The sequence below is a fragment of the Enhydra lutris genome, unplaced genomic scaffold, assembly GCF_002288905.1.
Source record: "Enhydra lutris kenyoni isolate GAN:26980312 unplaced genomic scaffold, ASM228890v2 scaffoldscaffold27, whole genome shotgun sequence".
In the NCBI taxonomy this organism is placed as follows: domain Eukaryota; kingdom Metazoa; phylum Chordata; class Mammalia; order Carnivora; family Mustelidae; genus Enhydra; species Enhydra lutris.
Window position 1 is genome coordinate 5,612,126 of NW_019154111.1, and position 72,089 is coordinate 5,684,214.

At 37.3% G+C, this 72,089-nt stretch overlaps 1 protein-coding gene across 2 annotated transcripts; it reads right to left on the minus strand.

Moving 5' to 3' along the window:
- Positions 1 to 3,990: 3,990 nt before the first annotated feature.
- Positions 3,991 to 48,456, minus strand: LOC111152033 (aldo-keto reductase family 1 member D1). Of its 2 annotated transcripts, XM_022510308.1 has the most exons (9): positions 48,300 to 48,456; positions 34,916 to 35,083; positions 31,555 to 31,671; positions 25,102 to 25,179; positions 21,502 to 21,624; positions 16,492 to 16,601; positions 15,599 to 15,764; positions 6,996 to 7,078; positions 3,991 to 4,873 (listed from the first exon to the last, which is right to left on the minus strand). In XM_022510308.1, the coding sequence occupies exons 1-9, from the start codon at positions 48,390 to 48,392 to the stop codon at positions 4,831 to 4,833; spliced, it is 981 nt and encodes a 326-aa protein (XP_022366016.1). In that variant the 5' UTR covers positions 48,393 to 48,456; the 3' UTR covers positions 3,991 to 4,830. The 2 variants fall into 2 exon arrangements, with proteins under 2 accessions (XP_022366016.1, XP_022366017.1); XM_022510309.1 differs by lacking the exon at positions 21,502 to 21,624.
- Between the last annotated feature and the right edge of the window lie 23,633 nt (positions 48,457 to 72,089).

Below are 72,089 nucleotides of genomic sequence, written 5' to 3' on the forward strand. Positions count from 1 at the left end.
CAAATGCCTTCCTTAATACTGATCACCCATTTAACCCATCCCCCCAGCACCTTACCTCCATTAACTCTGTTCTCTATAGTTAAGAGTGTTTCCTGGTTTGCCTCTCTTCCCACCACCCTGCCATGTTCATTTGTTTTGTTTATTAAATTCCACATGTGAATGTAATCATATAGTATTTGCTTTCTCCGACTGACTTATTTCACTTTGAATACTTTCTAGCTCAATCTATGTTGTTGCAAATGGCAAGATTTCATTTTTTTTATGGTTGAGAAATATTCCATTGTATACAAATGTATATTGTATATATATGTATATTATATATTGTGTATATATATATATATACTATATGTATATGTATATTGTATATATATGTATGTTGTATATATGTGTATATTGTGTGTGTGCATATATATATATCTATATCTATATATATATAGTGTATATATATGCCACATCTTATTTTGCTATTCATCAGTGGATGGATATTTGGGCTCTCCATAATTTGGTTATTGGTTTTTTTGGGGGGAGGAGGCTGGCTATTGTTGATAATGCTGCAATAAATATGGCCTTTATGATATTGAGGTACGTTCCCTCTCTCCCTACTTGTTGAGGGTTTTTATTCAGAATGGATGTTGTACCTTTCATCAAATGCTTTTTCTGCAATTAAGAGGATTATATGGTTCATATGCTTCCTTTTATTAATGTGGTATATCGTGTTGATTGATTTGTGAATATTCAACTGTATTTGCAACACAGGAATAAATTCCACTCAATAGTGGATGATTGTTTTAATGTACTGCTGGATTTAATTTGCTAGTATTTTCTTGAGAATTTTTGCAGCCTTGTTCATCAGTGATAATGCCTGTAGTTCTCTCTCTCTCTCTCCTTTTTTTTTCTTTAAGATATTACTTATTTATTTGACAGAGAGAGAGAGAGAGAGAGAGCGAGCACACAAGTAGGCAGAGCAGTAGGCAGAGGGAGAGGGAGAAGCAAGCTCCCCATTGAACAGGGACTTGATCCCAGGACCCTGCTTGACCTGGGCCGAAGGCGGTCGCTTAACCAACTGAGCCACACAGATGCCCCTATAGTTCTCTTTTTTAGTGGAGTCTTTGTCTGGTTTTGGAATGGGAATAAGGCTGGCCTCATAGAATGAATTTGGAAGTTTTCCTTCCATTTCTATTTTTTGAAATGGTTTGAGAAGGATAGGTATCAACTCTTCTTTAAATGTTTGGTCTAATTCCCCTGTGAAGCCATCTGGTTCTGAACTTTGGTTTTTTGGGAGATTTTTGATTACTGATTCAATTTCTTTGCTGGCTATCAGTCTGTTCAAGTTTTCTATTTCTTCCTGTTTCAGTTTTGGAAGTTTGTATGTTTCTAGGAATTTATCCATTTCTTCCAGGTTATCTAATTTGTTGGCAGGAAATTTCCATAACATTTTTTTTCTTTCTTTCTTTCTTTCTTTCTTTCTTTCTTTCTTTCTTTCTTTTTTAAAAAGATTTTATTTATTAGAGAGACAGAGCATGCAAGCAGGCAGAGAGGCAGACAGAGAGCGAGGGAGAGGGAGAAGCATGTTCCCCAGTGAGCCGAGAGCTTGATGTGGGTGGACCTTGATCCCAGGGCCCTGGGATCATGACCTGACCTAAGGCAGACACTTAGCTGACTGAGTCACCCAGATACCCAGTTTTCTTGATACTTTCTTATAATTATTTGTACCTCTGTGGTGTTGGTTGTTATTTCTCCTCTCTCATTTGTGATTTTGTTTATTTGGGTACTTTCTCTTTTCTTATTGATTAGTCTAGCTAGGAGTTTACAAATTTTACTAATTTTTTTTCAAATAATCAGCTCTTGGTTTCATTGATCTCTTCTATGATTTTTGTTTGTTTTTATATTTTTTTTTTCTGCTTGAATCTTTATTATTTCCCTTCTGCTGGCTTTAGGCTTAGTTTGCTGATCTTTTTCTAGCTCCTTGAGGTGTAAAGTTTGGTTGTTTATATGAGGTTTCTCTTCCTTCTTGAAGTAGGCCTGTACTGCCATATACTTCCCTCTTAGGACTGCTTTTGCTGCTTCCCAAAGGTTTTGGACTATCATGTTCCTGTTTTCATTTGTTTCCATGTATTTTTTAAAAAAACTCCTTCTTTAATTTCCTAATTGACTCATTCATTCTTTAGCAGGATGTTCTTTAACCTCCATGTATTTGTGGTCTTTCCAAAATTTTTCCTGTGGTTGATTTCAAGTTTCATAGTGCTGTGGTCAGAAAAGATGCAAGGTATGATCTTAATCTTTTTGTACTTGTTAAGACCTGATTTGTGACCTAGTACATGACCTATTCTGGAGAATATCCCATGTGCACTTGAAAAGAATGTGTATTTTGCTGCTTTAGGAGAGAGTGTTCCAAATATCTGCTAAGCCTCTTTGGTCCAGTGTGTCATTCAAAGCCATTATTTCCTTGTTGATTGTCTGCTTAGATGATCTATCCATTGATGTAAGTAGGGTATTACATTCTTCTACTATTATTGCATTATTATCGATGAGTTACTTTATATTTGTTGTTTTATATAAGGAACAAATAATTTAAAGCATCATTTTATCTTTGTCTTGATCTGTACATGGTGTTTTCCCTGTAGGTTGTTTGTGTCCAAATTTTCTCTTTTTATAAGGCACCCGTCTTACTGGATTGGGAGCCACCCTACTCCATTATGAGCTCGTCTTAATGAATTACATATGCCATGACCTGCAGTGACCCTATTTCCAAATAAGGTTACATTCTGAGGTGCTAAGAGCTAGGACTTTAAGGTTTGAATTTGGTGGGGAGGACATAATTCATCCCAAAATAGATGGGAACCTTGTGAAGGGTGAGAGCAGAGGGAGAGGTGACATGCAGAAGCTCGTATCAGACCGTTACTTTCCTGGACTTCCTGTTTTCTGTCTTCAACTATTCCCCCTTCATCTCTGTATAACTAAGATAGGGTTCCCCTCCTCTAATCTTTACAACTATTTTTTCCCTTGAGAAGTGGTAGGAATCTTTCCAAGTGCCTGTCTTTTAAAAATGGTTTGAAAGGTATGGTTGCTCCTCCACACTGGCCTCCTGAAATATTTTGAAGAAGTTTGATAACAGGGAATAGGGCTTAAGTTTCTGTTCTTATACTATGATACCCCTTTTTCTTCCCTTTTCCTAATGCTAAGTGTACAGTAAGAACTTAATCAAAACTCTTTTAGCTGAATTGAATTCAGATGATTCTTCTCTTTCCCTGCCTTTAGCAACTAAATGGAGATTCACGTGGTTCAACAAATCATCACACTTTATTATTTCTGGTAAACAAAATATTTTCCAGAGAACAGCATTACATTAGAAGCAGTGGATACAGTGAGTAGAGATTGAATTAAAGTGCTGATTTCTCAGAAGCGTATGCTTTCAGGTCACTGAAGGTTATCTGGAAACAACTGGTCTTGGAAAGACAAAATTTTTGAAGAACTCTCTTGCCCTATGAGAGCGACTTAATATGAATGAAAAAAAAAACCACATTGCTCTAGTTGAATTGACAATTGGTATATCTCTATTGCAGAATTCTAATAACCTTCTTTTTAAAAAATTAAAAATTTATGTACAGTAAAATTACCAGTGTTCTTTAAACTTACTACTTTCTTGAAATTCACATAGTTATCCTAATGACACTTTCAAAGTCCTAAGTATAATAATTTTATGAAGTCTCTTTTTAATTTTAACTTTATTTTTTAAAAGATTTTATTTTTAAGTAATCTCTGTACCCAATACAGGGCTTGAACTCACAACCCCAAGATTAAGAGTCATATGTTCCACCGAGTGAGCCAGCCAGGGACTGGCTTCCTTTTTAAATGCCTTCTTTTAAAATAGTCATCTTTGGGGGCACCTGGGTGGCTCAGTCAAACATCTGACTCTTGATTTCCGTTCAGGTCTTGATCTCAGGGTCGTGAGTTCTGGTTTCCCAGCGTGGAGGCTATTTTAAAAAATAGTCATCTTTGAATTTTTATTTTTTTTTTTTTTTATGATTCAGGGCTTTATTTATGTCTGTTGATTGTCTCAAGCTACTTCACATAATGGTGGATATATGATGAGCAGGGCAAGAGTGATAGTGGAAAAATGGCTCGCCAGTTATGTTCATTCTCAGGCCCTTGAAAGCATTCAAGAGAGAACCAGCAATTAGCCATCTCTCAAAAGCTAAATGAACACACACTGGATGGAACCAAATAACAACGAAATGATTATGTCTTTGCTGACCACTGTGGTGTTTAATTAGCTCTATTTTAAGACTTTTCTATGCTTAGCTCTTTCTCCTTACACAAGGTGTAGCAAATCACTTCCTTGTTAATAATGCTTGTGAGGATCTTATCTTGGCTGTGTCTGTGTTACAGTCAATGGTCCAAATCATCAAAGTCACTGACAGCACTTGCATGCACCAGCTTACTACTCTCTTTGTTGCACTGTTAACTGCTAAAGTAAGGACCTCAGACTGCCAATGGCAGGACTCACATTCATGAGTTATGTGTCTTCGTATATTGCCTCTGCTATCTTTTCTAAAGCCCAATTTTTTTTGGTCTGGAAACCAGAAGACCTTGATCCAATAAAATATTGGCTTATAATTTCCAAATAATTATTTCAACAGATTTAAACATATTTTTTTCTTCATATACCTAAGCCAAAGTCATTTACTCTGCACAAAACTTAAGCATGTTAACATCACCACTTTATCTAAAGATAGGAAAACTTTTAAAATTTCTTCATCTGGGGGAACTACCCGGCCCAAGGTTCTGACATTCATGGGAGGGAAAAATCAGTTCAGGAGCATTCTGAAGTCAGTATTCATCATGAAATGGGTATTCAGGATGATCACACCACCTGTCAAAACAATTCCCCAAAGGGAAAAAGTTCACTGCAAGCATTGCACAGTTGTATGTGTTACTAGCCTCCTTTGACAATTTCACTGACCCTTCCCTCTCTCCCTTATTCATTTCTTCTCTGTTCCTCTGTTTTCCCAAGCCAGCATCTTTTACTGAAGCCCTGGATAAGTGTGTGTGTGTGTGTGTGTGTGTGTGTGGGAAGGCTGGCTGCCTCCCCCTCAATACTTTGCTCAGAAAAAGAGCACAGGAGATGAGTAATGCCTGCCTGTAGTTTTTCATGCATCTTCTCAATTCCTTCTTCTCCTCTGCTGTTTGGACATAGGCTGCCTTCCATGTTAAATATCCACATAAACATTTCTCTTTAAATTTCTATGACCCATCAGTACCACTCTCTTCTCAGAGTTATTACCTGCCCTTCTCACTGGACCTCCTGAGAACTGAGAATTTGAGACCTGGAAAGGTGATCAGTGAAGTAAGTTTCCATAGTAGTGATGATGATAATGAACCTATCCCTTAAACAACAGTGATGGAACAGTCAATAAAAAAGGACTGGCGTGTATTGTGCCATGGACCATGTCTAAGATTCAGTTCTCTGCAAGTACTATGAATTTAAGTTAAAATATAAAATAAATAAAAGCTCTTCAATGTCAATGATCAACTGGATGAAACACAGAGAAGAATCAGGGCCTAGCATCCCTAAATGGTTCAGTTTTTTGATCAGTGTGGCCACTGTTTGTTTCTCCTTGCTGATCTTTCTAGTTATTTCATGAGATATTTTCCCAGTGTTGTGGGAATTAGATATTAAATATTTCAAATGTCAAACTAAATAATGTCACCAACTAACTGTAAAAAAACAACACACAAAGGGCGCCTGGGTGGCTCAGTGGGTTAAGCCTCTGCCTTTGGCTCAGGTCATGATCCCAGGGTCCCGGGATCGAGCCCTGCATGGGGCTCTCTGCTGAGGGAGCCTGCTTCCCCCTACCCCCCAACCCCGCCGCCTGCCTCTCTGCCTACTTGTGATCTCTCTCTCTGTCAAATAAAAATATAAAATCTTAAAAACAACAACAACAACAACAGTATATTGGTGGATTGGCTGTCTCTTACTATCTCTTAATTTAATGATATTTATTCAATAGAAATAGTTCATCTTCAAGAGCTATTAATTAACTAATAAGTATTAACTAATAAGTATTTGGTTTGGTCTGTGTTTGTGTTTACCTTTTTGTTCCCAAGGCTAGGTGGTACCTTTTGATGCCAAATAATGTTTTTCCTTGGAAAATTCACATTAGGAGACTGTTGTATTAATTCAGAAATTGGTTCAGAAATTTGATATTAGCATAGTCAGTGTACTTTCTGACTCATGAGAAATAGGGGACCAGTAAGATTCGTGTTCAAACTGTATGAACCACCCTAATGAGCATTTTCCAAATGCTCACTTAGAGAGATTACAAACAGATTACTATCCAGGTGATTTCAAGAACTGGAAATAGTAATGAAAAAAAGAAAAAAATGTGTATACATACATATGTATATGATAACCATATCTGTATGAACTGTAGTCTTTTGTTATTTTAAAGGCCCTGTACTATTTAGAGAATAAAGGGCTACTTCAGTTGATTAGCTGAATTTAGCAACATTTTGAGGGAGTGTAAGGAGTTTTGCTTGTGGGAAGTCAGCTAATAGGTGGGGTTAGAAGCTACACATCTTAGAGGCAAGCATTTGCCTAAAACCTTAGTTCTTAGCTTCTAATGTGGTACTCTTTCTACTATGCTCCCATGTCTCTTTCTTTTTTGTTGATAATTTTGCTCTAAATTGTGCATCACTTTGATTTTTAGGAAAAATTAGATAGGTTCTATATTTGTATTAATATATATATATACTATGACTTAATTCTCATCAAGTGATTTAGCCTATCATTCCCTAACATAAGTCATGGGATGTCATAAATGTCAGAAATCTTTTAAATAAAACTTGTACCTTGTAGGAACTTCCTAGAATAAATGTAATTTACCTGGACCTGTTTGATATTCAGAACTGGCCTTTATCCTTGTGATTTCTATGGACCTAGGATAATCCAATACCACTGGGCAGTACTTGATGAATGGTCCCTCCATACTCACATGAGCATCTCCACGAAGCGGACATTTTTATTCAAGGCCTCAATGTCCTTCATTTCTTTTTCAGTGAGAGAAAAGTCAAAGATCTGAAATAACAGAATTAAAAGACATTATTGAAGGTAGAGAGTGGGTCAAGCCTGGGATCAGGGAATGGGGCCAGCAGCAGAAGCCCTTCAAAAATTTATAAGCATCCTTTTTTTCCCTTTTTTTAATGACCATGTTTAAAAGAATTATTCACCATGACCAAGTGGGATTTATCCCTGGGCTGCAAGGGTAGTTCACATATTCACAAATCAATTAGCATGATATACCATATTAATAAAAGAAAGGATAAGAACCATATGATCCTTTTGGTAGAAGCAGAAAAAGCATTTGACAAAGTATAGCATCCATTCCTAAAAAAAAACCCCTCAACAAAGTAGGGGTAGAGGGAACATACAACTCAATATCATAAAGGCTATATACAAAAACCCCACAGTTAATATCATCCTCAATGGGGAAAAACTGAGAGCTTTTCCTCTACAGTTAGGAACAAAGAGAGGGATGTCCACTCTCATCACTGTTATTTAACATATTAGTGGAAGTCCTAGCCTCAGCAATCAGATAACAAAAAGGAATAAAAAGACTCCCAAACTGTCAAGGAAGATATCAAACTTTCACTATTCACAGACAACATGATACTCTGTGTAGAAAACCCAAAAGACTCCACCAAAATATTGCTAGAACTGGTACACGAATTCAGCAGTTGCAGGCTACAAAATCAATGTTCAGAAATCTGTTAGGTTTCTTTTTTATTTTTACTTTATTTTATTTTTAAGATTTTGTTTAAAAGAGAGAGTGTGTTAGTGGGGAAAGAGCAGAGGGAGAGGGATAAGCAGACTGCGCTAAGTGAGGAGCCCAATGCAGGGCTCGATCTCAGAACCCTGAGATCGCAACCTGAGCCAGAACCAAGAGTTGGCCGTTTAACGACTGAGCCATCCAAGCACCCCAGAAATCTATTGCAGTATTATACACCAATAATGAAGCAGCAGAAAGAGAAATCAAGGAATCAATCCCATTTACAATTGCATCAAAAACCATACCTAGGGGGCGCCTGGGTGGCTCAGTGGGTTAAAGCCTCTGCCTTCAGCTCAGGTCATGATCTCAGGGTCCTGGGATCGAGCCCCGCGTCGGGCTCTCTGCTCAGCGGGGAGCCTGCTTCTCCCTCTCTCTCTGCCTGACTCTCTGCCTACTTGTGATTTCTGTCTGTCAAATAAATAAATAAAATCTTAAAAACCATACCTAGGAATAAACCTAACCAAACAAGGAAAAGAACTGTATTCTGAAAACTAGAGAACACTTAGGAAAGAAGTTGAAGATGACACAAAGAAATGGAAGAACATTCCATGTTCATGAATCAGAAAAAGTAATATTATTATTATTTTTCTAAAGATTTTTTAATTTATTTATCAGAGAGAGAGAGGGAGAGAGAGCGAGCACAGGCAGACAGAATGGCAGGAAGAGGCAGAGGGAGAAGCAGGCTCCCCACCGAGCAAGGAGCCCGATGTGGGACTCGATCCCAGGACGCCGGGATCACGACCTGAGCCGAAGGCAGCTGCTTAACCAACTGAGCCACCCAGGCGTCCCTGAAAAAGTAATATTATTAAAATGTTAAATCCACCCAAAGCAATTGATACATTCAATGCAATCCCTATTAATATACAATTTTTCACAGAGCTGGAACAAAAAATACTTAAATTTGTACGGAACCACAAAAGACCCCATATTTAAAAAAAAAAAAAAAAAAGACCCCAAATAGCCAAAGCAGTCTTGAAAAAGAAAAACAAAGCTAGGAACATCATAATTCGGGACTTCAAATTATATAATAAGGCTGTAGTAATCAAGACAGTATGGTACTGGCATAAAAATAGATGCATAAATCAATGAAACAGAATAGAGAAAACAGAAATGAACCCACAACTATATGGTCAACTAATCTTCAACAAAGCAGGAAGGAATATCCAATGGAAAAAGAGCATCTCTTTAACCAATGGTGTCTTGTTGGACAACTTTCTTACACCATACACAAAACAAATTCAAAATGGATGAAAGACCTAAGTGTGAGACAGGAAACCATCAAAATCTTAGAACACAGGCAGTAACTTTTCTGACATTGGCCATAGCAACTTCTTATGAAACATGTTGCCAGAGGTAAGGGAAACAAAAGGAAAAATGAACTATTAGACTTTATCAGGATAAAAAGCTTCTGCACATTGAAGGAAACAATCAATAAAACTAAAAGGCAGACTATGAAATGGAGGAAGATATTTGCAAATGACATATATGATAGAGGGTTAGTATTCAAAATATATAAAGGCCTTGACACCTAAAAAACAAATAATCCAGTTAAAAAACGGGCAGAAGACATGAATGACATTTTTCCAAAGAAGACATACAGATGGCCAACAGACACATGAAAAGATGCCCAACATCATTCTATCATCAGGGAAATACAAATAAAAACCATGATGAGATTCCACTTCATATCTGTCAGAATGACTAAAATTAACAACACAGGAAACAACAGGTGTTGGCAAGAATATGGAGAAAGGGAAACCTTCTTAACACTTTGTGGGAGTGCAAGCTGGTAGTACAGCCACTCAACACAGCCATGGAAAACAGTATGGAGTTTCCTCAAAAAGTTAAAAATAGAATTACCCTATGATCCAGCAATTACACTCTTAGATATTTACCTAAAGGATACAAAAATAGTGATTTGAAGGGATACATGCACACAGATGTTTATAGCAGGATTATCAACAATAGCCAAATTATGGAAGGAGCACATATGTCCACCAACTGACGAATGGAAAAAGAAGATGTGATACATATATACAATGGAATATTACTCAGCCATAATTAACGGTGAAATCTCTCCATTTGCAATAACATGTATGGAGCTAGAGAATATTATGCAAAGCAAAATGTTAGAGAAAGACAAATACCAAATGATTTTACTCATATGTGGAATTTAAGAAACAAAATAGATGAGTATAGGGGATGGAAAAGAAAAAGAGAGAGGGAACTAAACCATAAGAGACTTTTTTTTTTTTTTTTTTTTTAAATTCAGAACAACTGAAATTTTTTTTAAAGATTTTATTTATTTATTTGACAGAGAGAGATCACAGTAGACAGAGAGGCAGGCAGAGAGAGAGAGAGGGAAGCAGGCTCCCTGCTGAGCAGAGAGCCCGATGCGGGACTCGATCCCAGGACCCTGGGATCATGACCTGAGCCAAAGGCAGTGGCTCAACCCACTGAGCCACCCAGGCGCCCAAGAGACTTTTAACCATAGAGAACAAAGTTGCTGGACGGGAGGAGGGTGGGGATCGGCTAAATGGGTGATGGGCATTAAGGAGGGCACTTTTTGTAGAAACACTGGGTGTTATATGAGTGATGAGTCCCTAAATTCTACTCCTGAAACCAATATTATACTGTATGTTAACCAATTAGAATGTAAATAAAAAATTGATACAAAAAATAATTGTTAGTTTTTTTCTTTCAGTTGTCAGGTATTTTGTTTTAATTCTTCATTTATGTTGAAGCTCTGTAATTAGTGACATACACATAAAAGATTTTCATGTCAAAAATTTATGAATGTAAATTATGTACTATATGTTGGTTAATTGAATATAAATAAATACATTTAAAAATAAATAAGTAAAAAAATAAAAATAAAATTATGAATATCTGCAAATGTGAGAGAAGTTAGGCTGGTGCTGGGGAGCCATATCCCCATGCAGAGTCAGGATTCTGTTCTGCTCTTTGTCTTTGAGATACTCCTGCTGGGGCCATCTTGCAGGACATTCCAAATAACCTATAACAACCTATGTTCAGGACATCTACAAATCCCAGAGTGAGGAATTGTTTATTGTTGCTGGATAAGATGCTAAACTTTTGACTTTGGACTATGGCCTTTGTGCACTTGTTTTTAAAAACATTCCCTAGTCTCTAAGTTTGCTTATGCATATTTTAACTTTTAATTTGCTTTGTTTTATCCTCTTAATCTTTTCTCTCCTTATTTTTAATATATCTTTTCTATCTTTTAAATCTATTGCATTTTCACTGTTTTATTTTTTCTTAGCTTGTACATTTTATACTCTGATTTTATAATTGTCCTTTATTAACATTTTAATATTTTATTTTAGCTTATTTACATTTTTAACATTTGGTTTATTTATAATGATCTTCTCTTACTTCATTGTTTTAATTTGCTATCCCTTAAATTTTATTTCAATAATTTATAATTATAAATTTTAATTATATAAGTGATACATAAATATATGCTTTTTTGTGAGAATTAAAACACTACAGAAGTATATAGACATGCATGGAATAAGAAATGAAAGGTCCTCATGTTACCCACCGCTCCAGTATTTTTCTTCTTCCCAAACATTCCTTCTAAACGTCCAACACACTAAGAGCAAAATACAATAATTGTATCATATCTTTATTATTCTGCAACTTACTTTCATTCACGTAATATGTCTTGGTGATCTTTTCTATCAAAATAGGTAGACTAACTTTAATTTAACCACTGCATTCATAGTATAGATGTAACATGATTTACCTAATCATACCCCCATGGATTGCTTCCAAGTGTTCTTTTCAGGGAATGCTTTTGTTTGATTATTATCTAAGTATTGAGTTTATGAGATTGTGTCATGAATCAAAAGTCTGCATTACATAAAAACAGTCATGAATGACCAATGACTTATAAAATAAATCCTTACTCAAACTTTCTTTTTGCTTAACATTAGGTCCACTTTTTGAGTGTTGTTGAGTCATTTTCTGTCTTCAGTGAATATATAACATAAAATGAAGTTGCAAATCTTGGCAAAGATGCAGGATTCCATGAAATCAATGAAAGTGATCTTAGTTTGCCTTAATTACAGGCAAAATGTTTTTCAAGTAGGAATCTGATGCAGTTAAAGTCTAGTTGATACATCAAAAGAGTGTTATTTGGAAAAAAAATCAAACTATGTATAATCTTCAGATGAAGCCCTGTGAAACTTTACCATAATTATTCTTTTTATGATCACTTACAAAAACCTTTGTGAAGTAGAGAATGCCACATTCTGTTATCACATAATTTTGTCAAGCATATTTTAAAATTTCTTCTAAGATTTAGTACACATATACAATTGTAACTTAATTTTGTTGAATATGAAATAATTAAAATTATTTCATAATTTTCTGTTTTAATTTCTTTTAAGTAGGCTCCACACCCAACATAGAGCCCAACACAGGGCTTGAACTCATGACCCTGAGATCAAGAACTCATGAGCTGAGATCAAGAATTGGATGCTCAACTGACAGAGCCACCCAGGCACCCCTTCAGTTTTCATTTTAAGGTAAACTTCCAAATTCTCCCTCCATTCTTTTTATGCAATGTTTTTCTTTATTTTATGTGGATTGATTTTCATTTTTTTATGACTGAAATTATCCAAAGTTATTCACTTATTCAGGATCTCACAAACTTATTTCCTGATATTCTGCTTCCCCCACCCCCCAATCTGCTTCTCTTATAGTAGAGACTCAAGAAAGAGAAAGTGTTAACTGTATTAAATGCTGTTGAAAGATCTACTAAGACAAGGACAGAGAAGTGATTATAGGATCTAGCAAGGTGGAAGTCATTGGTGAACTTGACAAGAAAGCTTGGTTTCAATGGGTTTAAGGGAGAATGGGGGAAAGAGACTGTAGGTAGTGAGAATAGAATTCTCTTTTAAGGGTTTGCTGTAAACAGAAAGAAAGAACTGGATAATAGCTGTAGAGGAACATGAGTCTAGATTGGAATATACCTTCCAAGACTGGAGATCACAGCATATTTGTATGTTGATAGGAGTTATGCAGTGGAGAGATAATGTAGGAGAGAGAGGGGTATTTTTGAGGGGTATGAAGGAGTTATTAGGTATTAGTAACTGCAGTTCCCAAGGAATAACAATGGGAACTAGTAGCTGGAACATATAGGATGAGATCATTGTGGGTGAGGAGGTTAAAAAACTATCAGGCCATGTTATTGGAAGGACTATCCATATGTATGTTGAATTCACTAAGAATATGATGGGAGTAGTTTCAGAGAGAGGGATAGTGAATCAAGAGATAAAACCTTCAAGGAATGGGGGTCAGTGGATGATGGCAACAAGGCAGAAGGTGGGTGGTAAAATTTGATTTCTTGTTGTTTTAATGTTAAAAATATCCTGATTTTTAATTTTCTTCATTCTTACCTTTAATTTGATATAGTTTTTGTTTTTAATTTATGATTTAACTTTTTATTACATAATTTTTATTTCTATAACTTTTTCTTCTTTTATTGTAAACATACTTAATTTTCCCTTTTCCCTTTATGTTCTGTGGTTATTTCCCATTCTTCTAAAATATTACTTTACCTCAGTTCTAAAAGAGAATAATTTTCTATTTTGTCAATTCTTGGTTGTACTACCCAACAAAATTTCTGATTACAGGGCAAGTATAAACCCTATAGAGTGGAAATTGGCTGTGATTTCCACTGCCATTTTCCTTGTAGATCTGTATCTCTTTCATATTTTCTTGTGGTATGTGAACCTCTGAACTCCATTTCCTTATCATTAGGGTTATGGAAATATATCAGCTATAACAGAAATAGTTGCAATAAAATTTTTAAAGAGAATGATAGTACTTTTACTACAAAATTGTGATTCACTAAATAACATAAAGTCCAAAGGCTTTAATCTTCCATTACACAGAACACTAGTAACCACTCTCATTTTCTGAATAATAAACTTTTGAATCCATGAAAACATTTGTTTCTGGTGCATCAAAACTTGTTTTAATTTTTGATGAACTGACACATTAGCCATCTAGATATCTTATTCTTTTAAGATGGCTGAAAACAGTGTCAACCCCTTTTGGTAAGAGGTATTTTCTTACATGTTAAAATGCTGTCAGTAGTGATATAACTATTTATCATTCTTTCCTCTTTTTGCTAATAACAGAATCCCCTTTTTCCTTTTATGAACTTCTTTTCCATCACCTAGTAGGGCTGTTTGTCACATGAATCCATTTCTAGTACAGGATTAGGGATGTAGCCCAGGGGGCCAATCAAAGTATCTTACTCACTGGATATGGTGATTAATATGGGAGTGGTGCATGCCCCACAAAAGGACAATCAAGGATTGATAGAGATCGTTATCGGAGCCTTTTCCTGTGATCATCTTCACTGATTATTAATTATAGATTAGCCTAGAGCTGTCATGTTGCCATGTTGTGTTACCATATGGAGAAAGAGAAGGTTGGGTGGAGGTAGAGTAGAGGCAGGAAGGGAACTCAGTCCTTTCATAAATCGTTTGAATACTCCTGCCCAGTCATGCCTGATTTATCCATGGACTTTCCAGTTATGTGGCCCAATAAATCATGTCTCCCTTTGGTAAGTTTGAGTTGCATTCTGTCATGTGGTAGCAAAAACTCTGAAGATAAATTGTCTAATATCATGAATATCTTCCCATGGCAGTACTTAAATTTTCACTCTATTATTTTAAAAAGGCTACAGTATAATATTTCATTGTACAAATATAATTTGTTTTACATTCTACTAATGATTGTTTCCAGTTTTTTTAAAAAAGTAATAAACCATGCTGTAGTAAATATCTATATATGTGTGCATGAATGTGTAAATATAGTATCACATTGTTGGGTCAAATGGATATGTGGGCTTGAATTTTGATAGATCTGGAAAAGTGACATCCTGCTACTTCAAATCGTATACCAATTAATATTTTTAACAGGAGTATATGAAAGTGTCTTTTTATTTACATTCAATATTCTGATTATTTTCCTATCTGAGGGGATAAATCTTGTCTCATTTTTATCAACTTACTTATTGCGATTATTAAATTTATTATTATTAAACTTATTAAACTACTTATTTATTTTATTTAGTAAACTTATTAAATACCGAGATTATGAAACTTATAAATTGAGACAAAAACAACTTATTTTTTGAGATTATTAACTGATGAGTAATTAATTAATTTTGCATGGTACTTTTCTATGGCTGTATTTACCTAGCAGTTTAACCTTGAGTACTAGCAGAGTAAACTAATCACTCCCTGGTCTAGTGGCTTCTTCTCACCTGTAAATTATGATGCTGATACAGATTATTTATAGAGGAAATAAAGGCAATGAGCATTCTTGAAGTCTAACGATCCTTTTCAATAATTTCCAAATTTGTCCCTAACTTTTACCAGGGACATTAAGAAGGTGGAAAGTTTACTATTGTGAATTTCAAATTTTATACCTTCCATTCCTGCTGTGCTGGTGGAGAAGTGAGTAGGTAGTGCCAAGAGTCAATAGGTAAGGAAACAGAAGACATAAGGGAGCTAGGTAATGTACAAGCAGTAAAGCAATCCCCAAAGTGCTGGGAACTGTCTCAGATTCAGCTAAAGTTAATTCATATCTACAGAGTGTAGGTTAGGGAGCAGGTATAAAATAAAATATGAAGGCAATACAAGTTTCTTATTAATCTGAACAGAAAGTTCTCAAAAAAAACCAAACAACTCCACTTTCTACATTTCCAGAAGCAGTTCTCTTACTTGAAAGTTTTCTTTGATCCTTTCAGGGTTAAAACTTTTAGGAATAACAACCACTCCTCTCTGGATGTTGAAACGTAAAACAACTTGAGCTGCTGTCTTATTGTACTTTTTTCCCAGTGTGTTTAGAAGTTCATCCTTTAGCAAAGGTGGGGAGGAAACATTCACCCTTGAAAAAAAAAAAATCAAAACCTGCATCATATTTAGCTTAAGTAATGAGAACATCATCCTCAATCACCCTCCTTCTTTGTCTCCCCATCCACCTGGTCCCCTACCAGGACACTTCAGGTCTCTGTCACCAATTTCTCCCGGAGCAAAGCACTCAGTGAAGAGTTGCCTTTAGCATGAGAATATCAAGAGAGGCAAATTGATAGAGCTGTCTCTTTCAGAGGGTAAATAGTATTTCTTTGATGGGTCTCAGAGAGAGAACTGACTTGGAAGAAGGCACAGTGGAGGCAGGAAGACCAAAGTGGAAGAAACAGAGTTACATACAACTCTTAGAGTCATCTTCATGTAAAAAATTTCTACTTAAGTCTGTGGAACATATCACATCAGAAGTGCTACCTTTGAATCCAGAGATCAAAAAATCCTAAATTTTGAGGATATGGTCATGGAGACTCTTTGTCAAATAATAATACCTAAACTAACACTGAACATTTCCTATATTTCGGGCACTGTTACGTAATTTTATACATACAGTATAATCAATTCTTATACCACATTTGTGAGGAAGGTTTTATTAGCTCCAACTTGTATATACAGAGAATGGCTTGAAGAGATTAACTTACTTTCTTAAAATCACAGAGCCATATAGTTATGCCAATCAAGTAATTCACATTAGTCTCATACTCTACACTGAAGGAAACACTGCTGAAGAGACATACAGCATTGCTTACCAGCTTGGATTCCTGGAGGTACCCAGAGGGCTGTATGCAATAATGACAATATCATGTTGTTGGCAAAATTTCAAGAGTTTTGGCTGGGTGAAATATGGGTGGCACTCGACCTGCACGGTTGCATTGGAAAGCAGGACACAAAATTAAAATCTTGTAGTGAACGCAGTTTTACACAGTTTTTAAAAAGTTTTTCAATAAAACCCACTTATGAGTATTATGGATAATGAGGCAACTGCTAAATACTTTTCCTAACAAGGAATTTTACACTATTTGTTGGTGAGATTAATTAAAATGAGGTTAGTGAGGTTACCATCTGTGGAATAATTCTAAAGTAAGTGAGTGGGGAACAAATTCAATTTTGTAAACTTATCATAGTTTAAAACTTTGAGGGAACAGACTTAATTATTTACAGTCACCATTCCAGCAAATACAATTTTCTGTAACCAAAAAAAAAAAAAAAAAAAAAAAAAAAAACAGTCTCAAGGTTCAGAGGTTCAGATTACAGTCTTGGTAGTAGAAGTGACATGTTGCAGAAACCCTCTCCCTGTAGCTCTCAAGCGTCTAAGAATATTTTCACAAGGGGTAAAGTATGTATAAAATGAAATCTAAAGATGAATTTTGTCGTTTTGGCCAAGAGTTCTTTACACCACCCTGTGCAGGCCTATGTTCATCTTTAGTATCTTACTGGCAAGATTCCTGCACTAAAAATACTGTGTCAGAAAGTTCTTCTCAAAGTTTCTTCTTAACCACCATGATAATTTTTGACCTATTCTTTTTTTCCTTTTTAAATTAAAATCAACCAAGGCTGAATTGAAATAATTGAAGCATATATTTATTATCTTCATTGTCTGGAATAGTGAGTATTTGACAAGTTTTATTTCTAGAAGGCACAAGGAGATGCTGCTTATGAAATGGCAAAAGTAAACTGGGCCTCTTTGTGGTGGGTCTCCTCTTTCTGTTCTCTAATTTGATTAACTTTTTTTCCCCCCTGACATAATCTTGTTCCCTTACCCTAAGAAACACTTGTGGGATTTCTCCCCCTTGGAACATTTCTTAAATAATTCTACAAAGTAACACACAGACTAAAATAAGGCAGGAATCACACTTCTTAGTGTTTCCTTCCTTTACCCTCTCCGACTTCCAACATTGCTCCCTACTTTTTCAATTCCAATCTTGTCTATTATTGGTAGACTGGTCTCTCCAAAACACGTATATCGCATCATTCCACTGCTTAGAAACTAAGTATGAGTTCCTTAACTTAATGGCCACCTGCTCATTCCAAACACAACATTTCATTTTCTCACAAGGACTCCTTTCTAATCAAATTGGTGTGCTGTTGCTTGTCTTTGGCCTATTAAATATGTAGAAGTATGTATGCATATATGTGTATATATATATGTGTGTGCTTACATACACATCAAACAGTTTTATAACCTACCCTTTTAAAAAGGACCGCATACAGCTTGTGGCAGAAGCTATGGGTAATAAGGCTATTACAGTTAGAAGTAAAACAGGTATGCACATTTTGGATCTGTGACTGAACTGAATCTGTGAACTGAAGCTTGGGACTACACAGAGAGTTGTGTTGGGCAACATACTAGAAACTTCTGCTCAACAAAAGCTTTTGAGCTAACATAGAAACTCAACAACATAACTTTAAAAAATATATAAATCTTTGGATTGATAGTTGTCAGGTAAAAATTTGACAGCATATCACTAAAGGGACAACCAGTAAGGGAAATGCTGGGGGTTGGAGTGGATAAACTACGATCCAAGGGCTTATGAATTCACAGAGAACCATATTCCTTCTTCTCAGAGTGTTTATCTCAGTTTCTAATTATTGATAACTTTTGTGATTGTTTGATTAATGTGTGCTCCCCACTAGACAGCTAGTGTTCCAAGAAGAAGGGCTTTATCTGTCTTTTGTCACTTATGCATGCCTAGAACCTAGGAAAGTGCCTGGCCTAGGGCAGGTGCTCAATGACTGTTGAATGAAAGTGTTATGATACAGAGAGGACCAAGTTAGCACTTTAGGAAGTATTACTGATGCTGGGGACTGTTACAGGAGGGGCTTTGTCAGGACTGCGGCTTGGTGTGGTCATTTCAGGCCAGTGAATAATCCTTGTTTGGAATGCTGGCATGGGATGTTCAGTTTAAGGTAGAGGGTAGTAATGGTTTCTGTTGTCACAGTGCCTTGATGTCGTCATTGCCCTGGAACTTGCTCATTTCCAAGGAGAAGCATATCTAAGCACACTTGCTTCCTTCTTTGCTACAGACAGGGTATAGCAAGATATCCTTTGTGGATGGGCCAATGGAGATGCAGTCTTTACTTTTTCTTGCATACTATGTAAAATTGATGTCACGTGTCAGTGTCTTGACAGGTCTGGGGCTTTTACCACACTATTTGGTAGTACAGAACTTCAGATATCAAAATCTCACATGGTGAAGTTAAGCTGGACAGAACCTGTGAAGGAAGACATTAACCCCATCCTGTGTCTTTCTGTAAAAGTTGGTGTTGGGTTTTCCATTTCATTAAGTCACTCAAAAAGTATTTATTGATTCCTATCAGAACATCTGTGATTTCAGCATAATGAATAGGGTTAGGAAAAACTGAAGAACTTGGAGATCTTACTGTTCTCCCCACCTCCCTCCCTTCATTTGTTAGTAGAGTTAGGTGTGTGAGATTAAATGGCCTGAGGTAGATCCACAGTCTACTTTGAATTAGGCTGGGAGAATGCTGCATGACAAATTGTCCACCAGGAAGGCTTTCAGAGAGACTAAGCCAGGGATGGAGCCTGGAGACACATTTGTTTATATAGACACCATGGATAGTACTAAGGAAGCTTGGAATGCTCAGGCTCTGAGAATGAGTATAGAGTAAGGTCATATTCTATGGGCCCTTGTTCATAAAGTCTATGAAAAAATATAAAAATTTGCAAATTATACTTCAGATTTATTCTAATGGGAAATTTAGTTTCCTCTTCCTTAGCACGAGGAGACACACTGTCAATTCCTATTCCAGTTTTCATTCTGAGGTCAAAAATCACCATCTTTCTTAGTATATTTGTAAGAAGAAACATGTATCATTTTAACCTTTTATAACAAAATATTATTCTTGTAGGGTGCAGGAGGGAGACGTGCTAGTGAGGGTTAGAGTAGGAACAAAGTGATAGATGGAGATCAGTTACGAAATCAAGGGTTGTTGCTCTCGGCTCTTTAGAGCACATGGTATAGTGTTAGCTTAAGTGTCATAGGAAATGATACTTCTAAACACAGCAATACCTGTCTTTTAGCTGGTAATTATCATGATAGGTAATAATTTATTCTTTCTGTTATGAACTCAAGACTGTTTCGAGTTGCTAAAAACAATGAATCAAGAAAACAAGTCAACCATAACTCCAGTACGTGAATATTTACCCAAAGAATGTTTTTTAAATGTAGCTTCTTAGTGTTCTATGAAGTAGGGTGAAGAGAGTATCTTTATCCCCATTTAACTAGTGGGTAACAGTATTTTGTTTTGATTATAAAAGTAACATATGCGCCCTACAGAAGACTTGGAAAATACAGAAAAGCATAAAGAAGAAAAAAAAATTCACTTGTAATTCTCAACCAGAGATAACTACAGTTAGTATTTTGATATATTTCTTTCCAATATTTTTTCTATGCATGTTTTTAAATAATATATTCACATCAATATTGAATTACATTTTGTATCCTGGTTTTTCCCCTTAATATCATGGCCATTGCTCTTTTGCTCAAAAATTATTCGAGAACATCTTTAAGATTTTTATATTATATGATTTTTATAATTTAAATATTCTCCTAATTTTTCATATTTGTGTTGTTTCCTTTCCTTTTTTTTTTTTTTTTTGGCCTTTATAAACAGTGCTGTGACAAACACACCTAAAGGCTTTCAGATTTTCTTTTTCACAAGGGCAAATTCTTAGGAATATAAGACTATGAACATTTTTTAAGGCTCTTGACACTTATTGCCAAATAGCTTTCCAGTAAGGACAAACAAATTTGTACATGCCAGCAGCACTTTATCACTTGCTTATATGGAACATTACATTAAAAAATAAAAGCTTTGCTAATTTGATATACGGTACAAAATAATACTTGTAATTACTAGTGGAGTTGAACATTTTTTATATGTTTACTAGTCTTGAAATTTGTCTTCTCGAATTTCTATTCACAGTTCTTTTGCTCACTTTTCTGTTGAGTTTTAGTGTTTTTTTAATTTTTTTCATTAATTTTTATTAAGCTTTAATTCATAAGGATATGATCTCCCTTTCTATTATATTTAAAAATATAATTATCCATTTTTTATTCTTTGTTTCCAATATTTTTAGAGTTTGTTTTTGTACTATTCAATATGTCAGTTTCTTTTATAATTTTCCAATGGCTTCATTTCTACCTATAGCTCTAGAAAACTAAAATCATTTTGTAGTATTCACAAGTGACTTCCTGTTTCATCTTTAACTCCTGATTGAAGAGATACTAGGAGTATGACATGAGGCAAAGATCTGTATTTGTTTCTATACAATTAGCCATTTCCTCCAAACTATTTACTGAAAATTTCATCTCTTTGCCATTGACATTAGTTTGTGTTACTGTTTCTACATTAAGTTTTTATTATACTTGGGCCTGTTTTTAAGGTATTGCTTATTTTCTATTAATTTGGTTATCTGTTGGTTCTTACACTAATCTTACATAATTTTAAGTACTCTGCATATCTTAGTATCTGGCAGATCTAGTTTCTCCTCATTACTTTTCCTCAAAAATATTTTTGGATTATTTTTGCCTGGATCTGAACTTGCAAATCTTTTTTTAAGAGACATAAATTGAGAGAAATAAAAAGACTTGTTCTCAGGGTCTTATGATGAGATATATGTAGAGTGACCACAAGATTTCTGACTCCTAGTCCAGGGTTCTCCTGGTAAATAAATATTGGAATCTTCCCCCACCCCTCACTCCCCCTCTCACCTCCCACCTCCTAGCAAACTATACCTGGTTGCTGACTGGCTTATGTTTGAGTCCTGGTTTGTTCAAGATGAGTTCCAGCTGCCTGCGGTTAAAATTGGATACTCCAAGAGATTTCACCAAGCCAGCATCTTTGCAAGCTTCCAAAGCCTGTTGAGTAAAGGTCAATGGGTTAAGGAAAAAGCCTCAAAACAAATGAGAATGTTTATGAGGGTGACGATGAATTCTTTTAAGGAACAAAGTCCTTGGGTACGTTAATACACATTCTGTGAAGAAAAAAAAAGTGGGAGAGACAGGCAGGAATTCTACACTTGAATTAGTTTCAGAAATACTGTACAGCATATCTTTCCCTTGAATTTTCACAATGTATACTAGTCCATTAAGAATGATTTTACTTCTTGAAATCTGTTGAGATTTGCTTTATGGCATGGTACCTGATCCATTTTTAAAAATGTCTGGTGTGTGTGAAAATGTATAGTCTCCTTTTATTAGATACAAATCTCTCTCCTCTTGCTCTGTCTCTCTCATACACACACACACACACACACACACACACACACACACACACACACTATACAAAATTAGGTCTAGCTTTTCTTGGCTTCCCAATAATTTAAAGGGACATGTAAGAAATTTCCCACTATATTAGAAGCATTTATCAATGTCTTCTTACAGTTTATCAACTTTTGCTTTATATATTTTAAAGATATTTTATATAGTACATATGTGTTTAAAAACTGGTATATTTTCTTGGTAAATTGAATCTTTTATCTTCATGCTATTTACACTTCCCTATAAATTTTAGAATCAACTTTTTAATTTCTTTTGGTAATTTGGCTGTGATTCTATTGAATCTTTCAATCAGTTTGGGGAAAATTAACATCTTAATGTATTCAGTCTTTCTATAAAAGAACATGATATATCTTTTGACATAGAGTTTTAAAAATTGTTCTCCGTAGTGGTACCTGGCCAGCTTAGTTGGTAGAGCATGTAATTCTAATTTTTTTTAAATAATTTATTTATTTATTTGACAGACAGAGATCACAAGTAGGCAGAGAAGCAGGCAGAGAGAGAGGAGGAAGCAGGCTCCCTGCTGAGCAGACAGCCTGATGCGGGGTTTGATCCCAGGACCCTGAGATCATGACCTGAGCCGAAGGCAGAGCAAAGGCTTTAACCCACTAAGCCACCCAGGCACCCCTGTAATTCTAATTTTATCAGACAATTTACTTTGCATAAAGAATGTTATTAAATGTATTGAGATTTGTTTCATATCTCAGACCATAGACAATTTTGTTAAATGTTCTATGTGCACTTGAAAAATAGCATTTTGTTATATTTTGGTGATGTAGTCTATAAATGTCAATTAGATCAAGCAGTTGATAATGTTCAAATATCTTCTATAGATTTTGTCTACTTTTTAAAATCCTTGACTATTATTGCAGACTATTCTCTTTCTCTTTTTAGTTCTCTTCATTTAAGTGTCATGTATTTTGGAGTTCTGTTATTAAGTACATAGATATTTAGGATTAATCTCTTCATTATTATAAAACAAACTTCTTTATCCAAGCTTGGTAATACATTTTGCTCTGAAGTCTTTGCTGATATTAAAATAGTTACTCCAACTATCTTTTGATTACTGTCAGCATAGTGTATCTTTTTTATACTTTTACTTTTTTCCTCAAGATTTTACTTCTAACCTATCTGTGTCTTTTTATTTAGAATGGGTTTTTTTTAATCTATGTAGCGGGCTTTTGCTTTTTATCCATTCTGATAACCTCTGCCTTTTAACTGAGTTGTTTAGACTATTTACATATATTGTGATTATTAATATAAATGAGTTTAAATCTCCCATCTCGCTCTTTGTTTTTTATTTTTCCCATCTATTCATTTTCTCTCTTCTCTTCTTTTCCTGTTTTCTCCTTGATTTGTTTTTGTTTCTTCAATTTTTTTTCCTTACTTGCTTGTTTGTTATACTAAGGAAGTTTTAACATTTTCTCTGTATGTTTGATATTCTGAAATTTCACTGTAATGTGTCTAGGTAAGGGTTTTCTTTTTTTCTTTCCTTTGGTAATCCATGCCCTTTATCTCTCTCTCTCTTTTTTTTTTCTCCAAATATTACCTTTTTTTCTTTTTTCTTTCCTTTTTTCCTGAGACTCCTATTATATGAATACTAGAAATTCCAATTTTATCCTTCACATCTCTTAGCTTTTCCTTCATATTTAAAAAATTTTCCTGTCCTTCTTCATATTGGGTGATAGTGTTCCTCATTCTGATCTTCAATCTGATAATTTTTTCTTTGTCCGTATCTATTCTATTTTTATCCCATTGATTGCATTGTTTTACATTTTTCTAATTATTATTTTTGCTTGTTTTTTAAAAAGATGTATTCTTGTTCTTGTTTCATATTGCTAATATCTTATCTCCTTGAATATATTAATTGGCTTAAAAAGTTAAAAGTTGTTGGTTCTCTGTTCTGTTTATGTTCAGATCTCTAATTAAAATATGAAGTTTCTTTGTAAAATAAATGCCTTGTAATTTGGGGCTGTGAATACAGCCTGGGGGTATTTCCTGGGGATACTGGCTACGCTATCAGTCTGTCACTTGGAAGGGAATACCACACTCCAAACCTAGTCATCTACACTGAGGTCAAGAATGAGTTTATGGTCTGTTGGGTGGAGAGTCCCAGGCACCAGAAAATGCAGTCAATGCCTCCTCACCCTTCAAAACAATTCCACAATTCAGCTATTATTTATAGGGTGGAAGTCCATTAGAAAGAGGTACTTTTTAGAGTGTAATTTCCCAGCCTCTGGAGTTTGGAATGGGAGAAGGAGGGGAAACAAGAGGTCAGATAGTAACTTAGGTTTTTCTCAGCCTCTCACAAGTGCAGGTTTTCAGTGCTACTCTGATTTGATTCCTGAAGACATCTGAACATGAGTCTTAAGTTTCTGCATGGATGGAGCAGACAATATTTGCTCCAAGCTATAGCAGAAGAGAAGAAACAGCAAAAAGAACTCTAAGGTCCTCTCCTATGTTATCCTCTTACAGCTTATTGGGCTGCCTTCTATTCTAGGTAAAAGCTGTCATATTACCTCATAAATAAACCAGTTCAAAATATCTGTATCTTCCACCCCAATCATGAATCCATGCAGGTTTTCTCATTACTCTTCCCTAGTTTTCCTACTCTGATGATCCTGGGGAAGGAGCTTGCTCAGAATTGGAACCAAAGTTTTTTTTTTCAGTTTTTCATGAATCATTTAAAGTTTGTTTCTTTTAAACATATTATTGATTTTTGTAAATTCAATTTGAGAAACTTCAAAAATTTGTGAATTTATCCCATTTATACACTTTTTATTTATAGTTACATTAGAACTTACTTCCTCTACTTTCTTTTTCTTTCTACACTTCTCTCTTCTTTGGCATTTTTCTTTTCCATCAAAACAAAATCAAGAATTTTTCAGTGCAGAGAAGTGGGAATTTTACACAACTTTGCTTATGGTTAAAAATACCTGTTCTGACTATTACTTTCCATTAGGAGTAAAGGCTGCATCTCTCCCTTTATTGAACAGGAATAGTCAAATCACAGTTTAAAAATGTAGTCTTCAAGAAAAGAGACCCATTTAAACTTACCTCCCAAGTGGCACACAGATTTGACTTGTGATATAACCATTTGCCATTCTCATCTTTAGGATAGGGTTCATCTCCAGGCTACAAAAAAAAATGAGTATAATTTATTTTATTTATATCTGGGAATTAAAATTATGGAATTTGAGTTGTCATTATACCATATAGCCTGGCCCTGAGAAAGCAATTCAATTTTAATTATTTTTATATTTATATATAATAAATATGACACATTAGTCTCATTATTTCACCCAGGCATTCATTTTCCTTTATTTATTGACAGATTATTATTGTTCTTAAACCTTGACGTTCTCTCATAATGAAAGGAATCTGTTCAATTCCCCCGCTCCCACAATGACCCCAGCCACACTTACAGACAAAACTCACAGGTGTCAGTACTTTGCCCTGTTTTTCTAGATCATGGTGCCCTACATTTTTGGAAAGTGGACACCAACTACAAAATATATTCTCTAGCCTGATCACAGCCCACATCCCAGATAAGCCTTGGACAGAGCCCCTTGAAAAACCTGTTGCCTCCTGCTCTACCTGGCTGAGTCAACCCCTTCCCCTTACCACCAACCCCCCCAACCCCCACTCCTGGCAATGGATACAGCTATAACCCTCTCAGATCCTTTGAAGTCCCTTAAAAGGCCCAGGCTGACAGAAACTTGGGGGCCAACATTTCTCTGAATGTCTGGTCCCTCTCCTCCCATGGAGAGTGAATAAACTCTGTCCTGTTTATTGCTCTACTCTTCGTGCAATTCTTTGCCACACTCACCACCAGCCACTCTAACAGTTAATAATAAAATTACTAATAAACAAGGAGTAGAAGTTGAGAATTAAGACTTTTATGCTCAGTATTTTGACCTAACACTAACCCTTGCCAAATTTGAGAACAGCAAATTTCTTACTCTGATAAGAAACCAAAGATCATCATGAAGTGTGAGAGGAAGTTCTTCAGCTAAGAAAAGTATAGCTAATGAGTGGAATGCTCCCTACATATAAGGGAAAACTCAGCCCATTACTTCTTAGTTCTGACTAATCTGCCCAATGATTCTCTTCTTTTCCTTTCTGGGCCCTCCAGGAGTTTAGCATCTGTTTTTGACTTCACAAAGTATCTCAGTATCAAACCTACTTTTTGGGTAATACTTTTCCAACTAAGACTGACCATTGATTTTCAGATTTTTCCTTTTTCACTTATCTAAAAATGGGATCCTTCTCTTATGGGCTTGGAAACAGGATAGAGAGAAATAAAAGAAGATTTCTAGGTTCCTTGGTTGACTGGTGGTGATCATTCCCTGAGTTTAAGCTAGCCATCAAGAGTTTTGTTTTGGTTATGTTGAGAATGAAATGGTAATTAGACATTCACTGGGTATTTGAGGAGGCAATTAAACAGAGTAATCTGAGAGAGGCTGAGAAAGAAGTCTTGACTGTAGACAAATTTGGAAGTCCTCAGCATATAAAGTGGTATTCAATCCATTTGACTGATCACCTTTAGAGAAGGTGTGGCCCAGTAAGACAATATTAAGAATAGAGTACTGGCATAATGACATTTGGAGGTTGACAGGGAAGAGTCTGTCAAAGCATTCTGAGATGGTGATATCATAGAACCATGAACTGAAAATGTTTAAAGAAAAAGGTAGTAGCCACCTGTATTGAAAGAGATCAGATAATATGGGGACAAAGTGTCTTTTAGATTTGAATGGCAGGATGGAAGTCTCTAGACCTTGATAATAGGAATTTTTTTTGTTGAAAATCAAGCAACTGGACAAAATCAATTATACTCTTAAAATTTTAAAAAAGTTTCCCTTCTGTCATCTCACCTGAATGAAACTTCCCCTCTGGTGATAACATTTTCTCCATTATACTCTTTAGTGAAAATAATTTCTCAATTCCTCTGTCTCACTGAGAACAGGAAAAGGGCTCATTTCTCCTCAATGCCCCATAATCATTCATGTTAATTACCCTTTCTATCTCTGATTTCTAAGCTCTTTGAACTTCTCAACACTTATGACCCCACATTTTTCATTCCAGTCTTTCTCCATATTTCTTGCCTTTTGCATTTCCTAGTTTTACTTCTGTTCTGAAATGGCTTTCTTTTTGCCTCTGTTAGGAACTCTGTTAAATAATTTTTACTTCTCCAGATTTTAATTAAGTCCTTATGAAGACTGCACCCATGTTAAATATTTCTATGATGCTTCCCTTCATCTGTGTCTACTTTACCAATCCATTCATCCTGATAAACCCATTGTCTTTGTCCTTTATGCCTGCTCCTTACTGTAAGATATTGCTAGAAGAATAATCCAACCCTCTAAAAACCCATGCTACTGACTCTCATTCTTGCGCAGCAGTAACTTCTTTCTTTTAAAAATGTCTTATCATGGGGTACCTGTGTGACTGAGTTGGTCAAATGTCAGACTCTTGGTTTCAGCTCAGGTCATGATCACAGGGTCCTAGGATTGAGCCCCTTGTCCAGCTCTACATGGAGTTTGCTTAAGATTCTCTCCCCTCTTCCCTCTGCTCCCCCTCCACAACTCGTGCTCTCTCTCTCTCAAATAAATCTTTAAAAAGATCCTTAAAAATGTCCTATTGTGGGAGCCTGCTTCCACCTCTCTCTCTCTGCCTGCCTCTCTGCCTGCTTGTGATCTCTGTCTGTCAAAATAAATAATAAAAATAAAAAAAATGTCCTATTGTGATTTTTTTATTTCGTTGTTCTAAAATTGTATCTGCTTGTTAACTTGACATTTAAAAAATGTTAAAGTGCAAAAATATTTTAGCAAGAAAGGTTTCTTGTTAAAAATACGATGAGATTCAAAAAGCATGTGATATTTTGGCTACAAAGATTGATTTCTCCATTATAGGAATTACAGGTTCATGTGAGAAGTAATGTTATTATACTGTGTAATTTCTTACTGTTAAAAGTTTTATTGTCTCTCTGTATCCTTGAGCCTTGATCCCATCTAAGAATAGGAGTGGAAATTCTCTGTTTACCTTTCCCAAAAAGATTTTACAAATCATTGGTCAGCCACAGAGAAGTAAATTTCATTTTCTCACTTTTAGATATAGGCTCTTTCCAAATCTTAAAGACTTAGCTTAGAAATCTACCATTTGAACATGAGTGAAGTTAGCTGTGTGAGGATGAGGGCTAAAGTTACAACTCCCAAGAACCTGAAATTTTAAAAAATCACTATAGTCCACAGAGTATTGGGATTGCTAGGTTTGGAAAGACAAGGCAGAAGGCAGTGTCATGTAGGAGAACAAGAATGGGGTTGGTATCAGGGAACCCACCATCTGGTCCCATTCTAATGAACTTTAAACTTGAGTGAGTTACTTCCTTGTTTGGGGCCTCAACTTTCTCTTCTGTGAAATTAGGTTATTGGGATATCTTATTAATAACGTTCCCTTCCATGTGAACATTTCAGAATATCATCTTTCATTTATTTTTTTTAAAGGTTTTATCTATTTATTAGTCAGAGAGAGAGAGGGAAAGAGAACACAGGCAGACAGAGTGGCAGGCAGAGGCAGAGAGACAAGCAGGCTCCCTGCTGAGCAAGGAGCCCCATGCGGGACTCGATCCCAGGACGCTGGGATCATGACCTCAGGCGAAGGCAGCCGCTTAACCAACTGAGCCACCTAGGCGTCCCTCATCTTTCATTTATTATCTATAAAATGTTAGACATTGTGCCAGCAATGTCACATATATAATTTAATGACTCCTCACACTTGTCAAGGTAGTTGCTATTGTCTCTATTTTACTGATAAAGAAATTGAAGTTCAGAAAGAACAAAAAGAAAGGAAGAAAGAAAGAAAGATCAAAGTGACTGTTGCTAGTAAATAATAAAGCTGAAATTCATTCCCCCTTCTGCATGACTCCAAAGCCCATACAGACTTTTTCTACTGCCTGGTGTTTAGGTGATGTAGAAAGTGATCAGGTAATAACCTGACCAAGTCATCTGGCTTGTATATGACACAGCTGGGATTCAAACTAGGCAGCCTGCCTCTGGAGCCCCTGCTCCGTACCACTATGTTAAGTGGCCTCTAATTAACTACAGTAGATATCTGTTATTTTGTTTTCTATCATACCTACTCTATCCCCTCTGGAGGAGCTCTTTCCATGTTGTTTGGGTGGGCTGACCCAGCTCTTATTCTTGGTCATAGATGTCAGTCAGTCACTCATTTGGCCTTTAGCAAAGATTAGTCAGTAATAGGTACACGACCAAATGAAGGCTAGCCGGTATTTCTCCATGAGGTTTACTGTGTGGTCTCTCTTTCTCTGAATTCTCACATTGTGCTGACAATGTAGGCTTGGCATGTCAATGGCCATTTTGCCATCATATAGAGAAGGATTTTTGAGAATGAAGCCAACCAAAACAGATGAAGGGCTGGATACATAGTTTGAACTTCTGGATCCAGCTATGCCTGAATTAGATACCCCTTGGAATTCTTAGCTCCTTTTTTAGCTAAACACCAATTTGAGTTGGATTTCTGCCGATTATAACAAGTTGTAACTAATACAAAGATGCTGGGCTATGGCAAGTAGTGGACCAAAAATGGGAAATTGGTTAGGTCAACATGGGCTTGTGGACCATGAGAAGTATCCCATCTCCAGCTGCTGGTAATCCCTGCTCTGTAATAGCATAGAATCTGTTAAATTGTTGCTTTGTTCTGTCCTGAGATGCAGACAAATGGGCCTACTAAGACTGGAGCTTTAGGGGACTTAGTAGAAAACCACTGGGTGTTAGAATTTGCTGGTCATGGGCGCCTGGGTGGCTCAGTGGGTTAGGCCGCTGCCTTCGGCTCGGGTCGTGATCTCAGGGTCCTGGGATCGAGTCCCGCATCGGGTTCTCTGCTCGGCGGAGATCCTGCTTCCCTCTCTCTCTCTCTGCCTGCCTCTCCATCTACTTGTGATCTCTCTCTGTCAAATAAATAAATAAAATCTTTAAAAAAAAAAAAAGAAAAATAATTTGTTGGTCATTTTTGCAGTCTTCAGGTAGGTCTTGAAGAAAGATGTGTTTGTTGCTACTGGGCTCGTAAAATGAGAGGTAAGATGTTATTTTTCTAAAATGCATACTCTGTATTTCTGGATGTTATCCAAGATGACAGAGGTTTAGATCTGAGCCTTCAGGGGATAGAGAAGTTAGTGACAGCCAAAGCAGGAAGGTAGGAATCCTAGAGGGAAGTAATGGACTTTGGGAGAATTCTGATTGTGTCTGAAGACAAGATCTCTGGCCACAGATGTCCTACTGGACAAAGGTGCGCCATCCAATGAGATACAGATTGGGTGCAAGGAACACATTAGCTGTGCCTGTTTTATATTATTTCATGTCAGATGGAGGTCGGTAAGCTGAAGATGGGGCAGATGAGTAGAATAAAGAAGTTCTTGACTAAGAGACAGAAACCATAGGCCACAAGTTAGATATAGGAAATGTGACCCTATTAGATTTCTAGTTTTAACTACTCATTCATGGACCTGAATGTGAATTTACTGAAAGTATATTACATTTTAAGGGATATTTCTTTGTCCATGAAATCTGAACTTAACTATGAAAGCCTATGATTACCAAGGCCATCATGAAGTCCCCAATCCTATATGTACATGAAGTAGGATGCAAAAGGGCAATGTTTCCCAAAGCCCATGTTGGATGTGACCACAGAAGACAGCCGAGAAGGAAAGTGTTTCCAGAGGACAAAACAGGGGCAGCCAGGTTGGCTACATAAAGGAATTCTGGCCACTGTACTGGCAGAGTCTTTGTTCTTCCTGACTAGCAGCAGGATCTGATTTACCCTGTGGACAAGTGGCCAATTTTGTTTTTCAATCTCTCCTGCCCTCAATGAAATTTTAAGGCAGTGACAGCTCTTTAGCAGGGCATATACAGGTGTGTTGTGGGTGGTTAAATTAACAAGCCCATAGACTGAGAAAGTTCAAAGAAGGAGTGAATTGGAACTAGAAGAATAGCTTTCACATATATAATCTGTCCTTGGATCTGGCTCCAAAAACCTGACTATTCTTTGAGCTATGTCCTTTTGGAGGGAGTGGGAGGTGAGCAAGTTTTCAGTTGTATATATTATCTTGCATTATGTTCTGCAGGGACATTTTCATGACTGTGTGAACAAGAAGAAGGGTGTGTCTGAATGCTAGCTAGCTAAAATATAGAGGGCAGTCAGGAGACTACATGTTGGTTTGACGGAGAGGGTTTAAATTACAGTTGTAAAGGGCAGATATATTAGCAAGTGCATTAGATTATGAATCAAGAAACTAGGGTTCCAGGACTGAGTCTGTTACACATAATCTTTGTAGGCATTTGTTGGGGTTGGTCAGTACTATCTGATTTATAGTAACAGAACGCCCTAACACTCTCTGGTGATAAGTAATAAACTGGCTTTATAGCATCACAGGCACAGCTGTGGCTAATGGTTGCCAAGGAAGCAGAGACCTAACCTTTAGGCATCTGCACTTACCTTGAAAGCCATAGGTATTTCAATGATGTAAAGATCCACATAATCTAGCTGGAGGACATTAAGTGTCTTCTCCAGAGTTGGGCGGACCATCTCTGGGTCATGCCTTGTAGCCCACAGCTGAAAGAATAAAAAGATGATAGTTAACTACCATCTACACTTTTTTTTAAACAACCATGCAGCCCTTTATTCTTAACAAAGCACTCCTATACATTATTCACTCTTTTCATTTTACAAAAATACCTTCATGCTGCAGCGTCATCTGGGTATAGGATGAGTTCATACAACTTTTGACCCCTGGAATATACTTTATCCAAACACAGTACCAGAGACTTGAAAATCCACCTGAAGCACAGAGTACCTAGTTCAGGGACAAAGTCTTGCCCTGCTCTCTGCTAACTTCTGAATTGGCCTTCAATACTTTTGCTTTTCCTCATTGTGTAGCTAGGGAACATGGATCTCACTAGAGGGCTGGGCTTAGCACTTTATTTTCATGACACTGTGATAAAAGATGTGCTTTAGTGGAACAAGAAATATGGTTGTGTGAGTGACTTCACCGGATCCTTCACCTTGGGACAGGTGGTGCAGAAGCTGGTGAAACTTTAAGTTATTGCAAATGTTTAGGTATCCTTTTTCTGCTCCTTTGTTCTCATTTGGTCCTACTCACACCCCAGGGAAATTCTGACAATTCATACTATGAAATTACTGGCTCTCTGGCTAAACTAATAATATCACCAAAATAGTGGTGTGGAGGACCCAGCCTTGGCCTCTCCAATAAAGGTCAATAATTTGACAGCTATTCACAGATGAAAATGGGGAGATGTTGATCAAACCATACAAACTTTCAATGACAAGGCAAACAAATTTTAGGGATCCAATATAACTAACTAACTAAATAAATATTATTAATTTAGTTTTATATAATAAACATATTTTATATATGTATTTTGTATAATTCAATTAATTATATTAAACACTTTCTAATTTATATATGAGATATATAAATATAAAATAAAATCTAATATAAAGCATAGTGATTATAGTTAACACTATTATATTATATATTTGAAAGGTGCTAAGAGAATAGATCTTAAGTGTCCTCACCTCAAAAAGGAAATGGTAATTATGTGATATGATGGAGGAGTTAGCTAACACAATGGTGGTAATCATTTTGTGAAATACAGAAGTGTATCAGATCAACATGGTATACCCCTTAAGTTTACAAAATGTTATATGTCAATTATACCTCAATGAAGCTGGAAAAAATAAAAGAAACTTAGCTTAACAAAAGAAAGAAAGAAAGAAAGAAAAGGAAATTACTCAGTCTCTAAAGTATTAGATAATGAAAGATTAAGGCTTAGATTGTCAAACTGGAGAGTGTATCCCCTCAGGGTCTATAAAACATAGGGCACTGAGGGAGCCTCAGAACCTTGGGATAAGTTTATACATTTTCTTGGAGCATCAAATTTGTTGAAAGTGTTTTTTGGGGAAAAAATTAAATTTCTGTACCCTTTTTGTCACAAGTAAGGGCAAGCAAAATTGGTAAAATTTTATTTTTCTCTATGTTGGACAATAATTTTTTTCTTGCCTTAAATGCATAAAGAAGCAAAAACAATGTAGAAGGAGTAGTGGAAAAATGTGTTTTTGTCATTACTGTGGGCCCATTTGGCGTGTTATTGCTGCCATCGCATCGAGCTGAAAACTCTTTCTTATACATGTTATTTTTATTCAACAAACACATATAGTCCTAGCTCTGTGCCAGGTACTATGTTTAAGTGCTTTATAAATGTTAACTCATAGCAACTTTATGAAATAGATGACATAATTTGGTTCAATTTTTCTAATATGATAGATATTGCAACAACATTAACTGTTTACCAGGGGAGATAAGAAAAGTTTTTTGGTTTATTTTTCTCAGTGGTAACTTAAAAACCTAATTTTTACACTGAAACAAAATGAAACAAATAAGAATATATCATGGGGGGGATGTAAAAGTCTGAAAAAATTTTTGAATAAGACATAAATCTTCAAAAATATTCCTCGCTTTGGGCAGGCTTCTTTGGTCTAAGTTCTCAGGATCTGAGTTCAAGAAATTTTTCATCAGGAAAATTTGGGAGCACCAGGTTAATCTTTGGTATTTACTCTAAGGAGAGACTGAATAATAAAATCTTAAGGAATCAAAATTGTAAAGCTATGATAAACTAAAAAGCTTCAGGCTGATATTTTGGGACAGTGGCTGTATGTGGCCCCTTGGAATGATAATCTGTAAGTGGCTGGAGACTTGGGGCACCACAAACTCCTAGGGAGCTTGGCAATGAGCCTGAGTAGGAAGCTAGGAGGAGGGGTTGTCTGGGGAGTGGATGAAGTCAGAAGCAATATCTTGTTCTCTTTTAGAACACTCAGGAGAGTTGTATTACATGTTCTCCAAAGTTGTACAGCTTAATTTCTGCAAAGCTGCCTGGAAATATGCAACCTGTATTTCCACAGGCTTTATCTTGATGCTTTATCTTTCTGATTGCTCTTCAGTGGATAGTGATTTCTAACATTGGAAATTTCAAAGGCTCAAAAGTAATGATATAAACTAAATGTCATATATCCACACAATAGAGTATTATTTGACCATAAAAAAGAAATGAAATTCTCATACATGCTATAACATGAATGAACCTAGAAAATGTTACACTAAGTGAAAGAAGCTAGATGCAAAAGGCCACATATCATATGTTTGATTTGTATGAGTTGTCCAAAATAGGAAAACTATAAAGACGGAAAGCAGATCAGTGGTTGCCAGTGATTAGAGGGGGAGAAGGAAAAATGGGGAGTGACTACTGGTGGGTATGGGGCTATTTTTTGGAATGATGAAAACATTCTGGAATTAGGTAGTAGTGATGGTTATGCAACTTTGTGAGTACATGAAAAGCCACTGATTAAACTGGTGAACTTTATGGTATGTGAATTGTAGCTCAATAAAAAAACAAAAACAAAAACAAAAACAAAACCCAGTGATCTATGGACAAATAGGCATAGAAAAAAAAAAAAAAAGGCTGCCCTTTTAAAGAAAGCTTTGGCAAATGCTTATGTTATATGAACCACCACCACCCCCACTGCCTCTACTCCCCAGTTCTTCCGCTTTGTAGATCTGGATCTTCCCATATTGTTTTAAATCAATGCCCATGTATGAAGAAGGAGTTTTGCCCTAACCTTCAACAAGCTAATTAATCAGTCCCTGAATTCTAGGCACAAATGAGGAATTTGGGAGTTGAGAACTCACTATTCTTGGTGAGCCCAACATTCTTTAACAGAGAAAAGTGATACAAGACCCATTATTAATATAAGGAATTGGAGGGTGAAGGGAAGATCTTACCTTTCCACAGTAGAAAATATCCTCTCTCCGCACCTTTCCTTCTTTTATCTTCTCCCTGATGGCCTCCCCCACTTCGTGCTCATTCTGGTAGATGTAGGCCCCATCAATGTGCCGGTACCCTACGTCGATGGCAATCTTCACTGACTTTGCACAGGTCCCCTTAGGGGTCTGAAAAGGCAAGGTGGGGAAGAAGAGAAATGGACCTTTCCTTTAATCATTCTTCATCAGGATGCTCTGCACGTAGACATTATTTTACAACAAAAGACAAATTCTCAATTACATGTTGTGATTGGAAGATGGTGTTTGGAGGTTGAGGACACTGACCTCACAGGGAATTTCCTTCCCACCTTCAGTGGAGGACTCCTTCCATACCAAGTCTGCCCTAGCTTTGTGGCCTCAGAAATGAAACTTGATCAGTTTTACCACTGACAAGAGATTTCATGACATCTATATTAGAGGAAGGCACAAGTTCATTGAAGAAGGCTCCATTATAAATCAAAGTTTTGGATAAACCGAGATACATCCACAGGATGGAATATCATTCAGTAGTAAAAAGAAATGAAGTACTGCTATAGCCACATGGGTGAATATAAGGAAAATTATACTAAGTGAAAGAAGCCAGATGAAAAATAAAAACATTATGATCCCATTTATATAAAATGCCAGAAAATGGAAACTAATGTATAGTGCAGATGCGGATCAATGATTACCTGGGGTGGGGGACAGGGGGTACAGGCATGGGTGGCAGGGAAGGATTATAAAAGAACACAAGGAAACTTTTGCAGTGATGGATATGTTCACCATCTTGATTATAGTGATGTCTTCATGGGTGTACATATGAGTCAAACTCATCAAAATGAATACTTTAAATAAGTACAGTTTATTGTATATCAATTATTCCTCAATTAACTGAGAAAGAAGAGTGTTGGGGAGCATGTTAGATTTTCAAGATATATTTTTATTAAATTTGGTAGCCAAATGTTTGTTCATTTTATTAACCTGCATGAAACATGAATATCCTTTCTCCCGGACGTTGATAGAACCAAAAAAACCTGACAAACTCTTGACACTGGAAGTATAAGTTATCCGTGTTTCAGATTGCATATAAATCACTGTTCTTTAGTTATGATGACATTTTAAATAAACATGAGTGTGTCTCATTTTAGTTACATTTTTTTTTTTCTTAAGGAAAAATGGAAGCCTTGGTGGGTATTTCCATCAAGACAAGCATCTAGTCTTGCCAAATAAAAAGTTTAAATCATCTTTTAGGTTGTGTGAAGGAAGAGAGGGTTAATCTTATTTGTAGATTTTAATTGATCTCTTATTCAGATGGTGATCATTCTGATCTTGTTCACAAATCTTGAGAACTACTCGTGCTTGTTTCCGTATCTTCAGTGTTCTAACCAAATGCTTGACAAATCTCAACAGACCTGTGAATTCTGGCCCACAGAAGTCGATTTATTGAGATTGAGTGAGACAAGAAATCTCTTACATTTCTAGTGACCTTATAGTCCTGGGCTGGACATAAAAAGCACTGGAAGCATAAATTATATTTTCTTTCCCTACTTCAGTTGAAAGTCATCACTATTAGGAAAATAAGAGGATATGAAAAATGAACAAATTGGCTACACAGATGGTATTAGAAAATAAGATTCATAGTCACAAATATCAAATAGCTAGGAAAAGAGACACACATTCCAGGAATGTCAGAAATACCTCTTTAGTTTTTTAATTGACAGCATGATTAATAGAGCTTGAATAGAAATTGAGGCCAAAAAGCTCTGCAAAACACCCTGTAAAATGAGCTGTTAAGGACGACAGCAAGTGTGACAACAAAAGTATACTGGAAGAGGAGGCTTGGGGTAGAATCCGGAAATTTAAGGGAAAAGATAAAAATATACTTCCATTATCAGTATATACATAGTATTAATGAAAAGAATAAGACTTCATGTGGAATGGTAAATACAATCTCAGAAATAACACTGAAATTTTTGTGTCTGGAATTGGTAAATGTAAGTATAGAACATGAATAAATTTAATACAAGGGGAAAACCCCAAAACAATGCATATTAAAATATATGCTTATATTTTCAAAGATCAACCCAAGACAAGAGGCATAGGGGAGAACATTTAGGATAAAGAAGACGAGAAAGACAAAGATTAAGTTAGGAGCATGGTATTAACCATTAGCCTGAAGTAACATACGAATGATGGTTTATTTCATAAAGACATGGCACAGAAGCAAGTTATAGTAGTGAGAGTCTTCTATTATTCGGCTACCATGAAAGAGCCTTTTCTAAAAGCTGAATATCTGGTACAGTCTTTGCTTGCTAAAAATATTTTCCTTCAAATGGCAGAAGCAGCAATGAGGTGAATTACTATTTTGGACTTAATTCTAATCAATATGGAGGAAGTAGTTGGAAATATGGATGTGAGAAAAATGCTTCTTTATAATTCTTAAATGTAGCATAAGAGAACTGTATGTGCATTCTGATAGATTCTTTAAGAAAATTCACTTTAAGGAAAACTCAGAAAGATCAAATAGAATACCATATTCGAAGACTTAAATAAATGATATAATAGTAGAATCTTAAATGCAAAATTTTGACCCACCATTAAGGAGGGTATCAGTGAAATAAAGAATTCTGTTTCCTAAAATGGTCAACAGCATCCTTCCTCCACTTAAAAAAGGGGAGAGTCTTATAAGGATGCACTGCCATCTTCCAGGCTGTAACGCATACTCTAGTCAACATCCATTAGAGGGTGTTGTGTCCCCAGTAAGTATACACAAGTCTGAAAACACAATAGAAGTGGTTTAGCTTAGCATTACTCCCTTTGACTCACTTAGAAAATGAATACTTCTCACCCATGAATTTAAGGCTCTGTGGATCATAGTTCCTAGTCTTAGTTCCCAGGGGGAACCCAGGCTCCTTATTTCAGGAGTTCAGTATGTGCGGAAAGGTGTTGCCATACTGGCAGGCAGGGGTAAGTAACTATATCCCAGGAAGAGATACGCCTCCTTCACTGTTACATGATAAGCCAGGGAGGAAAACACTGGGCACTTAGGCCATCCAATGATATACCCCTTCCCACTTTTGAAAGTTGATGGATAAGAGCAGCAGCCATGATCTGAGAAGGAGAAGTGGACCAGGGACTCAGACAACTTGAGAGATAAGAATTTAGGTTGTGATAATTCATAAGCCACCTAGATCAGAAGAGATATTGGTTAAGGAGGAGAGAAATCTAGAATGGGTAGTCCAGGAGGGAGATAAGTTGCAAATTGAAGGCAGCTTTCGTCACAGGAGCTACTTCATCCTGCTAACCTACCTCTTTAAAAACTTTTCCAGGAGACAGACCAAACAAAATTCTGGAAGAGCTTTTCCCAGGGGTGAACTCAGCGTACAAAACCAGTAGGTTCAGGTGGCACCAGGGGTAAAAGGTAGTGGCTGTCGCGGTGTACCACAGGATAGAGGCAGTTATTTGCTCAGCTGCCGGCAGGGTTGGCTGCTGGTTACTCACATCTGATCCCCTCTATGAATGATATTGGATACAACAACCAGGCTCTCTCACCTCAACTTAGCACAACCCTATAGCACCATTCCAGAGCTCCCTGTGGGACTAATGAGCAAATGGATCACAGTGCCATTCTTTTTTTTTTTTAAATCATTTTAAAAATTTATTTTCAACATAACAGTATTCATTGTTTTTGTACCACACCCAGTGCTCCATGCAATCCGTGCCCTCTCTAATACCCACCACCTGGTTCCCCCAACCTCCCACCCCCCCCACCTCTTCAAACCCATCAGATTGTTTTTCAGAGTCCATAGTCTCTCATTGTTCACCTCCCCTTCCAATTTCCCCCAACTCCCTTCTCCTAACTCCCTATGTCCTCCATGCTATTTGTTATGTTCCACAAATAAGTGAAACCATATGATAATTGACTCTCTCTGCTTGACTTATTTCACTAAGCATTATCTCTTCCAGTCCTGTCCATGTTGCTACAAAAGTTGGGTATTCATCCTTTCTGATGGAGGCATAATACTCCATAGTGTATACGCTTCAAAGTATAGGGATAGAGGGAACATTCCTGAACTTCATCAAATCTATCTATGAAAAACCCACAGCAAATATCATCCTCAATGGGAAAAAGCTTGCAGCCTTCCGGTTGAGATCAGGAACATGACAAGGATGCCCACTCTCACCACTCTTGTTCAACATAGTATTAGAAGTCCTAGCAACAGCAATCAGACAACAAAGAGAAATAAAAGGTATCCAAATTGGCAATGAAGAAGTCAAACTCTCTCTCTTTGCAGATGACATGATTCTTTATATGGAAAACCCAAAAGACTCCACCCCCAAACTACTAGAACTCATACAGCAATTCAGTAACGTGGCAGGATACAAAGTCAATGTACAGAAATCAGTGGCTTTCTTATACACTAACAATGAAAATACAGAAAGGGAAATTAGAGAATCGATTCCATTTACTATAGCACCAAGAGCCATAAGATACCTGGGAATAAACCTAACCAAAGATGTAAAGGATCTGTACTCGAGGAACTACAGAACACTCATGAAAGAAATTGAAGAAGACACAAAAAGATGGAAGACCATTCCATGCTCTTGGATCGGAAGAATAAACATTGTTAAAATGTCTATACTGCCTAGAGCAATCTATACTTTTAATGCCATTCCAATAAAAATTCCACCAGTATTCTTCAAAGAGCTGGAGCAAATAATCCTAATTTGTATGGAACCAGAAGAGACCCTGAATCGCTAAGGAAATGTTGAAAAACAAAAATAAAACTGGGGGCATCACGTTACTTGATTTCAAGCTTTCCTACAAAGCTGTGATCACCAAGACAGCATGGTACTGGCATAAAAGCAGACACATAGACCAGTGGAACAGAGTAGAGAGCCCAGATATGGACCCTCAACTCTATGGCCAAATAATCTTCGACAAAACAGGAAAAAATATACAGTGGAAAAAAGACAGTCTCTTCAATAAATGGTGCTGGGAAAACTGGGCAGCTATATGTAGAAGAATGAAACTCGACCATTCTCTTACACCGTACACAAAGATAAACTCGAAATGGATAAAAGACCTCAACGTGAGACAGGAATCCATCAGAATCCTAGAGGAGAACATAGGCAGTAACCTCTTCGATATCATCCATAGTGCCATTCTTTATAACAAACAGACTGACTTTTCTTCCTCCCCTGCAGGTCTGATTCCCGAGACTATTCCCCACTAAGCCTCCTGCATGCAAGTCTCCTTTTTAGAGGCTGTTCTCCAGAGTAGCCAACCCAGCACACCAGGGTAAAGAAGAATTACTGAAGCTACAGAGAGTATTAATCATACATTAAGAGTGATAAACGTGACCACATTTAAGCCAAGAAACTCCTTTGTCAACACATCATTAAAAGTGTAAAAAGACAAATAGGAAGAGGTATTTTCACATAGGTATAACTGACAAAGGACTGATACCAGATCGTTTACAAATCCACAATCAATAAGAGAAGTCCAATAAAGAAAAATGCACAGAAGGCACACTTTGTAAAAGATACCAAAATGTTTAATAAAAATGTGAAAAACTGGTCAGTTTCATCTAGAGTAAAGGAGATGAAAATGAAACCACAATAAGAGATCATTCCACGCTTGTTAGAACTGCATAAATTAAAATGATACCAAATGTTGGGGAGAATGTGGAGCAGGGGTACTCTCATACATTGCTGGAAGGAGTGTACATTATATGAATAGCTTGAAAATTATTTATGTTGACATCATCTCCTAAAATTGAAGATACTGTACTCGATGGGATAGCAGTCCCACTCCTAGGTGTGCATCTTAGTGAAACTCATGCATGTGTACAATAAGACCTGTGTAGGAATCTGCAGCCATAGAGTCTGCAAAGCCCTAAACTGGCAGCAATTCAAATGCCTATCAACAGTAAAATGGGGGCGCCTGGGTGGCTCAGTGGGTTAAAGCCTCTGCCTTCAGCTCAGGTCATGGTCTCAGAGTCCTGGGATCGAGCCCCATATCGGGCTCTCTGCTCAGCAGGGAGCCTGCTTCCTCCTCTCTCTCTGCCTGCCTCTCTGCCGACTTGTAATCCCTGTTTGTCAAATAAATAAATAAAATCTTTAAAAAAAAAAACAGTAAAATGGATGCTGACATATTTTTATAATTAAGCAATTACAGAGTAATAAAAATGGTCAAAGACCATGATTTTTTAAAGATTTTATTTATTTATTTGGGAAAGAGAGAGAGAGTGAAAGAGAGCATGAGAGGGGAGAAGGTCAGAGAGAAGCAGACTCCCCATGGAGCTGGGAGCCCGATGTGGGACTCGATCCCAGAACTCCGGGATCATGACCTGAACCGAAGGCTGTGGGCTTAACCAACTGAGCCTTCCAGGTGCCCAAAGACCACAATTAATAACATGGGTGAATTTTACATTATATTTAGAAAAAGAAGCAGAAAAAAAGTACGTCCAGTGTTTCTATTCATATAAAGTTCAAAAATTGTATAGAAATGTTAGTTGTATAACTGTTAGAAAAAAGCAAGAAAATCATCACCATAAAAATTAGAAGAGCAGTCCTGTCATGAGGGAGGAAGGCTTTCAGGTTGAAAAAGACACACCCAGAGTTTCTGGGGTTTGGTACACTCTAATTTTGGATCTTATAGCAAAGAAATATTAGCTATCTAAGTATTTGTCCCTCCTTAAGTCCATTGTCTTTCAAAATGTTAACTGTTAAAAAAAGAAAAGGAGGTAGATCAAAAATAAGAGGTAAGTGACTCAGTAAGTTTCAAAACTTTAGATTTGAAGAATTTTGGTCTAAAACCTCATTTTTGGCCTTGGGTCTCCCATCTGTTCTCCTTAGCCTAGATCCGAGTGGTCGCCAGCTTTGGAGAGCTTCTCCTAGGGGTGTGTGGCCTTCAGCCAAGTTACTTCCTTCCAAGGCTCCAGCCAAATTGGTTTCTCACAGCTACCAACCATGTTCAACTCTTTGTTCTTTTTTGCCTGATTTATTATGGAGGCCTTTTCACCTGATCTCTATGTGTTCTGTCTCTTCTCATTTTAATTCACTGTAACTTGGGCAGGTTAATATTTTTGAAAAATAAACCTATGTTTTACACCCTGGTATGTTTTTGTTACCCCCAATGCCCGCCCCATACCATTTTTTTGCAGCTTGGTGTACTGCACTAATTAACTATGGAGAGAAATGGTATATATGTATATATAATGGGGTGTGTATGTATATATATGTATACATATACACCATATTCCATATATATCTATAGATAGATAGAAGGAAGGCAATATATACATATATAAACAAAATGTAGAGGTCATTTCTTGGTGTTTGATTTTTTAAAGCCAAGGCTTCTGTGGCAGGTGTGTGAGGGTGAGAAGATCACATGTACTAGAAAGAACTCAGAACATGCCAAAAAAATAAAATAAAAAAAACCCCCAAACCTCAGAACATACACTATTTAAAAGTAAAAATAAACACCAACTGAATTCTTGACCCTCAGAATATTAGCCCACAGAGCATTTTACAAAACTCTACATGAGCTGCTATTACTTAAAAATTAATAACTACTTTTTAAGATTTCCTGAAAACTGTTAGAAAATCAGGCCACACTGGACCCTTGCTTATGCATACAATCGGCTGTAGTGGAGAAGGTCGCTATCCTTGGATTGGTCAATGGACCTCTGGTTCTGCTTAGTCTTGCTCTCATGCCTGCTATTAGAATGGAAAAGCAGGACAAAACAGAGAAATAGACTTAGCTCCCCAGGACACTTGATCGAACTTCCTGCCTGGTTCCTGGTCTCTTTAGGTAGAGGCTATAGAACCACAATCACAAGACAAAGATTTTTTGCCTTTGCATCATCCAGCTTCAGCAAGAATCCTGATAAGTCCATTTAGGAACAACTCCCACCCTCCATATCTGATCCCCCTTCCTGTCTAGTGAGGTTCATCATCTGCCACCATCAGCCTAGGTGATGTCTAGTTGGCTCACAAGAATCCCCCCTTATCCCTGATGTTTCCTCACAGTAATTTTACATCCACTGACCTTGGCTGTAAATTCTGACTTGCCCATACTGTATTCAGAGTAGAAACTCAACCTCTCTGCACCCCCTCATGCAAAATCCCATCACAGTGGTTCCTAGACCTATCACGACAGCACGTGCCTGTGAATAAAGTTCTCCTTTTCAAGCTGTAACAAGTGTCATTGCATTATTCTTTTCCTTTAACATGTGGTTCCCAGTGTATAATAAATATGCCTGGTATGAGAACAAAGTGAAACAAGGTTCCTTGGGTTGAGAAGAGGAGGAGGATTCGATGGGCATTGAGGAGAAAGCACGGGATATTTAAAGGATGGCAAAATTCTGAGAACAGTCCTAAGCCTGTGCCTCCCATCCCCTTCCAGCTCAGGGGCAGAATGGACTTGATGTTTAAGGCTCCCCCTTGGTACTCATGAAAGGTTTGGACTTCACCTCTCCTTTGCCCCAGATACAAAGTCTTCGGCTCACTCTCCAGACTGTGAAAACTGCTTGTAGCTACAGAAATCTCAATGTGGACCACCCAGAAGGAATATCGGATCATTTACGACCCCCAATCCACTTCCTAGGACTTGATCTACCTTGTAACTGATTCACTCGTTGCTACTTTAACTTTGAACCAGTTTCATCTCTCTTAAAGCAGTTCAGCTTTTCCTTATATTTTAGTCATATGTGTCTCTTTCTCTGTAAAAATATTTACCAGTGGTCCTGGGCTTGTGTCATTTGCACATCTGGTAACATTCTTGAGTTTTACTTGAAGTTTTTGATAAAGATGGGCTATTAACTCCATGGGCTGATGTTCATAAAAACAGAGTTAATTTCTATCAAAACTGAAAAAAGGAATAAGATCCAAAGGAATAAGACACTGTCACGCGTCAGACCTTTTCAAATGGAGCTGTAGGGAAATCTGTTGGGAAGCTGTTATAAACTATTGCATTCCTGGATGAAAATATTCTGGGAAGCTTTCAAAAGGAAAAAAGTCACCTAGATAATTTGCACGTTTTTAGTTTTCATTAGCCATCACCAGGTGGCGTAATGCACAGAGTGTTTGGTGACACTAAGTGCTGGTTCCATCTTAAATTCTCTGAGTCCACAGGCATGAAACACCTTTATAAGAAATTTGGGCACAATAAGAGAAAGAAAAATCTTTTTGAAAGCCAGGAGAAGCTGGCCTGAGGCCCCTCAAACAGCTTCATGGTACTGTTCCTCCAAGTTGCTTTTCCAGTTCCTGTCTCTACACGCTCTGGTGGAATCTGACCCGGGCAGAGGTCAGATGAGACATTGTTAGCCTTTCTGACTTTGGCCTTTCATGTCTGCTCTCACCCTTTCTGAAGTAATTCCTTGAATTCTGAATTCTGAAGTAACTGAATTCTGAAGTAATTCTGAATTGAATTCTGAAGTAATCCCCTGAAGATGTGACTGGATCTTTCCCCGGCACTCTCCTGCTCTCTAACTTCTCTGTAAAAAGTGAACAGGATCCCAGGACAGATACTAACAGGACCCCAAACACAAAACACAAATGAATTTCAGGTAAAGAGTTACCTCAGCCTGGCATTTGCCTTCTACCCTTTGTTGTGGAATGAGGGTTTGAAAAGACTCTCAGGCATGCCAAGTTGAGGAAACTAAATTTTGGCATCAGACTTTGCCTTTAGGACTAAGACTGATTCTGAAGTTAAATAAAATTGAGTACTTTTATTTCAAGGTGGCCGACTTGGACATGGATAGTTCTAGCCTCTTCCTCATCGGTCCTGGGAAGATGATAAAGGAGTTAGCACTTGCATAGGTTGGAATAGAAAGCCATGAATCTGCTTTATGTGAGATAATCCATTCTTCCCACCCCTCATCTCCCTCTGCAGCCCAACAAACCTTCCAGATAAATGTGGTATATTTTTCATTACATCAGAGTTTCTGATTTTGTGAGACCATTAGCTCCATTGATTACTTTACAGTTGGTAATATTTCTGATCACAAATGTAGTTGGTGTATGCGTGATCTCCATTTCTCATAGTATTCTTCTTACATCATATTGTCTAACTGGTGTATGTCTTATCTTCTGAAGTGAATTATAACTCTTTCTTGGGGAAATAACACATGATTCTGAATGTCTCTAACCTATAGCATTGAATATTACTAGACACCCAGAAAGTACTTAATAGTACTTATTGTTAGGCACAACACTTTGAGCCCAACTGAATTTCAGGATACACACACACACACACACACACACACACACACACACACACATATATTCTACATACTTTCAGGATGTATATTCCTATGTACTTTCATAAATAGAAATACACAGAAAGTTATAGAAATTTGCAGTTTCATTGACATTAAATATATTCTTAACAGGCAGTAGAGTATAGGGATTAGAACATTGGATCTGGATGGCTCAGTCAGTTGAGCATCTGTGTTCAGCTCAGGTCATGATGTCGGGTCCGGAGATAGAGCCCTGCTTGGGGCTTCCTGCTCCTCTGCAAGCCTGCTTCTCCCTCTCCCTCTGCCTGCCTCATCCCTTGCTTGTGCATTCGCTGTCTGTCAAGTCAATCAATCAAGCAATCAATCAATCTTTAAAAAAAAAAAAAGAATATTGGGTCTGGACCCAAAGTATATTTGTTCAAATCCAAACTCTGTTCCCTAGCACTGTAAGTTTGGAGCAATTTTATCTCTCTATACTTCAGCTTTATCATCTGTAAATGGGGTTACATGGTGTATCTTTCATAATGTCTTGAGGATTATATTAGAAAATACATGTAATGTGAAGCCCTCAAAGGAGTTCCTAGTGCATGTTAAGTGTCCTCAAAACGTTAGCTATTACTGTCATGTCTGTTTACATCTTCCTAGCCTCACATGCTCACAAACATAGAGATCCCCTTTTATAAACTAATTAATTGGAAAGCATCAGCTGAATATCCATTACTTATTAAATACTACCTTGGAAATACAGAACTGAACAAGACATTCTCTCTTTCATAATGGATTTCACAGTCTTGTGGGGCAGATTGTAGAGAAACAAGGATTACAATCCAGTGTGATAAGATCTACAGTAAAGTCAAGTAAAAGAGTCCATGTGAACACACAAGAGGGACAAGTTGTGGTGGCTGGAGGGATGGGATTCTAAGGAGTGGTGTCCTTGAGCTGAGTCTTGAAGGTTTAGTAGAAGCTGGCTAAGTGAAAAGCCAAGAGAAAGGGTGTTCCAGGTAGAAGGCAGCATGTTCATAAGCATGGAGATGGGAGAGTTGTTCCAGGATCTCAGGCAGGTATTTTTTTTACACAGAGGGAAAGGTGGAAGAGTGGTGGTGGATTATGCTGGACAGATGGGTCTTGACTGAGCCTTGAAAGCTCAGTGTGCAAGGTAAGGAATGTGGTCTCTACCCTGTAATTGAAAGAGAGCCACTGAAATAATTCAGCACAGAAGTGACATGATCAGATTTGGGTCTGAGAAAGATCCTGACAGCCCCAGTTTGGATCATTAATTGGAGGGGAGAAGATAGGGAGAATAACTTACTGATAAATTAAGAACCTAAACTAAGGCAGTGACAAAGGAGATAGAGAGAGTGGTATGAATTGAAAACATATTTCTGAGAGAAATTGAATAGCAATCATTTGGATAGAATGTGGACAAGGAGAAACATGCGGAAGAGGGCAGAATGTAGGAATATGGTCAGACTTCTGGCTTGGGGGGCTCAGAGTAATAGTGTTATTTTCTAGAAGGAGAGTATTTCAGGAGCTGGGGGAAGGAGAGATGGATAGTGTAATTTTGTCATATTGAATTAGAGGTGTCTGAGGAAGACAGAGCACATACTTGACCGTCCAACAGAATTATCTGAAGAGCTTGTTAAATGCAGTCTCTACCCCTTAAGGTCCAGATTCAGTAGAACAGAGGTGAAGCCTAAGGATCTGTATTTTTTTTTTTAAATCCCCAAGTGGTTCTGATGTAGCCAGTCCACAGTTGTATGGGGACATATAACCAAAAAAAAAAAAAAAAAATAGGAAATAGGTGTCTCTGCATGGATGTGGTCAGAGCCAAGGTTGTGAACGAGATCATAGACAGATCATGGGCAAAGTAAGAAGAGGAAGGGGCCAATGACTTAGACCCTTGTAATTGTTCCAACAGTGGTTTTCCTTTGCATTATCAAAAACAAGGGGACTGGGCAATTGCAGTGGAATGTGGGATTGTGATACAAGAGTTCGTTAACTAACTGGTTACTCTAGGCTTATTTTTCTTTTTCTGTCTTCCATTCTCTATGCTGCTCCAGAATTATCTTTCAAAATTACTGATCTCATGATGCTTTTCCTTTGTTTCCAAACTTCACATAATTCCTCCTTTTATACAGAGTGAAGTTCCAGCTCATTGGCATGGCATTCAAGGTCCTTTATGATCTAGTCTCAACCTACATTTCCAGAGCCAGCTGCCATTGCCTCCACCACTAATTCCTTGTGCCAGCCACTGCAGGCTTGGCCTTTGCTGGACATACCATTTATCGTTGTGCCTCTGTAATTCTCCTTTGCCCCAAACACCCTGCCTCAGCTCTCTTTCTCTGCCTTCTAACTCGTGGTTAGCTTTCTGGAGGTCATTCCTACGTGATCACACAAATCTGATCTAATGCTACAAATCTGGTAGCATTTCTACACATATGATGGTTTATTCTGGTAATCAGCATTAAATTTGAATTGCAATGAGGAAAGCAGAAAGATATTTTTCTTACAAGTAGAAACTGTGTTTAAATGGCAACCCACTCAATCCTGAAGGTCAAATTTAACAATTCTCTTGTCTGTGTTTTCAGAGAAATAGTTTGTAGTTCTAGGATAGTATTTATTCTTATCTTCATCATTCTATAATTAGCTATTAAAGAATCTGCCTCCTCTATTTGATTTCTAATACCTAGGTAGCACAGACACTGTTCCCTTCATATCTGAAGCTTCTATAGCCAAGTGCTTCATACCTGGGAGGTTTTTACTAAGTATTTGTTAGACTGAACTGGAAATTCTCAAATAAAAGTTTAAAAAACCTCACAAGTGGTAAACTCAGAAACTTCATGTGCCTCAGTTCATTCTAATAATCTGTATTCAGCTAAATTTCATCAAAGGAAGAAGAAAGGTCCCATCTTCTAAGCTTCTAAGCTAAAGATAATTTTAAATTATAAACTGATATAGTTTTAACCTCTGTCTCAGTACTCATAATGCCAAATAGTACTCTGGAGATAACTTTCATTATAAAAAGTCAATCAATGAGATCCACTCAAAATGAGTTCAAGATTGTGTTCTAGGAGAGTTTCAAAACATTAAAATAAAAGAGAGAGAGAGAAATTTACCAGTTTAGGTTCTGAATATGTCCCAAGACCGATGACCGGAATGCTGTTTCCATCGCTTAGAGGAATGCGGTGATTTACAGCGCTGAGGGACATCCTGGAGAGACTCTGGGTTTCAAATTTTAGCAGTGATTCTGGATGCCTCTAGAGGAGTCTCTTTGAAAAGATCTTCTAGAACCCTATTAATCTAAGAAAGGAGAGCCAGAGGGAGGAGCAGTGGGAGGGAAGAGAGATTAGCTGATGTATTTCTCAACCTGTTTTTTTCCAGGTTGTTGTGAAAAGCCAGAGCTTGTCCTTTGAACTTTATCAGAGACATGTAAATAACATGATCCATTGAGAGCTGGTGCTTACTTCTCTATAAAGAGGGAAACCCCCAAAAGAAACAAATCTAGCTGGCTTCTACCAGTCAGGATGCTTTCATTGGCAAGTAACTGGCTGATCTCAAATTCTTTTAAATTATAAAGGACATTTATTGGTTCATGTTTCTGAAAGCTTCAACGTTAGGGCTGGCTTCAGGTGAGACTACAGCAGTTTCCCAGGACTTAACCTGGAGATTCAGATGCAGCAGAACTAAAAAGGGGCCTGGGATTTTATTACCTACTTAAGTTTGGGAAACATGGGGCTGGAGGACTAAGTGAGGTGGCCTGGAACCCGTTTCTTAACCTTCCAGTCCATGTCTCTGCCTCCTTGCTCTCTCAGCAGACTCACCCCTTACTGTTAAAGAGTGGTGACTGGTCCTTGGAGTGACATGGTTCCAGATACAACCTACACAAAAAAGAGATTTTTACTTTCCCCATTGCTCACACAGCACCCTAGCCATGATCTTTTGGTCTCTACTGCCTTTCTTCCTTCATGTATGCATCTCTAAGCCGATCATGATGGTCAGAGCGGACATAAAAGATTGATCACCTGCAGACAACTAGAAGCCATTTCTAAGTTTAGAGTTGGGGTTAATGGCCTCTGGGTAGAATCTGGAGACTGTTAAGGAAAAGGAAAGAAGCAGTGGGTAGAGAAACAACTAACAAAAGCTTATTAGAGTCTTCCTCCAAAGGATTGTTTTGTGTATAAAATGTGAGCTTTGGACCCTGTGACCTCAAAGAGAACTGTGTTCAGGGTGGTGAAAGTGTGCTGAAGTTTCCCTAGAATTCACTTGTCCTCTCCCTGGGAACTGCCATTCTTGTTTATATTCACATGACCAGCCAGTGGATATGATCATTTGAAGTAGGTCAGGGCAGCGTGAAACATGGGCAATAGTGGTCTTCAACATCGTTTGTAAATTGATCCAACAAATACTTATTGCACATCTTTGTGTGCTTACATGTTGGCTAGTATATGTTTCTCTATTTTTATTATTATTTACTCTTTTGGCATTTAGCTCAATGAATTTCTTGGATATTTAGATTCATGACTTTCATTTAATTTGGGAAGTTTGAAGGCATTATTTCTTCAAACGTTCTTTTAGTTTCTTCCTGTTCCTCTCCATCCGGGACTCCCATTATGTATATGTTGGTATACTTGATGGTGTCTCATAGGTGTCTTACGTTTGGTTTAATTATTTTTTCATTCTTTTCTCTTTTTTCTTCTTAAAATGGATGATCTCAATGGATCTATCTTCAAGTTCCCTAATTCTTCTGCAGGCTCAAATCTACAGTTGAAATCCTTCAGTTAGTTTTCATTTCCATTATCATACTTTTATCTCCAGAATTTCTGTTTGGTTCATTTTTATAATTTCTATCTCTTTACTGATGTTCTATATTTGGTGGGATGGGGTTTTCCTGGTTCCTTTGGTTCTCTCCCTGTGACTTACTTTAGCTCTTTGAGCATATTTGAGAGAGTTGATTTCACGTCTTTGTCTAGTAAGTCCAATGCCCCAACATCATGGACACTTGTAATTTCCTTTTTTTCCCCTGTGAAAGAGCCATATTTTCTTGTTTCTTTGCATGCTCTGTAGTTTTTTGGTTGAAAACTGGAGATTTTTAATATTATACTGTGACAGTTCTGGAAACGAGAGATTTCCTCCTCCTCAGGGTTTATTGCTACTGCTTGTTTGTGGGTTGTTATTCGTTGCTATTTTACCATTTCTCTAAACTATTTGTTATGTGAAAGTGGTGTTCAGTGAACTTAGCAGTCATGGTCACTTGGTGTTTTGACAGTTTCCTTCAACACTTGGAGCAAAAAAGAAAAAAAAATTCTCTTAGTCTTTGCACATTGGCTTCTTCGGGGCATGAGTTCAGTGCTTATCCCCACTGCTTACAATGCTGCCTTAGTCTTTGCTCCCAGCATGCATGGAGCCTGAAGGCCAGTCAGAGATAAATATATTTATTAGATTAAAAAGCTGGGGTCTTCTCAGGCCTTTTTGGCCACGTGCCTAGCTCTGACATTTTGTGTGGCCTTCTTGATTAAAGTGCCTCCACCCCCCACCATCAGGTATCTCCTTTCCCAATTTCTTCTTTCCCAGGCTTTTCAGTCTATTGGTTGTCCCAACTAACCCCAGGCTGCCAGAGCCAAAATTTCTTTCTTTTTCTTTAAGTTTGTTTATTTAAGTAATCTCTACACCCAATGTGGGGCTCTAACTCATGACCCTGAGATCAAGATCTGTATGCTCCACTGACTGAGCCAGCCAGGTGCCCCTAAAATTTCTGTCTTTAAATGCATACCACAAAAGCCTCCTGGGCAGCTACCTTTGTCCTAGGAATGTTTCGAGTTAGGCAAAATAAAAGCAAACCCTTGTATGTTCCTTCACAGAGCCACCAGATAAGCTGGGACTCACAATGACAATTCTTTGAGAATAACATCTCCATTGTTTCCTGTGGCGCTAGCATCCTGTATCGGGAATGTGGGCTTAGTCCTCATGGCTGCCATGGATCAGGGTTATGGGGGATGGTCAGCAGGCCATGTGAGGTCAAGAGAGGCCAGCACTCTCTCTTACTGCAAAGCAGCAGCTTCTTTCTTCATTAAGCATACTCCTGATTGTTTTAAGTTCTTGACTACACTCCAAAGTTCTGCAAAAAATGAGGCTGACACTTTTGCCTGCTCATTAGTTGTTTTTGTTTTTTTTATTTGCAATTTTTTATTTTATATTTTTTTAATTAAATTTTATTTTTTCAGTGTTCCAAGATTCATTGTTTATGTACCACACCTAGTGCTCCACACAATACGTGCTCTCCTTAATACTCACCACCAGGCTCACCCAATCCCCCACCCCCTCCCTTCCAAAACCCTCAGTTTGTTTTTCAGAATCCACAGTCTCTCATGGTTTGTCTCCCCCTCCGATTTCCCCCAATTCACTTTTCCTTTCCTTCTCCTGATGTCTTCCATGTTATTCCTTATGCTCCACAAGTAAGTGAAACCATAGGATAATTGACTTTCTCTGCTTGACTTATTTTACTCAGCATAATCTTCTATAGTCCCATCCATGTTGATACAAAAGTTGGGTATTCATCCTTTCTGATGGAGGCATAATATTCCATTGTATATATGAACCATATCCTCTTTATCCATTCATTTGTTGAAGGGCATCTTGGCTCTTTCCACAGTTTGGCGATTGTGGTCATTGCTGCAATGAACATTGGGGTACAGATGGCCCTTCTTTCCACTACATCTTTATCTTTGGGTAAATACCCAGTAGTGCAATTGCAGAGTTATAGGGTAGCTCTATTTTTAATTTCTTAAGGAATTTCCACACTCTTTTCCAAAGTGGCTGCACCAATTTGCATTCCCACCAACAGTGTAAGAGTGTTCCCCTTTCTTCACATCCTCTCCAACACTCCTTGTTTACTGTCTTGTTAATTTTGGCCATTCTAACTGGTGTAAGGTGGTATCTCAATGTGGTTTTGATATGAATTTCCCTGATGGTTAATGATGGTGAACATTTTTTCATGTGTCTGTTAGCCATTTGTGTGTCTTTTTTAGAGAAGTGCCTGTTCACATCTTTTATCCATTTTTTGACGTGATTATCTGTTTTTTGGGTGTAGAGTTTGAGGAGTTATTTATAGATCTTGGATATTAGCCTTTTGTCTATAGTGTCATTTGCGAGTATCTTTTCCCATTCCATGGGTTGTCTCTTTGTTTTGTTGATTGTTTGCTTGCAGAAGATTTTGATCTTGATGAAATCCAAAAGTTCATTTTTGCTTTTGTTTCCCTTGCCTTTGGAGACATGTCCTGAAAGAAGTTGCTGTGCCTGATGTCGAAGAGGTTACTGCCTATGTTCTCCTCTAGGATTTTGATAGATTCCTGCCTCACGTTTGAGTTCTTTTACCCATTTTGAGTTTATCTTTGTGTATGGTATAAAAGAATGGTTGAGTTTCATTCTTCTATACATAGCTGCCCAATTTTCCCAGCACCATTTATTGAAGAGACTGTCTTTTTTCCACTGGATATTTTTCCCTGCTTAGTCAAAGATTATTTGACCATAGAGTTGCTGGTCTATATCTGGACTCACTACTCTGTTCCACTGGTCTATGTGTCTGTTTTTATGCCAGTACCATTCTGTCTTGGTGATCACAGCTTTGTAGTAAAGCTTGAAATCAGGCAAGGTGATGCCCCCAGCTTTGTTTTTCTTTTTCAACATTTCCTTAGCAATTTGGGGTCTTTTCTGGTTCCATACAAATTTTAGGATTATTTGTTCCAGCACTTTGAAAATGCTGGTGGAATTTTGATCAGGATGGCATTGAAAATATGGGTTGCTCTGGGCAGTACAGACATTTTAACAATGTTTATTCTTCTGATCCATGACCATGGAATGGTTTTTCCATCTTTTTGTGTCTTCTTCAATTTCTTTCATGATTGTTCTGTAGTTCCTCAAGTACAGATCCTTTACCTCTTTGGTTAGGTTTATTCCCAGGTATCTTATGGTTCTTGGTGCTATAGTAAATGAAATCGATTCTCTAATTTCCCTTTCTGTATTTTCATTGTTAGTGTATAAGAAAGCAACTGATTCTGTACATTGATTTTGTATTCTGCCACATTACTGAAATGCTATATGCGTTCTAGTAGTTTAGGAGTGGAATCTTTTGGGTTTTCCATATAAAGCATCATGTCATCTGTGAAGAGAGAGCGTTTGACTACTTCTTTGCCAATTTGAATACCTTTTATTTCTTTTTGTTGTCTGATTGCTGTTGCTAGGACTTCCAGTACTATGTTGAACAACAGTGGCGAGAGTGGGCATCCTAGTCGTGTTCCTGATCTCAAATGGAAGGCTGTCAGGTTTTCCCCATTGAGAATGATATTCACTGTGGGTTTTTCATAGACAGATTTTATGAAGTTGAGAAATGTTCCCGCTATCCCTATACTTCGAAGAGTTTTAATCAGGAACGGATGCTATATTTTGTCAAATGCTTTTTCTGCATCAATTGAGAGGACCGTGTGGTTCTTCTCTCTTCTCTTATTGATTTGTTCTATTACATTGATTGATTTGTGAATGTAGAACCACCCTTGCATCCCAGGGATAAATCCCACCTGGTCATGGTGGATAATCTTTTTAATGTACTGTTGGATCCTATTAGCTAGGATCTTGTTGAGAATCTTGGCATCCATAGTCATCCAGATATTGGTCTGAAATTCTCCTTTTTGGTGGGGTCTTTGTCTGATTTGGGGATAAGGGTAATGCTGGCTTCATAAAAAGAGTCTGGAAATTTTTCTTGTTTCTATTTTTTGAAACAGCTTCAGGAGAATAGGTATTATTTCTTCTTTGAATGTTTGGTAGAATTCCCCAGGGAATCCGTCAGGTGCTGGGCTCATGTTTTTTGGAGGTTTTTGATCACTGCTTCAATCTCGTTACTAGATATCGGTCTATTCAAGTTGTCAATTTCTTCCGGTTTCAGTTTTGGAAGTTTATAAGTTTCCAGGAATGCGTCCATTTCTTCTAGGTTGCTTAACTTATTGGCATATAGCTGTTGATAATAATTTCTTTCATTTTTAAAAAAATATTTTATTTATTTATTTGTTTGTTTGTTTATTTATTTGTCAGAGAGAGAGAGAGTGTGTGTGTGAACACAGAAGCAGGCAGAGCAGCAGGCAGAGGTAGAGAGAGAAGCAGACTCCCTGCCAAGGGAGGAGCCCGATGTGGGACTTGATCCCAGGACCCTGGAATCATGACCTGAGCCGAAGGCAGTGGCTTAACAGACTGAGCCACCCAGGCATCCCTTGGTAATTCCTGATGATTGTTCCTACTTCCTTGGTGTTGGTCGTGATCTCTCCCCTTTCATTCATAATTTTATTAACTTGGGTCCTCTCTCTTTTCTTTTGGATTAGTTTGGCTAGTGGTTTATCAATCTTATTAATTCTTTCAAAGAACCATCTTCTAGTTTCATTGATGTGTTCTACTGTATCTCTAGCTTCTAAATCATTAATCTCTGTTCTAATCTTAATTATTTTCCTTCTTGTGCATGGGGTTGGCTTAATTTGTTGTTGATTTTCCAGTTCTTTAAGATATAAAGAAAGTTGGTGTATTCAGGATTTTTTAGCTTTTTTGAGTAAGGCTTGGACGGCTATGTATTTCCCCCTTAGAACTGCCTTTGCCATATCCCACAGGTTTTGGACCGATACGTCTCATTCTCATTGGTTTCCATGAGTTGTTTAAGTTCCTCTTTGATTTCCTGGTTGATCCAAATATTCTTTTTTTTTTTTTTTTTTTTTTAAAGATTTTTATTTATTTATTTGACAGAGAGAGATCACAAGTAGACAGAGAGGCAGGCAGAGAGAGAGAGAGAGAGAGGGAAGCAAGCTCCTTGCTGAGCAGAGAGCCCGATGCGGGACTCGATCCCAGGACCCTGAGATCATGACCCGAGCCGAAGGCAGCGGCTTAACCCACTGAGCCACCCAGGCGCCCCTGATCCAAATATTCTTGAGCAGGATGGTCTTTAGCTTGCAAGTGTTTGTATTCCTTCCAAACCTTTTCTTGTGGTTGAGTTCCAATTTCAAAGCATTGTGGTCTGAGAGTATGCAGGGAATAATCTCAATCTTTTGGTATTGGTTGAGCCCTGATATGTGGTCTATTCTGGAGAAAGTTCCATGTGTGCTTGAGAAGAATGAGAATTCTGTTGTTTTAGGGTGGAATGTTCTGTGTATATATATATGAAGTCCATCTGGTCCAATGTGTCATTCAAAGCTCTTGTTTCTTTATTGATTTTCTGCTTGGATGATCTATTACTGAGAGTGGTAAGATCCCTTACAATTAATGTATTCATATCAATATGACTCTTTATTTTGATTAACAATTGGCTTATGTAGTTGGCTGCTCCCATATTAGGGGCATAAATATTTACAGTTGTTATATCTTCTTGGTGGATAGACCCTTTAAGGATGATGTAGTGTCCTTCTGTATCTCTGACTATAGTCTTTAGCTTAAAATCTAATTTATCTGATAAGAGAATTGCTACCCCAGCTTTCTTTTGAGGCCCATTGGCACGAAAGATGATTCTCCATCCCTTCACTTTCAGTCTGGATGTATATATAGGTTCCAAATGTGTCTTTTGTAGACAGCATATGGATGGGTCCTGTCATTTTATCTAGTCTGCAACCCTGTGCTGTTTTATGGGATCATTTAGGCTGTTCACATTGAGAATGATTATTGAAAGATAAGCTTTTATTGACATCATGTTGCCTGAGAAGTCCTTGTTTATATAGATTGTCTCTATAAATTTCTGTTCTATGTCACTCTTGGGTTCCTCTTTTATAGAACCCCCCCCCCGCCTTGATAGTTCTTTTAGTGCCAGCTTGTTGGTCACATACTCTTTTAAATCCTGTCGGTCTTGGAAGCTCTTTATCTCTCCATCCATTTTGAATGTAAGCCTTGCTGGGTAAAGTATTCTGGGCTGCATGTTTTTCTCATTTAGTGCCTTGAATATGTCTTGCCAGCCTTTTCTGGCTTGCCAGGTTTCTGTGGACAGGTCTGATGTTACTCTGATGGTCCTTCCTCTGTATGTAAGAAATCCCTTCCCCCTAGCTGCACTTAAGATAGATCTCTTGTCTAGAACTATGATTCATGAATTTCACAAATAAGTGTCTGGAGGTCTTTCTAGACTCATTGGTCTTGGCGGGGTTAGGGTCCTTTCTGCCTCTAGGACACAAAAACTTGTTACATTCCCCAGATTAGGGAAATTTTCATCCAGAATTTGCTCAACTATATCTTCCAGTCTTCTCTCTTTCTCCACCCTCTCAGGCATCCCAATAATAATAATAATTGGAACATTTCATGGCATCCATCATTTATTTCCTTAATTCTGTTTTCATGGCTTCTAAGCTGTTTGTTCCAAGCCTCCTCCTGATCCTTCTTCTCTATCATTTTGTCTTCTGGATCACTAATTCGATCTTCTGTCTCAGTTACCCTAGCTCTCCACTGCTGTCTTCCGCCCCTGTGGGGATCCAGAAGTGTATAATCTTACATCTCAGGCTGATTTCATGGGTGTTCTGAGTGTTCTGGTAGATACTTAACTCACTTTAGGGGACTGGTTGAAACAGGGTCTGCTACTTCTCTGCCATCTTGCCCCTCCTCCCCTCATTAGTTGTTTTTTTTTAGTTGTTTAAAAGGACAGTTGTTTAAAAGGACAGAGCCCTGGAGTTCCCTATTCTGCTACTTTCCTCTTTTCATTTTTTAAAAAAGATTTATTTATTTTGAGGGGGACAGAGGAAGAGAGAGAGAAAATCTTAAGCAGGCTCTGCCCCCAGCGTGGAACTTGACTTGGGGCTCCATCGCATGACTCTGAGATCACCACCTGAGCCAAAATCAAGAGTTGGACACTTAACCAGCTGTGCCACTGAGTCACGCTTCCTCTTTTCATTTTTAAAGATACTTTTTATTTCTGTTTTGAGATTGGATTATTTCCATCGACATATTCAGGTTCCCTAATGTTTTCCCCTCTCTTCTTTCCTCCATTCTGCTACTGAGTCCATCCAGTGAGTTCTTTTTTCTTAGATAGACTTGATTTTTTAGGGAATTTCAGGTTTACAGCAAATTTGAGCAGTAAGTACAGAGGTGTCCCATCCGTTGCCCTACTTTTCCCACTATCAACATCCCCCACAAGAGTAGTACATTTGCTACAGTTGAGGTACATGTTTGAATTACTATCCACCAAAGTCCATAGTTTCCATTAATATTCAGTGTTAACATTGTACCTTCTATGGATTTGGAAAGATGGATAGTGTCTTGTATCTGGTATCATACAGAATAATTTGACTGCCCTAAAAATCCTCTGTGGTCTGCTTATTCATCCTTCTCTCCTTCCCAATCCCTGGCAGCCACTGACCTTTTTCCTGTCTCCTGTTTTGTCTTTTTTTCAGAATATTGTACAATTTTTCAAATTGGTTTCTTTCACTTAGTAATACACACAGGAGTTGCTCCGTGTCTTTTCCTGTCTTGATAGCTCATTTGTTTTTAGTGGTGAATTATATTCCATTGTCTGGATGTACCACAGTTCTGTCTGTCTGCACCCTGATGCCCACTTTCTGATGGGTGAAAGATACTGAGAGACTCCAATGGTACATGAGTTCTGCTTTTTTTCCCCCACTTCTATCTGCAACTATTTATTTTTCAAACTCCTGAAATAACCTTTTCATATACATTTCACATTTTTTCCTATTCAGTGACACTTTATCACATTTTGACTACTCAGAAAAACTAAATCTTTGTTCAAAAAGAACTAAGGATTGGGGTGCCTGGATGGCCCAGTTGGTTGGGCATCTGGACTCTTGATCTCAGCTCAGGTCTTGATCTCAGTGTTGTTGGAATCATGCATTCTATAATTCTGGGAAATCTATCTTTGTTCCCAGAAGCCTCAGACCTCTTTCCTCTAGACCCTTTGAACATCTTGTAGCTGGATTTCAATTGTCACTTAGTGTGTGTTATTGAGATGTTCTCATTATTGTTTTTATGTTTTCTGGATAGGCTGAAGATTTCCCCTGCAAGGCTGATGTTCTTTCATGGCAAAAAAACAAAACAAAACCAACCAACCAACCAACCAAACAAACAAACAAACAATAAAAACACCACAAGAACTGCTAGAGGATGTTTCCCACCTGGGATACACCTTCCACAATCTCCAGTCATGGAGTCTCCTACTTCACTGGACAAATCATACAAACCATAATGAAATCTTTCAAACCCCTTGGAATTCTGTCAGTATACAACCTGCTGCTGATCCCTTGTTTTGTGCTACTATGGCCAACTACTGTTAAGTCTCTAATGTCTTATGTTCAAGCCTTTGTTCTATAGAGCATGGTGACCAGGTATTTTAGAAATGTCATCAGAGGAAGACAGCCTTCAAGCCCCACTGAAAGGGACCTTACCAAGTGTGCTTGACCACTGACACTGCTGCAAAACTAGAAGGTATTGAGCCTTGGGTACACATCTCACAGTTGAAAAATGCTGGTCCTGTACAGGCACTGGAGATCCCTAAATCAAATTGACCAGGAAGAGAAGTAGCTGACATCAAGGTAGCTATCAGCTATCTCTGACATCTGTCAGCTGACATCTGACATTGGGCAGACTACTTCTGATATCTGTCAGCTGACATCTGACATCTGACATTGGGCAGACTGCTTCTGCCCCAGACAATGCATCAAGACTTCATACTTTAATTAGACATCAAAACGTTTCTCCTTCTTTTCCTTGCCTTTACTCTGGCATTGGCCTTTGAAGATAACACCCTCATCTTTATCTCCCAGATCATTCCTAAGCAGTGGTGACCTCTGGAGTTTTAAACAACCTTTTATTTCAGACTAAGAGAAAAATCTAATTTTGCCCCTCACTTTCAAAAGTAAAATAAGAGATCTCATTGGTCAACTCCCGCCCCTGAATTTATATTGTTAGGTTAGAAAGGACCTAGAAGGAGGTGTTCATGATTCAGGATTCGCTTTTTTGGTAAGTCTTTACTTCCTGGTTAGTTGTAAATGTAATTGAGGCTATAATGAACAACTTCTTATTTCTTGAAATTATTGCAGGATCTGCTGCTAAAGCAATAGCAGCCCAAAGAAGATCCTTAAACTCTCTGGCCAAACTTCTTCTTAATAAGATAGTCCCTGATTATCTTTTAGCTGAGCAAGGAAGAGTACTCATCTGCTCTACACTTTGACAATAGAAAACAACACTTCAATTGATGTAGCCCAAATCTCCTTTCCCCAAAAGGTTTCCTTGTCATTCAAATGTAGTCCCAGGCTTAAAGATATATGAGGATATGAGACTCCCCACTCTGAGGGACATGATGGACCTAGAGCAGGTACTAACAACTCTGGCAACACAATGGGACCAAAACCAAAAGATTGATCTTTGATGTTTTCTTGTCAAGAAAGATCTGGATCAAAGGGAAGAAGTCTAAAAGGAGATTTCACAATGGAAAATGCAAGTTCAGTTAAAAGAGTCTCTTTTAAAATGGATCAGAAGACCATATGGGAGAAGGAACTTATTCATGGTCTTATCAGAGGGACCATGCATGACCTGTTTGCCAACTGCAAGCCTTCAGCCTGGATTTAAACTCCCTCTTCACCATGACCTGAATTGTTCCCATGGTTCACATTTAAAGAAGCCAACACAATTTGACAAATTTCAATCTATTTACATATTAACTCAACCATCCTGGTTAACTTAGTTTTAATTCCTATTTGTATAGTGGACCTGACTGAGAACTACTCTTATAACCTGTTGCTTTTATAACCCTGCCCTCTCTTTGTCTTCTTTGTAATAAAATTTAGGTTTCTATCTGAATCCATGTTTCCTGAATTGCAATTCTAATTGTCCAAATGCCTGTCTCCTTTAGTTTTTAGTGAATTCTTTCTTCGTTGATACCATTTTGCTTGAGATTTTATGAGAGACTTCTAGAAAGAGAAAATGATGATGGCAGTATAGTGTTTGAATCTTTTCAAATGCCCTCAGACTAGAGAGAGAGAAACCAGGAGGGAAAAAGAAAAAAAAAAAAAAAGAACAGACAACTTCAATAAAATTGGTGACAAAGTAAACTCCATGAAACTTAGAACACCAGTGGGTGGGGCTTTATGCCCTAAAAATGTAAGATCCTGTGTAACTCAGATTTAGTCTATGTAGAAGTTGTGGATGGAGCAGGTAGAGAAGTTCTGATATCCAGAGGGTGTCCCCAGAATGCAGAAATTCCCCTCCCCGCAAACTCTTTGAGTCATTAAAGAGAGCACCTACATCTGACTGGAAGCCTCAGGAAGCAAATCTGAAGAGAACCACTGAAATTGAGAAATGGAGCACCCAGTATGTGGGTAAACACAAAAAGTCCATGAATACTCCCTAAGGTTTGCAGGAAGATCAGCAAGACTTGAGGGACTGTAATTCTTTAAGGACCTCAGGAATGTCCAGGAAAAACTCACTTCAGTAAAAGCAATATATTTTGAGGAAAATACTGCTGGGAGTAGAGTAAAACACTGAGAACAAGGGAGAAAAATGTTCCAGCTACTGGCGGAATGGACCAAGAGAAAGCAGATCTCAGAACTGCAGAAGTGGCTTCATGGGGAGATTCTATTTTTGGATTCTTTTTTTTTTAATTTTTTTTTTTTTATTTGACAGACAGGTCACAAGTAGGCAGAGAGGCAGGCAGAGAAAGAGAGGAGGAGGAGGCAGGCTCCCTGCTGAGCAGAGAACCCGATGTGGGACTCGATCCCAGGACCCTGAGATCATGACCTGAGCTGAAGGCAGAGGCTTTAACCACTGAGCCACCCAGGCGCCCCTATTTTTGGATTCTTGATGGTAACAACAGAGGCCTTCCCTAGTAGTGAAGATAGGAAAACTATTCTGGCTTACTCCCACCCTCTATAAAAAAAACTAAATACAGAATCCTTCTCAGATGAAAAATAGAAGAAAACATTTTACTTAAATATGAACAACAGAAAAGGATTGCAATCAAACCACATAGAGAGATGTCAAAAGAACATGATGAAAATGAAGTGCCTAATATCAACATATACAAAAATCACACCAGAAAAAAAGTGATCATTCAACATTTTAAACTGCAAACTAATATTACAAAATGTGTTAGAAATTACAACTATATCTTTTTATCCTGTTTTCTATGTTTAGTATACTCATAACAAAAATGTATGTTTTTTCTTGTAGCCAGACAAACTGATTATAAAAATCATGTAGAAAATATCTGAGTAGCAAGGAAAACACTTCAAGAGCAGGAGTGAGGGGAACTAGTTTTAAAAGGTTTAAAAGGTTTAAAAAAGTGGGTGACCTTACCGATATTCAAAATTCAAAATTCAAAGACAATAATAATAAAAATATGTGTTCAGACATTTAGGACATTTAGGACATTTAAGTTGGATCAGTATTCCTAGTTAATGAACAGCATTTAAAAACTGAAGAAGAATAATAACACAGTAGGTGACTTTCAAAATTGAATGTTCCGATTAAAAGAAAGAACCAAAATACTAAGATTTGTACTAAAATAGTAAGGTTAATTCTTCTGACAAATATTAAGTGCATACAATGTGCCAGGCATTATTCACATACTGGAACACAGAGGGATCTGTTAATATAAATGATGGAAGCCAAGATGGCAGGGTGTGAGAGGGGAGCAGTCTTTCCCTAACTCTTTGGAACCCAAATAGGTACACAAAATCACAGAAAGATTTACTGAATTGAGATTCCTCCCCTTTCTACTCTGAACCCTCCTAACATCTCCTGAAGTGAAAGTTTACCATGTGGTGCTAGAGAAAGGACACTGTCAAACTCAGTTTAAAGGACACATGCTGAAAATAGTCAAATGGCTAACAGCTACATGAAAAGATGCTCAACCTCACTAATCATTAGGGAAATGCAAATTAAAACCATGATGAGCTATCACCTCCCACCTGTTAGAATGGCCACTGTCAAGAAGACAAGAGATAACCAGTGTAGGTGAGGATAACACTCTTGCACTGTTGGTGGGAATGTAAATTGGTGCAGCCTCTATGGAAAACAGCATGGAGTTTTCTCAGAAAGTTAAAAATAGGAATACCATACAGTTCCAGTAATTCCACTACTGAGTATACACCCAGAGGAAATGAAAACAGGGTATCAAAGAGATATCTGCGTTCCCATGTTTATTGTAGTGTTATTTACAATAGCCAAGATAAGTAAATAATCTGAGTGCCCATCAATGTATGAATAGATAAAATGTGATGTATTTCTCTCTCTCTCTCTCTCTTTCTCTCGCTCTCTCACACTCACACACACACACACACACACACACACATGAATATTATTTAGGCATGAGAAAGAAGGAAGTCCTGCCACTTTAGAAGAAATGGATGGCCCTTGAGGATGTTATACTAAGTGAGAGAAGTCAGAGAAGACAAATACTATATAACATGTATGGAATCTAAAAAAGCTTAACTCATAAAAACAGAGTAAAAAGTTGCAACTAGTGGTAAATAAGTCTTGGAGATGTAATGCAATATAGGCAATGTAATGATGTAAAGATATAATGAGCATAGGCAACAATACTATATTATCATCACCAAACTTGCTAAGAGACTAGATCTTAAATTATTCCAACCACAAATAAGAAATGGTAATTATATGACATGACAGAGGTGCTAAGTCTGCTACAATGACCATCATATCACAACATATAAATGTATCAAATCAGGGCACCTGGGTGGCTCAGTAGGTTGAGCATCTGACTGTTGATTTAGGCTCAGGTCATGATCTCAGGGTACTGAAATTGAGCCCTGCATCAGGCTCCACTCAGTGTGGAGTCTGCTTATCCCTCTCCCTCTCCCTGCTTGCACACACTCTCTCTCTTTCTCTCTCTCTCAAATAAATAAAATCTTAAAAAAATAAAAAATAAAATAAAATGACCCTTAAACATGTTATAAGTTGTTCGACCTCTCTCATAATAAGGGAGATGAAAATTAAAACTAAATTGAGACATTATTTTTTGACATATTAGACTGTAAAAAAATTTGTCCTCTTGGAGATATGAGGAAGCAGGAATTTTCACACTTTGATGATGGGAATGCAAGATGGTACACTCCTATGGAGGGAAATTTGGCATTACCTAGTAAAATCAAATATGCATTTACTTAACTGATCCAGAAATCCCTCTGCCAGGAAACTATCCATAGTTACATTGGCAAAAGCATAAAATTATGTGTGCACAAGCATTCACTGTATAAATTATTCATATTTGCAAAATACTAGAAAAAATCCAAAAGAACCATTTGACAAAGACTATATTTGCTGGCCCTAGAGCTGAGTCTTCAGTACTACATTCCACAGTTTAATTAAGCCAGCTGCTTCTGCAAGGTTAGACCATGCTGTGTGTGGACATGAGCCCACTGCCATTCTTTCTTTGCCAATAAATGTGATCTCTGGACAGAGGTATTGTTGTTTGATAAATAATTGCAATAGATAAAGTATTCTGTAAATTTCCACTTTCTGGAAGAAGTGTTGTGAGCAAGAAAAGCAAACCTGTGTCATATGTCCATTTCATGGCCAGTTTTGATGCCTGGAAGTATGAGTCTTCCTAGTTTGTTCTTCTTTCCAAGATTCTTTTTTTTTTTTTTAAGGATTTTATTTATTTATTTGACAGAGAGAGAGAGAGATCACAAGTAGGCAGAGAGGCAGGCAGGGTGGGCGGCGGGGGAGCAGGCTCCCTGCTGAGCAGAGAGCCTGATGTGGGGCTTGATCCCAGAACCCTGAGATCATGACTTGAGCCGAAGGCAGAGGCTTAACCCACTGAGCCACCCAGGTGTCCCTCCAAGATTGTGTTTGCTATTCATTGTCCCTTGCAATTCCACCTGCATGTGGTGTCTAGTTTTTTTAGTATCATTTGTTGAAAAGACTTTCCTTTAGCCATTTATTTACCTTTGCTCTTTTGTCAAGGATCAGCTGACCATGTCTGTGCATGTGTATTTCTGGGCTCTTGATTCTGTTCTACTGATCTGTTGTTTCATCAACATCACACTGTTTGATTATCCATAGATTAATGAATTACCTACAGATTTTTTCTATGTAACAATCTTTTTTTTTTTTTTTGACAGATAGAGATCACAAGTAGGCAGAGAGGCAGGCAGAGAGAGAGAGAGAGGAGGAAGCAGGCTCCCTGCCGAGCAGAGAGCCCGATGCGGGGCTCGATCCCAGGACCCTGGGATCATGACCTGAGCCGAAGGCAGAGGCTTTAATCCACTGAGCCACCCAGGCGCCCCTGTAACAATCCTTTTATTTGTGGCTCATGTAGTGGTGGAACCAAAGGATTTTTATTCTTGTTTGCAAGCATGGGTTTTATTAACAATAATTCAGGAAAGAATTAATCATCAGAATAAACCTAGATTAACTCTGCCTTTGACTTATCATATATGATATAAGTAGTTTATAAGATCAGACAAAAATTGTATTGTGAATAAATTTTGTAAACATTTGGAAATATGCAGGTTAAGTGGCTACAACTTTTTTCAATGAACACTTTATTTGTAGAGCAGTTTTATGTTTACACAAAAGTGAGCATATAGATTTCCCATGTTAAGCCTCTACTCCCAGTTTTACCAATGCATTTGTTATAATTGATCCAATATTGTTACATCCTTATTAACTAAAGTCCATAGTTTATGTTAAGCTTCACCGTGAGTTGCATAGTCTATGGATTTTGACAAATGCATGATGACATGTACCCACCACTGCATATCCCACAGATCAGCTTCACTGCCCTCAAAGTCCTCTGTGCTCCAACTGTATTCATTTCTTCTTCAACCCTCTGTGTAACCACTGATCTTTCACTGATTATTTATTTATTTATTTATTTTTCTATCATTGTGGCTTTTCCATTTCCAAAATTTCATATTGTTGGAATCATCCAGGATGTAGGCTTTCCCAACTGAATTCTTTAGCAATGTGCATATCCTTTTGTGCCTTGTTAGCTCATTTCTTTTTTGTCATTGGACAATATTCCAATGTATGGATACCAGTTTGTTGATCCATTCCCTTACTGAAGGACATCTTAGTTGCTTCTAAGTTTTAGTAATTAAAAATAAAACTATTGTAAACATTCATGTGCAGGGTTTTGTGTGGCTATAAGCCTTGTCAACATTTTAGTGTTGGTGTTTTGCATTTTAGCCTTTTAACATGGGTAATGGTATCTCATTGTTGTTGTTGTTGTTGTTTTTAAAGATTTTATTTATTTATTTGACACACAGATCACAAGTAGACAGAGAGCCAGGCAGAGGGAGAGGGAGAACCAGGCTCCCCACTGAGTGGAGAGCCCGATGCGGGGCTCGATCCCAGGACCCTGGGATCATGACCTGAGCCGAAGGCAGAGGCTTTAACCCACTGAGCCACCCAGGCGCCCCCTCATTGTTGTTTTAATTTGAAATTCCCTAACGACATATGATGTTGGGTATCTTTTTGTATGTTTCTGTGTCATCTGTGTACCTTCTTTGGCGAGGTGTTTGTTCAGATATTTTGCTCTGTTTTAAATTGGGTTGTTTGTTTTCTTATTAATGAGTTTGCATTCTTTTTATTATTTTGGGTTGGATACCAGTTCTTTATCACATATGCATTGTGCAAAAGTTTTTCCCCATCTGTGACTTGTTTTTTTTCTTTCTCTTAACTGTATCTCTTTCTTGCAACAGAAGTTTTAAAATTTTCATGAAGTCACCCTTAGTCCATTTTTTCATTTGTGGGTCATATTTTTGGTGTTGTATAAAAAAACTCATTGCCACCTAGGTTTTCTCTTATGCTATAACCAAGAAATTTTATAGTTTTACAGTTACATTTAGGTCTTTGACCCATTTTGAGTTCATTTGCAGTTACATTTAGGTCTATGACTCATTTTGAGTTCATTTTGAGTGTAAGATCTATCTTTATATTTATTTATTTATTTATTTATTTATACATAGCTATCTAGTTGTTCCCAGCACAATTTGTTACAAAAGTATCCTTCATTGATTGCCTTTGTTCCTTTGTCAAAGATCAGAGACTAGTTCCGTTGATCTGTTTGTTTATTCTGTTGGGAACACCTCACTGTCATGATTATAGTAGCTTTAGAATAACCTCTGAAGTCAGACAGTATCAGTCCTCTGACTTTTTTCTCCTTCAATACTATGTTTGCTATTTGGGGTCTTTCCTCTGACTTTGTTCTTCAATATTGTGTTGGCTATTCCGGGTCTTTTGCTTTTCCATATAAACTTTAGAATTACTTTGTTCATATCCACAAAATAACTTGCTGGGATTTTGATTGGGATTGTGTTGAATCTATAGATCAAATTATGAAGAATTGACATCTTGATTATATTGAGTTTTCCTGTCTACGTACATGGAATACTCATCATTGATTTAGAATTTTTATTTCGTTCATCAGTTTTGTAATTTTCTTCATATAGATCTTATGGATTTTATTTGTTTATTGTTTATACTTGTACATATACATATATTTATTTAAGTATTTCACTTTTTATGTGCTAATGTAAACATTACCATGTTTTAAAAATCAAATTCCAAGTGTTCATTGCTGTTATATAAGAAAGCATTTGATTTCTATGTATTAATCTTCTATACTACAAACTTGCCATAATTGCTTATTAGTTCCAGGAGATTTTTATTTGATTCTTTGGGATTTTTCTACACAGACGGTTATGTCATTTGCAAACAAAGGAAGTTTTATTTCTTCCTTCACAATGTGTATATCTTTCATTTCCTTTTCTTGTCTTGTTGTATTACCTAGGACTTCCAATAAGATGTTGAACAGGAGTAATAAGAGAAGACATCCTTTACTTGTTCCAGATTTAATTAGGAAAGCATCTAGTGTCTCACTAGTAAATATATTTTAGCTGTAGGCTTTTGAAGACCTTCTTTATTAACTTGAGGAGTTTTCTCTACTCCTAGTTTGCTGAGGGTTTTTACCATGAGTGGGGGTCATAAATGCTTTTTCTATATCTATTAAACTTTTTCCTCTTTAGCTTGTTTATCTGATAAATTACATTAATTGATTTTTGAATGTTAAACAGGTCTTGCATACCTGTGAATAAAAAAATAAACCCCACTTGGTCATAGGATATAATTACTTATATATGGTTGAGTTCAAACTCCTAATATTTTGTTGAGGATTTTTGCATTAAAACTTGTGAGATATATTCATCTGTAGTTTTCCTTCTTGTAATGTCTTTGGTTTTGGTATTAAGGTAATTCTGACCTCATAAATAAATTAGGAAGTATTTGCTTTGCTTCTGTTTTCTGTAAGAGATTGTAGATAATCAGTACAATTACTTCATCAAATATTTTAGAACACCACTGAAATCACCTGGGTCTAATGCATCAATTCCCTCTTTCATTTCTGATATTGGTAATTTGTTTCTTCTCTCTTTTTTGTCTGAGTAAATCTGGTCAAAGTTTTATCACTTTCATTGATGTTTTTAAAGAATCATTGATTTAAAAATCATTGATTTTCGGGGTGCCTGGGTGGCTCAGTGGGTTAAGCCGCTGCCTTCGGCTCAGGTCATGATCTCAGGGTCCTGGGATCGAGTCCCACATCGGGCTCTCTGCTCGGCAAGAAGCCTGCTTCCCTCTCTCTCTCTCTCTGCCTGCCTCTCCGTCTACTTGTGATCTCTCTGTCAAATAAATAAATAAAATCTTTAAAAAAAAATCATTGATTTTCTCTACTGATTTCTTATCTTCAATTTCATTGATTTCTGCTCTAATTTTTGTTATTTTATTCTATTTATTTTGAATTTAATTTGCTATTTATTTTTAAATTTATTTTATTATTATTTTGTTATTATGTTCCATTAGCCAACATATAGTTGGCTAAACATCATTAGTTTTTAATGTACTGTTCAACAATTCATTAGTTGCATATAACACCCAGTCCTCATCACATCACATGCCCTCCTTAATACCCAGCACCCAGTTACACCATCCCCCAACCCATTCTCTTCTGTAACCCTCAGTTTCCTGGAGCCAAGAGTCTTTCATGGTTTTTCTCCTTTCTGATATCTTCCCATGCAGTTTTCCCTCCCTTCCCCTATGGTCCTCTGTGCTATTCCTTATATTCCACATATGAGTGAAACCATATGATGATTGTCTTTCTCTGCTTGACTTATTTCACTTATCATAATACTCTCCAGTTCCATCCATGTCAATGCAAATGGTAGGTATTCATCCTTTCTGATGGCTGAGAAATATTCCATTGTATATTTGCACCACATCTTCTTTATCCATTCATCTGTTGAAGGACATCTTAGTTCCTTCCACAGTTCGGTTATTGTGGACATTACTGCTATGAACATTGGGGTGCATGTGCCCCTTCTTTATATTACGTCTGTATCTTTGAGGTAAATACCTACTAGTGCAATTTCTGGGTAATAATGTAGCTCTGTTTTTAACATCTTGAGGAAACTCCATACTATTTTCCAGAGTGACTGTACCAGATTACATTCCCACCAAGAATATAAGAGGGTTCCCCTTTCTCCATATCTTTGCCAACATTTGTTGTTCCCTGTCTTGTTAATTTTAGCCATTCTAACTGGTATAAATTGGTATCTCATTGTAGTTTTGATTTTTTTTTCCCTGATGGGTAGTGATGTGGAGCATTTTTTTCATGTCTGTTATCCATTTGTATGTCTTCTTTGGAGAAGTATCTGTTCATGTCTTCTGCCCATTTCTTGACAGGATTATTTGTTTTTTGGGTGTTGAGTTTGAAAGTTCTTTATAGATCTTGGATACCAGACTTTTATCTGATATGTCATTTGCCAATATCTTCCCCCATTCCAAGCCTTTTAGGTTTGTTTACTGTTTCCCTTGCTGTGCAGAAGCTTTTTATCTTGAAGAAATCCCAATAGTTAATCTTTGCTTTTTGTTTCCCTTGCCTTTAGAGACATGTCTTTCAAGAAGTTGATGTGGCTGATGTCGAAGATGTTACTGTGGCCAATGTCAAAGACGTTACTGCCTATGTTTTCTTCTGGGAGTTTGATGGATTCCTGTCTCACAGTTAGGTCTTTCATCCATTTTGAGTTTATCTTCGTGTATGGTGTATGGGAATGGTCCAGTTTCATTCTTGTATATGTGACTATCCAATTTTCTCAGCACCATTTATTATCCAATTTCCCATTGAATATTCTTTGTCAAAGATTAGTTGACCATAGAGTTGAGGGTCCATTTCTGGGCTCTCTATTCTGTTCCATTGATCTATGTGTCTATTTTTGTGCCAATACCATGCTGTCCTGATGATCATAGTTTTGTAATATAGCTTGAAGTCAGGCATAGTGATGCCCCCAGCTTTGGTTTTCTTTTTCAACATTCCCCTGGCAATTCAGGGTCTTTTCTGGTTCCAAACAAATTTTAAGATAGTTTGTTCCAGCTCTGTGAAAAATGTTGATGTTATTTTGCTAGGGATTGCATTGAATGTGTAGATTGCTCCGGGCACCATAGACATTTTAACAATGTTTATTCTTCCAATCCGTGAACATGAGTTATTTTTCCATCTCTTTGTGTCTTCCTCAATTTCTTTCATAAGTGTTCTGTAGTTTCTAGAGTACAAATCCTTTACCTCTTTTTTAGGTTTATTCCTAGATATTTTGTGGGTTTTGGTGCTAATGTAAATGGAATCAATTCCTTAATTTCTCTTTCTTCAGTCACACTGTTAGTGTTGGTGATTTTGTATCCTGTCGTGTTACTTAACTGCTGTATGAGTTCTAGTAATTTGGGAGTGGAGTCTTTTGGGTTTTCCACATCAAGTATCATGTCATCTGAGAAGAGAGAGAATTTGACTATTTCTTTGTCAATTTGAATGCTTTTTATTTCTTTTTGTTGTCTGATTCCTGAGGCTAGTACTTCTACTACTATACTAAACAATAGTGGTGAGAGTGGGCATCCCCGTCATGTTCCTAACCTTAAGGGAAAAGCTCTCAGTTTTTCCCTATTGAGAATGATATTTGCTGTGGGCTTTTCATAGATGGCTTTCATGATATTGAGGTATGTTCCTTCTATACCTATACTTTGAAGAGTTTTAATCAAGAAAGGATGCTGTATCTTCTATACCTATACTTTGAAGAGTTTTAATCAAGAAAGGATGCTGTATTTTGTTATATATTTTCTTCTGTATCAATTGAGAGGATCTTACGGTTCTTGTCTTTTCCTTTATTAATGTGCTCTATCATGTCGATTGATTTGCAAATGTTGAACCACACTTGCAGCCCAGGAATAAATCTCACCTGGTTGTAGTGAATGATCCTTTTAATGTACTGTTGGATCCTACTGGCTAGGATCTTGTTGAGTATTTTGGCATCTATGTTCATCAAGGATATTGGTCTGTAATTCTCATTTTTGATGGGGTCTTTGGTTTTGGGATCAGGGTAATGCTGGCCTCATAGAACAAGTTTGGAAGTTTTCCTTCTGTTTCTATTTTTTGAAACAGCTTCTGTAGAATAGGTATTCATTCATTCTTTAAATGTGTGGTAGAATTCCCTTGGGAAGCATTTGGCCCTGGACTCTTGTTTTTTGGGAAGTGTTTGATTACTGCTTCAATTTCACTACTGGTAACTGGTCTAATCAGATTGTCTATTTTTTTTAGTTTCAGTCTTGGTAGTTTATAAGTTTCCAGAAATACATCTTTTTTTTCCAGGTTGCCTAATCTGTTGGCATATAGCTGATGATAATAAATACTAACAATTGTCTCTATCTCCTTGGTATTAGTTGTGCTCTCTCCCCTTTTATTCATGATTTTATTAATTTGGGTCCTTTCTCTTCTCTTTTGGATAAGTCTGGCCAGAGTTTCATTGATCTTTTTAATTCTTTCAAAGAACCAGCTTCTAGTTTTATTAATCTGTTCTACTATTCTAGTTTCTATTTCATTGCTTTCTGCTCTAATCTTTATTATTTCTCTTCTCCTACTTGGTTTAGGCTTTTATTTGTTGTTCTTTCTCCAGGTCCTTTAGGTGTAAGGTTAGCTTGTGCATTTGGAATTTTTCTAATATTTTGAGGAGGCTTGGATGCCCATGTACTTCTCTCTTAGGACTGCCTTTGCAGTATCCCATAGGTTTTGAACCAATGTGTTTTCATTTTCATTGGTTTTAGTGAATTGTTTACATTCTTCTTTAATTTCCTGGTTGACCCATTCATTCTTCAGCAGGATGCTTTTTAACCTCCAAGTGTTTGAGTTCCTTCCAAATTTCTTCTTATGACTGAGTTTCAGTTTCAAAGCATTGTGGTCTGAAAATGTACGGGGAATAATTTCAGTCTTTTGGTATCAATTGAGACCTGATTTGTGACCCAGTAGATGATCTATTCTGGAGAAAATTTATTCCATGTGCACTCAAGAAGAATCAGTATTCTGTTGTTTTAGGATGGAATGTTCTGTAAATATGAAGTCCATTTGGTCCAATGTATCATTCAAAGCTCTTGTTTCCTTGTTGATCTTCTGTTTAGATGATCTGTCCATTGCTTTGGAGTGTTGAAATCTCCTAATATTGTATTATTATCAATGTTTCTTTATTTTGGTTATTAACTGGGTTGTATAATTGGCTGCTCCTGTTTTGTGGGGCATAGATATTTACAGTTGTTAGATCTTCTTGTTGGATAGTCCCTTTAAGTACTATATAGTGTCCCTCTACATCTCTTACTACAGTATTTGGTTTAAAATTTATTTTGTCTGATATGAGGATTGTGACCCCAGCTTTCTTTTGAGGTCCATTAATGTGGTAAATTGTTCTCCATCCTCTCACTTTCAATCTGGAGGTGCCTTTAGGTTAAAAATGAGTCTCTTGTAGACAGTAAATGGATGGGTCCTGCTATTTTATACAATCAGTTTCCCTATGTCTTTTGATTGGAGCATTTAGCCCATTTACATTCAAAGTAACTCTAGAAAG

Excerpts from the sequence above, each read along its gene's own strand:
- LOC111152033 (XM_022510308.1), bottom strand. The coding sequence starts at position 48,392 with ATGTCCCTCAGCGCTGTAAATCACCGCATTCCTCTAAGCGATGGAAAC. Across the intron at positions 15,765-16,491 it reads ACCTCCAGGAATCCAAGCTG|GGTGAATGTTTCCTCCCCAC; the intron begins GTAAGCAATGCT and ends TTTTTTTTCAAG. Across the intron at positions 7,079-15,598 it reads GGATCAAAGAAAACTTTCAA|ATCTTTGACTTTTCTCTCAC; the intron begins GTAAGAGAACTG and ends CTGTTATTTCAG.